The 72,089-nt window shown below is 40.9% G+C and overlaps 5 protein-coding genes across 6 annotated transcripts; 2 read left to right on the top strand and 3 right to left on the bottom strand.

The window, feature by feature from the left end:
- Nucleotides 1-3,605: 3,605 nt before the first annotated feature.
- On the bottom strand, nt 3,606-4,312 carry LOC134224056 (C-type lectin 37Da-like). The gene is made up of 2 exons (XM_062703295.1): nt 4,182-4,312; nt 3,606-4,108 (listed from the first exon to the last, which is right to left on the bottom strand). The coding sequence occupies exons 1-2, from the start codon at nt 4,293-4,295 to the stop codon at nt 3,722-3,724; spliced, it is 501 nt and encodes a 166-aa protein (XP_062559279.1). The 5' UTR covers nt 4,296-4,312; the 3' UTR covers nt 3,606-3,721.
- Nucleotides 4,313-16,263: 11,951 nt separating this feature from the next.
- LOC134224055 (C-type lectin 37Da-like) lies at nt 16,264-16,916 on the top strand. The gene is made up of 2 exons (XM_062703294.1): nt 16,264-16,417; nt 16,477-16,916. The coding sequence occupies exons 1-2, from the start codon at nt 16,316-16,318 to the stop codon at nt 16,858-16,860; spliced, it is 486 nt and encodes a 161-aa protein (XP_062559278.1). The 5' UTR covers nt 16,264-16,315; the 3' UTR covers nt 16,861-16,916.
- A 17,032-nt stretch (nt 16,917-33,948) lies between these two features.
- Nucleotides 33,949-36,085, bottom strand: LOC134224052 (uncharacterized). The gene is made up of 2 exons (XM_062703291.1): nt 35,702-36,085; nt 33,949-35,390 (listed from the first exon to the last, which is right to left on the bottom strand). Exons 1-2 carry the CDS (start codon nt 35,770-35,772, stop codon nt 34,064-34,066), a joined length of 1,398 nt encoding a protein of 465 aa, XP_062559275.1. The 5' UTR covers nt 35,773-36,085; the 3' UTR covers nt 33,949-34,063.
- A 7,253-nt stretch (nt 36,086-43,338) lies between these two features.
- Nucleotides 43,339-45,453, top strand: LOC134224051 (uncharacterized protein F21D5.5-like). The gene is given in 5 exon segments (XM_062703290.1): nt 43,339-43,585; nt 43,650-43,945; nt 43,948-44,460; nt 44,576-45,207; nt 45,270-45,453. Coding segments are annotated over 5 exon segments (1,779 nt in total). The 5' UTR covers nt 43,339-43,371; the 3' UTR covers nt 45,394-45,453.
- A 4,959-nt stretch (nt 45,454-50,412) lies between these two features.
- Nucleotides 50,413-66,558, bottom strand: LOC134226954 (sarcolemmal membrane-associated protein-like). 2 transcript variants are annotated; one of them, XM_062708093.1, is made up of 10 exons: nt 66,529-66,558; nt 64,065-64,388; nt 59,753-59,908; nt 59,338-59,687; nt 58,967-59,279; nt 58,760-58,906; nt 58,543-58,692; nt 58,351-58,480; nt 52,218-52,675; nt 50,413-52,158 (listed from the first exon to the last, which is right to left on the bottom strand). In XM_062708093.1, exons 1-10 carry the CDS (start codon nt 66,541-66,543, stop codon nt 51,208-51,210), a joined length of 2,994 nt encoding a protein of 997 aa, XP_062564077.1. In that variant the 5' UTR covers nt 66,544-66,558; the 3' UTR covers nt 50,413-51,207. The 2 variants fall into 2 exon arrangements, with proteins under 2 accessions (XP_062564077.1, XP_062564076.1); XM_062708092.1 differs by lacking the exon at nt 66,529-66,558 and adding an exon at nt 64,459-64,500.
- Between the last annotated feature and the right edge of the window lie 5,531 nt (nt 66,559-72,089).

Here is a 72,089-nt window from a genome sequence, read left to right as displayed (position 1 = left end):
GAACTTTGTTAGAGAGATTATGAGCTAAGACGTAAAATAAAGTTTGCTGCAGTAAAGTGTTTCTATGTAGGAAATGGGCCTAGTTTCGAAGACACGTCAAATGCCTTCATTTTGGTTCAAACCATGAATAGATATCCTATGATAAGAAACTTGTTTAGGGCTTTTTAGTGAAATGTCTTCTCTTGTCATAAGACGAGCCGTCCACCTGACTGCAACTCCACAGACACGTATCCCGGCCCCAATACCAAAGCCATCCTAAATGTCTCGTACTTTACTTGACTCAAGTAGGTACTAGACACCGAAGACGGCCCCACCGCTGAGGGCGAAACACGCATCAGCAAAGCTCCAATCAAGTTGTCGACTCAAATGGGACAGCACTAGCTCGTTGGAGGGGGGAGGTCCCACTTGCGTTATATTTTGTTACACCAAAAGGTGGGGGAGGGGGTGGGTACTACCAAATGTTACGCATAAGGCGCAGATGCTTTTTTTTCAATCGCTGATTGAGGTAATTGCTGACATGCCTTGATCAAGACGGTGAACACGCATCAACCTATCCTCTTCACTACCATATTACCCCTAATTGTCCCATGTTAGTCTTTGTAGTTTTCGCCTTTTTCGTATACTAAGTATACGTAAAGGCTATATGATCGCTCCAAAAACAAACTTTTTATAGAAGGCCCGGAAACCCATAGTGTTATATACCAATCGACTCAGCTCGACGAATTGAGGTGATGTCTGTGGGGGCGCGTTTTTTTTCTTCCTAAGCAATGGAGGGGGAATCTGCTCAACAGACATCCTGGGTTGTCCAGCAAGTGCGGGGTTAGGGACCACCTCCAACAGCAAACGAGGGAGGCAGGACTACATCCCCGACCCGCTAAACCGTTTCCATTGCCGCCAAGCCCATCGTCCCTTCGGTACAACCAGAAAGTAATGCTTCAAAGGGGGGGCAGTTAGCTGCGTGTCCTTGCAGCATCAAAAACATCGTGACTCGCTTGTTTAGAAGAACACCATGGTATCGTGCCAGCGCATTGCCGACCTGGCCTTACCACGCCCTCGGGCTCGGAACCCACCCGGTTGACCGACGCCGCGAAAGCGATGATACCATGTTGTTCTTTGCACGGCCACTTGTTCGATAAAAGGATCGAGTTCGACCACAGGACATGACCACCGGTATGACCCATGAAGCCGACTCCGAACCCCAAACCTCAACCACCTCTTATTTGCGCCTGCACCAGCCATCATTGAGTCCACGCGCCACCTTCTGTGTAGCTCCGAAACGATTTGGACGATAGCCGATAAAACGGCGTTCCAGCCAACTTCATCTTTACACATCCTCCGAACTAGGTTGTCCGGGGTAGTATCCAGACCACATATGGCAAGCATGTGGTCACGCATTGCGCGAAAACGTGGGCACACGAACAACACGTGTTCCGCCGTTTCCTTTAAACCTGCGCACACCAAACACTCGGCCGAGGCCGAGCACGGCAGCTGCGTTACCTGCACTGTGATTTTGCAGCACGCTTAAACGCCGGACACTTCGAACCCCCTATAGGGGCTTGCTGTTCACAGCTTTGCTGGAACAAATCAAACAATTGGGAGGGTTCTTGCAGCATTGTGCCTTATGTCCCTCCAATCCTCAGCTTCGGCAGAGATTCCTTCTGTCAGGGCCTTTGCAGGCCCATTGCTTGTGCCCCGGTTCTAGGCACTTGAAGTAAACTTCGGGTTGCTCGTATATGCGCACAGGGCACACCGACCATCCCACCTTGACGCTCCCTAACTTGACTACCTTGGAGGCGTCCGTTGCAGATAGCCGAACCAATGCTACCTGCGTTCCTGCCGACCCTTTCCGTAGCCGAACACCTGCGGTGGGCATCTCCACTTCACACTGTCGCCGCAGTGCTGTGACGAGCTCTTCGACTTCGGTGATCTCGTCCAGGTCTTTAACCCTTAGATTCACCTCCGTCGTGAGTGCCCTCACCTTGATCGTCTCGCCTAGGACTTCCTCCGCCAACTTCTGGTAGGCGGCGCCCTTTTGCGAGACGCCCCGTTCCAGCTCGAGGATCATCTCGTCCATCCGGGTACGTCTTATTCGACGTACATCGTCGCCGAGGTCACCGAGCTTGACATATCTCCTCATCGCCTTCAAGACGTCCGAGTACTTAGCCTCGTCCGTCTTGATGACTTGGGCATCGCCCCTGGAGCGATTGGCGCCTATCCTAGCCTACCCTACGGACCATTCCAGGTCCTTCCTCCCCCGGTTTAAGAGGTACCTGGCCGGGGTTCAGCTTCCCAGCCCCACTACCCTTGTTCGGGGTAGTAACCCTCCGCGTTTTGGAGCGGCCCCCAGGGAGCTCATCCCCTGGAGACTGTCTCCCCCGTTTTTGTGTCTGCTCCGTTGGAGCAGTCACCCCCGACGTGCCCGCAAATACTTGAGCCTCAGTCTGGGTAGACTTTGGCACCACCGTCTTCGCTGGCACGCCCTCGGTCGATTCGATCTTGCCCGAGTCCGCGAATCCTTGGGCCTCAGTCTGAGTAGACCTCGACTCCACCGATTTCACGGGTTTACACTTGGCCGCCCCGACCGCCGTCTACAGCTTGGCGTCCAACATCGACTTTCGAAGTTTCAGCAAGCTCCTCTTGAGGTCCTTACTGATATTATGCTTCGATGATATTTACATCTTTCATATGTTTGAAAAAAATATTTACTTGTGAATATATATTGAATCACAATCACATACGTGCTAAGGTCACTCATCATCCCTAATCATTGCTCCAGGTGGGCGGCCCAATTTGATAGCTGCCCTGAACTTTGTTGCAAAGAAAAGTTGTGCACTGGGGGGTCCCGTAGTGTAGTTGGCTACACGTTCGCCTTATAAGCGGACGGTCATGGGTTCGATTCCCAGCCCCTCCACCAAGCCCTTGTCAGTCGCCTGATGTGCAGCCCAAATGGTGGCGTTTTGGGGTGCGCGTCTTACCGACACGGCTGCCCGATGACGACTGACAAATTGTTCTTCTCGGATTCATTTCTCCAACGTACCCGGATAAACGGCAACCGAACAATGCAACGAGAAACTGGATACACGATACGGACAAAAGGACACAATGGACTCACGATGAGAAGGACCCGGCAATAATAACAACAACGAATGTCTAAAAATAGATTCTGTGTGGATTCTGTACAGCAGAATACCACAGTAGATCACGGCACAGTAGCGGTTAAGAAACACAGAGTGCCTACCAAATAAAGAAATGAATAAAAAAAAAAAAAGTTGTGCACTACGCATGGAAATCGTTTTTAGAGCACACACATATATTGCACTTCTCCATGTAGATAGAATTAGATTCACAAACCGTCCAGAACCGGATTTGATTGGGAGATGGTTCCTCCTGAAAATGTGGCTAGAAATTCAATTACTCTTTACAACGATTTAATGCCATGTTTAAGTAAGTAATGGAACTAATATTATGATTTTTACCAATAATAAAAACGAGGAGTAGTCCAGTCAATGATTTTAACTTAGTGAAGTTCATGCTTGAAAAGTATGTGCGTTCTTTGAGTTACTATTCTTCAAATGTACGGTTCCAATCAAAATAGATTCCATTGATTCAATAAAGGCGACGAAACTTGTGAACAAATTTATTTTTCTAGTTGATGTAACGAAACGCGTAGATCATACTTTCGTTTACAAATTTAACCTCCCATTGGAATTTCTGTTTACTATCACTTGAGCTGTTCTATACAACCGCCCAGCTTACTCTCACAGATGAAATACATGTGTTTGGTCCTGCATTCGTTATCATTCCAGGTCCATCTCTGCTCCAATCGGGGTATGTAAACCAACTGCATGCAGTGTTCCGTGTCATCGTAGTTGTTCGGTTCTCCCGGAGACCAGTTGGCGTACCTCACCAATCGTCCGTTCGGCATCCAGCTAAAGGTACCTTCTTCCGCCAGATCACTTCCACCGAGCCAGAAGATTGATGACACATCACTGAACTTGTCCGTACTCTGGACAAACTGCGCCACTGCGTCATTCTCATCACGACTAGTGATCGTCACCAATTGCTTGCCGATCGAGCTACAGAACTCGTTCGCCTTAAACCAGTTTGCCTAGTTTGATAAGGGTTTTGCCGATTAGTTGAGATTTGCTTGTTAAGCAAACAGCATAATTAGATCAACTCACTTTGATGCTTGGAATTTCATATTCCTTATCGGTACTACACAAGATATTCTGGACTTGTAAGACAAGCCAAACCACAATAAAAGCGGTTGCTTTCTGCTGTGATGTTTTCGCCATGACTGATTCAAAATCAACCTGGGTGCTGCGGATAGAGCTGCTTTTCTCATCTTAAGCGAGTAGCGGGATATTTTGAAATCAATCCCATAAGCAAAAATTATTTTGCAGTTTTTGGCTTTCAAACATTTCCGCTCTTCGAATTTCTTTTTCCATGCTGCATGAAGGCGCACGAATGCGCGAGACTCTACATGACTTTACGATGGTTTACATACATTCCTGCTCCAATCAGCTGCTCATTCCCGTGAAATCTCGTAAAGAGTGCGTTTTAGTTGCATTCCTACTAATTTTCCACTCGAAATATAATATGAATATTTTTTTTACAAGGAATGCACAACTCTAACACAATTTTATTTTATTTTTTCCCCAAATAATAACAATACTTCTCAATATAAGATCTAAAACCACAATCTTCAATGTTTGGCTTCAGCACAATAGAAAATTTTGGCTTCAGTTTGACGATTCTATCCGCACCACCCAGTAATTAACCATCTGCCAACTGATGTACTCATCCCAGTGGCGTAGCCAGAAAATTGGTCTGGGGGGGGGGGGGGTTTCTGAACATTTTTTTTCTACCAAAAAAAAATTTCTTCTAAAAATTTCGTCTCTTGGGGGGGGGGGGTTTATGCCCAACGTAACGCTAAATTAGGCAATTTTGAACTCCCACCTTTTCCCTCGTAACACATTATGTAAGGATATTTGTTTTATTTGTATAAACTATTACTCTTGACCTAACCCACTTCCTACGTAGTTTGAGAATAGCCCCTCATAATGTACAACGAATCAATTTTTGGCATACACGCAAAATAATCGAAACGTTTGATCCAAGACTTCTTACACATGGATGTAAATGTAAGTCTACCATTTGATTTCAAAAGTATTTCTCTACAGTTCAAACATTTTCACTATTCAAATTCAAGTGAAACTCGGAAACTCAGTTCTCAGTCACTCTTCGATTTCAAGTTTATTCATAATTTAATTTAAATTGAAATACACTTTAATTTGCCCTGCTGGTTAGCAACAGTGACTTCGAAGGGTAAAACACTTTCGTTTCGATTGTTTTGCTGGCAAGGTAAATAAAATGTGACCAATCGAAAGAGCTTTACACGTTTATATAGTGCTTTACACAGTGTAAGAAGCAAATCCAGAAAAAACAGGTTCTAGAAAGTAAGTATAATTTATATTATAAGATACATATAATCCTTAACTACGAGTTAATATAAATTTTTGCCTAAAGATGATGTTTTTAATTAATTTATTTGCAGGAACCAAATAGTGAAGTATTGCCAGTATTGAATCAACAAACGGTCATGACCAAACTTCACAGTAAATATTTGAAAAATTTTAAATTGGCTGTCAATCTAAATCATTTTGTTAAGAAAATTATTTTGAGCTTTTTAGTGGAATGTCTTCACTTGTCATAAGACGAGTTTGTACAATCCCATTGAATTCCATCACTTAATTGTATCTTGACAGATACGTATTTCGACCTCAACAGTAAGGCCGTCTTCAGTGTCATTCGTACTTGACTCGACTAAATCATTTATTTTTAATCTTTTACAGTTCCGCCGGTCATTATGCGATCCAACACATGATGTTCGAAACCAACAGGAAGTAGAAACTGAGCATTCAAAATTGAATAAAAATTTATCAATAGCTTGATATAGTGATATTTTTAATGAGATATAGTATTGTATATTAGATAAAAAGGTTAAATTAATAAGCTTTATAAACAAATTTAAAAACATAACAACGCTTTTGATATTTCTCGTGAATCACAATTCTTACTATATTTGAAATAGTGAAAACATTAAAATCGAAGACCACGAACATTCGCTTTCAAAGCTTTTCCCATTGAAAATGACAAATAATACATTTGCATTTCAATAGAATACCATTCGAAATGCAAAGCATTTTTTTCAAGAAACAACACTTGTGTCAAAAGTGTTTTGTTGTTTAAACTAATATGTGGTATGACGAGTTACTGAAAGTGTTTTGCACTCAAGTTCCACATGTTTGAACAGTAGGGCAAATCAAAGTGCAAAACACTTTATAGTAGCGTGTATATTTTTTGAGTGTATGTTAGTTCACATTATCGCACACAAAATTCTCTTCTCACACGATTTACATTTTCCCAGGATTGCGATGATCTAAAATATCTAAAACATCTGATTTTTTTTTAATTATTTAGGATTTTTTGGGAACATTCTTCTTCTTCTTCTTCTTCTTATTGGCATTACATCCCCACACTGGGACAGAGCCGCCTCGCAGCTTAGTGTTCATCAAGCACTTCCACAGTTATTAACTGCGAGGTTTCTAAGCCACCATTTTTGCATTCGTATATCATGAGGCTAACACGATGATACTTTTATGCCCAGGGAAGTCGAGACAATTTCCAATCCGAAAATTGCCTAGACCGGCACCGGGAATCGAACCCAGCCATCCTCAGCATGGTCTTGCTTTGTAGCCGCGCGTCTTACCGCACGGCTAAGGAGGGCCCCATTTTTGGGAACATGTTGCATAGATTTTGGTGGTAAATTGAAAAAAATCGTGTGAAAACAGAATGCTGTGTATTTCATTTCATTTTCAAAACGAAAAATCAATCAAGCTTTTCTCGAGGTTTCTTAATCGAGAGCATCACACTCTATGCCCTCAACAACGGGCTGGGCGGATTTGTATAGAGTGCGAATCAATCACACTCTGCTGTGCCAAAGGCTTGCTTGGCTAAAGCATTTGATGAGTTTGATTGCTCTACGCATGCGGTCGCGTGTACTCAGACGACTAATGACGGTGGAAGACCGACACTTGATTACAATTAATTGCATATTATTCGGCAACTCGGCCGTACGAAAACCATTTTCTTTTTTGTTGAATATTGTCGGATTTTCAGGATATGATACACTGCGCGGCGTTTGTAATGTTCTCAAATGGGTACTTGCACAAAACTTCACGCGGCGAATGACTGTCGTAAGGTATGGCCGCGTAAGGTATGGATTCACCGCGATGCTGTTCACCCATAAGAATCAAGTAAAAGGGATGCAGAAAGCGCGGCGGTACCTTTCCTGAAGGGTACGCCGCGTGCAATTTTGAGAAAATCAGGCAATATCTTGGCTGTGCATATGCACAACACATGTTTCGAAATGGACAAATTGATATGAAATTTGCGAAAAAGAATCCATGTGTCTTGGATGGACTCGAACCCTCAACCTCCTATTCTCTAGATAGGCGTGATAACCCCTACACAACAAGACCACTTAAAGGTCATGTTTGCGAACCTTTGATTTCGAGTGGATTCGAGGAACCCTGGGGTTATAGCCGGAATATATATTTCGTGAAATTTGCAGATGGAAAAAGGTCAGAGATTTTTATTGTACATATTATTGGCATTAAGTATCAAAAATCTAGCGCAGGAATCCAAACCAAAGAGTGGTGACGTCACCTTCAAGTGAGATAGGTCTCTGTATTGAAAATTGGAACCAATAAAACAAGACTTGAAAACCTAGGCCGCCACCAATTAGAAGGTTAACGAATTATGCGGTTTGATTTGAAATTGGTATAATTAGAAATAAAGTCTCATTGAGCCTTATCCTTTTGATAGTTTCTATTATTATTATTCTTTTTTTCTAAGTAAGTCGGTTCAGTTTGGTATTGTTTGAAGCCTACACTTTGTAACTCACTAAGAGTGATTGGGTGTTTGAGGCAGAGCCTAAAATATTCATCTTCATGAAGCAACTTCGGTCCGAATTTTGACAAACATCGCATGAATATTCAAAACATAGAATGACATAGTCAGACGACTACTCCACCAATTCATTCAATCGACTGTCACTGAGTGTCCTTGCTATGTGCAGAAAACACATAATTAGCATTGTTTATGTTGATGTTTATTGTTGAAAGTGCCTTGCGGATGACAATCAAATTCAGTTCTATGTGACAAATTACTTTACTCATTTGAAACGTGTTTAGATTTCAGATAATTTATCAATTTGTGAAATGTGCATAAATATTCAATGACTAATATTCAACTGAATATTGACAGTCCAGAGCCGACTATGAATGTGTCTGGAAGTGAGCTGACAAGTGAAGAAAGGTGGACTTCACCAAAAAAAAAATCGATTTTTTACATTCTGGTTTGAGGATATTCAACCCGCCCTAGAAAAAGAGCCTCTTCCGGGCCATTAACAGCCTCAGCAGTCACACGATTGGTACTTGACTCGCCTTGATCCTTCCTTCATCGCGTATCGATTTTATCGAGCGATGTTTTTTACGTTGTTTGTAATGGGCTGTTTTATAGGCGACTTATCGGGCCTGCATTAACGTCGTGTCTCGTCGGTCGGTGTCACTCCCCACACTACGAGCATGAGCATGAGCATGAGCATGATTGACCGCCCACGGTTTGCTACTCCGTTATTGCCAGGTCAGCTGTAATTACACAGGAACCAACAGATGATATTTGGGACTAACATCATCCTCAATGTGTAAAAACTGGTGACCCAATTTAAAGCAATATCAGCGCCAGCCGTGTCCGAATGCAGGTCAATTAAGGAATGGGTAGGAAAATGTTGACGTGATACTCGTTTTGATGGAAGCCGACGAGTCATCTACATTTCCACGAGAAATCACTGGGATGATGGTTATATGGGATAGGGCATGTAGCGGGGTTCGTCTTGGTAAACGGCATGCTGTGTACAACGTGTGGTTTTGATTATCGCGGATTAACTAGTTTTAATTACTGACCGCACAAAGTAGAACAAAAATTCCGTGATCTCGAGACCGTTCTGTTTTGAATAAACATATCCGATCGCGCACCAAATTATTTGCAAAATTTACCACACAAAGCAGAACAAAAATCCGTGGTCTCGAGACCGTTCTACCACAGACAAACAGACGTAACAGCTTGAACACTTTTCAGAAAAATCCATCGCCCAACTCCTCTACCACCATCTTGCGAGCATGTTACACGAAACAATGTTTCGTATGACATTGTCACCAGAAGGCGCTGGAGTGAAATGTCAAACTCGAAGGATTACGACGCTAGCGCCCTTAGTTGTGAAACGCGCAATCAATCAAATTCAAATTGATCGTTGAAGGCATGGTCGATGGAATTTCTCTAGTGTTACGTCTGTTTGTCTGTGGTTCTACTTTTAAAAAGAACACTTTCTATCGCACACTAATTAAATAAAAAACTCTTTTACCTTCATGGTTTCGCGACCTAGAGAGAACTAACACAATGCAGATTCTGTGGATTCTACATACTGAAGATCGCGCTTCTACGACCAAACCGACGCGTACTAATGAGGCACGCGCTAACAACTTTTCTTATTACGTGGATTGTTCCGCACTTTTTTTGGCCGGAAAATTTTGCACAATGTAAGCTCGGTAACTTTTGCATAGCGAGAAACGCGTAAGGGCTGTCCATAAACCACGTAGACTCTTGAGGCGGGGGGGTTTGAAAAAGTCTACGATAGTCTACGAAGGGGACAGGGGGTTTACTAAAAGTCTACGTGGACTTTTTATTTTTTTAAACAAATTATACAGCAGCTTTGTGCGAAGTTCACTCGTTTGATTTTGTTTAAGATTTTCCGTTTTTTTTTATCTCCATTTTTCTGTATTGAGCAGGAAAATTCTCCAATGTATTCTATAGAAACATTCGAAAAAATTTTAAAATCTTCACTTGAATTTTATTGCAGATTCTACTAGATTTTTCTTATCATGTCGGCAGACACTTCTTTGGAAACTATGGAAATTAAATTATGTCGTACTTCAACGGATTTTTTTTGAATTTACAAAAAACCCAGATTAATCCACCTAGCGGTGATGATGCCTTTCTCGTGCGGTAAAAATAGTATTTTGGCCATAACTACCAAGCCTATAACTACCAAAGCCTATCCGTCCAATTTTCAATAGGAAACAATGGGGCAGTATACTGCGTCGAATGCAGCCTGTTGTGAGGGAATCCGTTCAGGGTAAGTGCATTAAAAATGAGCTGAACTTTTTACGCGCTTTTTTATGAGAAAAAGTATTTTGGCCATAACTACCAAACGCATTGTCCGATCCGTCCAATTTTCAATAGGAAACAATGGAGTAAGATACTGCGTCGAATGCAGCCTGTTGTGAGGGAATCCGTTTAGGGTAAGTGCATTAAAAGTGAGCTAGACTTTTTTACGCGCTTTTTTATGAGGAAAAGTATTTTGGCCATAACTTCCAAGCCCATAGTCCGATCCGGCCAATTTTCAATAGGAAACAATGGGGCAGTATAATGCGTCGAATGCAACCTGTTGCGAGTAAATTGGTTGAGGGTAAGTGCAAAAAAAGTGAGCTAGACTTTTTGCTCTTTTGGTGCGCACATACACATACACACACACACACACACACACACACACACACACACACACACACACACACACACACACACACACACACACACACACACAGACATCACCTCAATTCGTCGAGCTGAGTTGATTGGTATATAACACTATGGGTCTCCGAGCCTTCTATAAAGAGTTTGTTTTTGGAGTGAACATATAGCCTTTACGTATACTTAGTATACGAGAAAGGCAAAACATTTTGGAACATCCAAGAAAAAGTCTTTGGAATACCCAAAAGATATTCTTTAGAACTTGTAAAGGGGATTCTCCGAAATTTCCGTGAGAAAACCTTCAACATATCCACTGGAGATTTTCTGGGAAGTCCCCGGAAAATTTTTCTTAATTTCGGAAATTCTTCGAAATTCCCATGGATAATACTTCGTAAATTTTTTCGGCAGTTCTAATGCAAATTCTTTGGAATTATCGATGGAAAATCTCCGGAATTTCTAAATAAATTGTTGAAAACTTCCACGAGAAATTATTTGAATTCCCCACCAAAATCTGTTTGAGTTTCCACAACAAAAAATTGTTTGCAGTTTTTGTAAAAAAGCTTTTGTAATTTTCATGAAAATTTATTCGATTTTTTTACGAGAAATTAGCAAAAATTTTAACTAAAAATTCTCCATAATTTCCACCGAATATTATTCAGAAAATTCTTTGCAAGAAAAAAATTGCGAGATGAATTAAAAAAATAGAGTAGGAAAACAATTCCTAAATTTCAACAGGAAATATATCGGAATGTCCGTTTAAACTTAAAATTACCTCGGGAAATAATTCTACATTTTGACGGAGAAATACTCGGTTTTTTAACGGGGAAACTTTTGAAATTTAGAAGAATATTCTTGGGATTTCAACAGACGATTATTCAGCGGAATATTGCATGAAATTTTCAAGAAAAGCATCGGAATTATCACGGAGAGCTATTTGGAGTATTACCTGGAAGCTTTCAAGGTTAGCAATTGGGAAATTTTTACGAAATTTCCACGCAAAAATTAATGGAATGTAAACTTGACATTCTCGGAATTTCAACTCTAAATTTCTCGAAATTTCTAAAATTCTTCGGTTTTCACAAATTTGAACCAGCGTTCAAAATTATAGGACATATTCGTGATAGATTTTAAGGAAGTGACGTGCCGATGCAAAAGTGTCGGCGATGGTGGCGCACACCTCTAGGAGAAATCGAATGCAACAGAAATTAAATTACTTGCCTTTGAAATTTGATTTCCGGAGCTATGGACAGAGGATTAAATTTGATTTTCTTTCAAAATGATTTTTGTTTTGTTGGATTTTGTTCAGTTTGATTTAGTTTTGTTTGAAATTCGAGTTTTATTGTAATGTTCACATGGAAATGGATCTGAATAGCTGAATTGCTTGAAATGTGGTTGATTTCCATATTTTTCAATTTGGAAAAGTCTACGTAGACTTCAAGGGAAGGGGGGAGGGGTTTCGGAAAAGTCTACGAAAGTCTACTAGGGGGGAGGGGGGTTTTGAAAAGGTGAAATTTCGGTCTACGTGGTTTGTGGACAGCCCTAACATCGAACGAACCGACGCGCACTCTAATACGATCTTTCAAGCACTATTCCAATTATTACCAGAATTTATGGATGGAAATGGTAGATTCCGCAATGCAGTCAAAGAAATCAAATTCATATAGGGCACTGCACGGGATGCTTTGTCTCTTGCTTGCTGTAAAGAAATTAGAAAACAACAAGGCCAGTAAACGTCAAAATTCATGAAGAACGAAAGAGAAAGATATTTCCGTGCAGTGCCCTATATGAAATAATGAGTAGGGGAAGTGCACCGGTTTTGGCCAACTTAGTGCCTAATTTGGCCAACCCTGAAAAATACATATTTTTCCAAAATAATCGATCAGTTGAAAGCAGCGTTGAAGGGTGAGGGATATATCTCTTGCTGGAACTAATAAAACCCTTGCGAATTGGTTTAATTTTGGAATTATTCGCAAAATTGGCCAAATTAGGAACATGGTCAAAACCGGTACAGTTCCCCTATATTGAATGTACATGTAATGAATACAAGTCATAAGGTGAAAATGGTAAATTTTATCAATTTATCATGAAGAAACTTATTCAGCTTTCCACGCTAGCCATAATGGCGACTGCTATAATTAAATCTGACATTAACTGACATTAACTGCTTCCGACGCTGGACTGCAATCGACGCTGGAATTGTAGCAACCAGTTTTACCTTGTTTGTTTACAGAGGGAGGAAAAATCTGTTGGCAAGAAAAAACTGGCGAAATAAAACTAACATTTCAATAGAAACTCGGAGAACTCCTGAAACAAACAACAGAAAGCCCATATGGCAGTTAAAATACATGTAATTTAGGAATCACCTAGCATTAGCAATATAAGGACCATCACGAAAGCATTTTATTTTATTTTTAGTTTATTTTCCTAACGATGAGTATCAGCGGAAAATTGACCGTTAGGAACCCAACATGGCTAATGACGAGCTGCCCAAGGATAGATCGCAAGCTGGCTTTTGTTAGATTAGGATGAGGTGACAGAGGATCCTAATATGTGGCCGCATCGGTGTCAGCTTCTAAATAATGTTCCAGTATTTTTGTTTTCACTCATCAGAAGCCCGGCCAACAAGTGTCTAAACTCTAACGGCTACCAGTGCTTTCTCATGTAGTTTTCCGATTCCGTTAAATTCGAAGTATGAATAGCTCAAAAAATTACCAGGACATTCTAGCAGATTCACTAGTCCACTCTCAAATCCACTTATCTCTGGCTTTCTTCAGGTCACGATGAAAGCATATCTTTTCGATGCCAGCGAATGTTGAAGAGCTTGTTGTAGTCTTTATTAATCCCTTATCTATGTGTCATTCTTCTTCCGCTCCCACTACGGGCTAGCTGGATACGGCAATTCAATTCTCAAGACGATAGGGATGCAAGTCGTCGTGTATTCCAAGTAGAAGTGTTAATGTGTTAAGCTAACTTATAAATAAACGTGCAGAAGAGTTGAGAAACGAAACTAATAATATTTGAATAATTTCATTCATATACTATTCTTTGCAAGGTTCATTCTTGTGACATCTTGTTACCAGTTAGAAGAAGATTGGCTTTCCTCAACAGCAAACGATGATCCGCTAGGTGACTACATCGGCAATCTCTATCTTTGGTTTATTGACTCTATTTTAGCAATGTACCAACAAGAAGAATTAATCTAAAATTAAGATAGATTCTGAATGTTTCTCAAAAATCATCGTAAAGCCTTGTTTGCCGTTAATGGAACTCAACGTGCAGTGAAATGCACACTCTGCCCGCATAATTACAAACTGTAAATGGATATTTTCCCGTGCGTTCGGCCACAGTATCCTTTACTGTTGACAACTGTAAATGAACAATCTCATGTAAAGTTTCAACAGTTTGTGGTACGTTTTTTTGACAAATAACAGTATGTTGAATGGGTTGTTAAGTTATGTCACCATAAAAAATCGGCCGTTTTCGCGTGCAAAATTTTCGCTCGACAGTATGATAAAATATAATGCAGGAAATATAACACTTTTTAGGAACAGCATGTTGTATATTGACATTTAGTGATGATGTCGAGTAGTTAAGGCTGAATCGACCGAAAAATATTTGATAACCGCAACGTAAACTGTGAAGCTATATCTTATATCGTAATAATGATTCTGACCATATAACATGTTGTTTTTTATTATGCGGGTAGCTTCTCCGAGCGTGACTTATGTATTACTTAAGTGACTTGTATGTATAAGAAACTAGAAACTCGCTAACATGCGTTTTTATTCATCAGAAAATGCCAGGAAATTTGCTTCGACAAACCAACAAGTTACTTTTATCGTATCCTCTCGGAAAAACTTGAATCCGAGTGCAAAAACTAAACTAAAATAAGGTAGTTGCGTCGAGTGCAAAAGCTAAACTGAAATGGGTTGCGTTACAAGCTAAACAAAAAGAACTTGTACTTTGACTAATTCTTGCGTTTGAATGCCGAATTGTTTTTCTTCCACCTAAGACATAATTGATTCGCCAAATCAAGAAAATGTTTCTTATCGCTTGTTACTAGAATTGAATATTCCCCAGTTTTATCCATTTTATACAGGCTCACGTATCAATAAATAAACAGTGTAATATAGTTGCTAAGATACAACCACCGTCGGGAGCGCCGAAAGCAGTCAAGCGTCGGAAGCAGTTACTGTCAAAACCATTTATAGCAGTCGCCATTATGGCGAACGTGGAAAGCTGGATATATGAAAAAGGTAGAACGTAATAAATATATACTATTTAATTGATGTATTGAAAATAACAATGTTACTAGGAACATTAGTTATTATGAATGTGATATTAGCACTGTCACACAAATTTAACATATATTAATGATATGGAAATGCTAATATCATCTTCCAAACTTGGACGTACATGTTCATGATAGCATTAGAGGCGAAAGTATAGAATTGATAGTTCCGTTAGGATACGGCAGGCATGAAGAATGTTTTTTATAGAAGTCGATTTGAAAGCGAGCGGAGGGCAATATTTGTGATGGCACATATCGCACGACCTTCCTTCTGCCAAGCTCCTGTATGAAGGTGGAGGAAGAATATCAGTGTACCCTTGGTGGGGCATCCATCAATTAAGCTGTTATTGGTCGACGGTACAGCAGAATCATCGAGTGACCATCATTTTCATCATTGATGCAAACCTTTTTCTTCGAAAAGGGGTAGTGCTTCTCCGAGTAACCTTAAAAAGACCGATTTACGCGTGAAATAATCAATATGGACCCCTAAGAAATGCAAATAAGAAAATGTGTTACTTATCTATGACAAGAATAGTTTCTGGAGTGATCCATTCATCCCATCACATTTTCGTGCTTTCGGTGTTTCATTGACGTTGGAAAAAGACATCGTTCTTCAAACACAACAGCGTATTCGGAACTCTTCAAGATCGTCACTTATTTGACCGGTCCTTTACATCACTTAACTTGAAATTTAATAGCTTGAATTTTTTGACAATTGACAATCCAGATGAATTTTTTCGCGTCCGTTTTCAACCGCAACCTACTTCGATCCTCTCGGTATTTCCTCATGCGAAAATCACGATTAAGATTGAGTAAATCGTGAAAAACTCAGTGTCACCCCCACACTACGACCACAGATAAACAGACGTAACACTAGAGAAATTATGTTCAATTTTCAAGCTGTTACGTCCGTTTGTCTGTGCTATAACTATAAGCCCCACGACTTACAGTTTGCCAGGGGGTTAACCATTAAGCCGTTGAACATGGGCCCCTTCTGCCAAAACCATTTTTACTAGTATTATATCGCTGAGTATAACAAGGGAAGAGTTTAACAACTACCGAGGGGAAAATGATTATAGCCAGCTTGTTTTGAAAAACCGCTGCTCAACCTTATTTGCCATGCTCAACATTCACATTGATGCCAAGTCATTACAAAATTTGAACCAGGTCGTTTAAAAATTAATAACTATATCTCATGGGTTTTTTATATTTCCATCTATGATGCACGAGAAAAGCACCGGAAAAAAAGATTAATCTGAGTTCACTACGTCAAATAAAACAAACGAATACTGATAAGCATTTAACGAATCGCTTCGATTGCTAAAACCTCTTCAGAACCCGTATCAGCGCACAAAACTTTCGTTCTGCGGAATGCAATCGAAGGGGGTTTCCGTTTTGGTTTTCTTTCTCTCATTTCACTCTTTAAGTGCAATTAAACCATCGAATGCGCGATACTATATTCCCAGCATCCACGTAAGTACCAATCGAACCAGTTTTGCACCACGGATATCTGATAAAACCTTTCTCGACAGTCCAACTGGTTCAAGGCCAATGAGTTCTGTAATTCGTTACAAATGCGCCTGGTTATAATCAAGTCACAAGCGGATAACGATGCCGTGGCTCAGTACGTTCGAACCACGGACAAATTCTCCGAGGTGAGCTGCGGCTTCTGGATCGGAGGAAGCGATCTAGCCGAAGAAGGTGTGTTCATATGGGTAGCCACCGGTGAAAGAGTTACCTACGCAAACTGGAAAAAGGATGAGCCGAACAACGCTGGACAGAATGAAGACTGCATACAGCTGGCGTATATTCCATCTGCCAACTATAACTGGAGCTGGAACGACAACCCGTGTGCGGAGACGTCGCTGTATTTCATATGTGAAAGCGTGGAATGTGATTGTGTTCAACAGTTTTGATATGCAATGCCGAATAATGCGAATAACACTGCAATGAAACTTTCGATAAATTGAAACATCCCAAAAAGATCTAGATCCAACGAATGCCAACCATTTTCTCCATGGCGTTGTTGGGAAGAAAGAGTTTTCTGTGTGGTGATCCTAATATAAGGGATCGGGGTTCTGCCAATCCGCACGAAGCGCCAATGAAAAATCTCCCAATTTTACCCACAAAACACAGTGTAACGCTTCTAATTACTAACGAACCGTATTGAACATTTCTGGACTCAGTAATCAAGGATATTCTTTATCAAATAAGCATATAAAAGGATATGAATAATACTTTGTGTTCTTTTTGGAATCAAAGTATCCTCCAAGCAACAAAAGTTCCCTTAAAGTTCGTTTTCGCCTATAGGCTATAGACTATAGTCAGCTGGGCTGAAGTGGGTAGTGGATAGGGTAAGACGGTATAATATGCCCCTCTAAGGCAATACCTCGCTCACAACAGCGTCTGTTCTCCATGTTAGGAGCGGCAGATCATCGTCCGAGTGCCAGCGAGGGGCTCTAAGTGAAACTGTGCACCATGGTCCACCGGAAATAAGGAGGAATGGTCCTCCGGAAATTTAGGGGGTTTGGTGTCAGGCTCTGCAAGCCAGCAAAAAAAGCTCACGCAACAAACAATCAACAAGAGAGTATGGACCGGAACGATCGGCGAAGACCATTACGACGAGAAGGGACTAGCGATGGTAAACTCGGTTCGTGGAACTGCAAATCTCTCAATTTCATCGGGAGCACACGCAAACTCGCCGATGTGCTCAATGATTGTGGATTCGGCATCGTAGCGCTGCAGGAGGTTTGTTGGAAGGGATCAATGATGCGAACGTTTAGAAGTAATCATACCATCTACCAGAGCTGCGACAACACACACGAGCTGGGAACAGCTTTCATAGTGATGGGCGATATGCAAAGGCGCGTGATCGGGTGGTGGCCGATCAACGAGAGAATGTGCAGGTTGAGGATCGAAGGCCGGTTCTTCAACTTCAGCATAATCAACGTCCATAGCCCACACTCCGGAAGCACTGATGATAATAATGACGCATTCTACGCAAGCCCAAGCCACGACGTCAAAATCGTAATAGGAGATTTGAACGCTCAGGTTGGCCAAGAGGAGGAGTTTATACTGACTATTGGGAAGTTCAGCGCTCACCGGCTGACGAACGAAAATGGCCTACGGCTAATTGATTTCGCTGCCTCCAAGAATATGGCACCTACTTTCAACACAGCCTTAAGTACACCTGGAGATCACCACTGCAGACAGAATCACAAATCGACCACGTTCTGATTGATGGACGGCACTTCTCCGACATTATCGACGTCAGGACATATCGTGGCGCTAACAACGACTCTGACCACTATCTGGTGATGGTTAAACTGCGCCCAAAACTATCCGTCATCAACAATGTTCGGTACCAACGACCACCGCGATACGACCTAGAGCGACCAAAGCAACCTGATGTCGCCACTGCATACGCGCAGCATCTCGAGGCAGCGTTGCCGAAAGAGGGTGCGCTCGATGGGGCCCCTTTTGAGGACTGCTGGAATACAGTCAAAGCATCCATTAACGACGCAGCGGAGAACAACGTCGGGTATGTGAGACGAAGTCGACGGAACGATTGGTTCGACGAAGAGTGCAAACAGATTCTGGAAGAGAAGAACGCAGCGCTGGCGGTCGCGCTGCAGCAAGCTACCCGGCAGAACGTGAAGCGTTATAGACGGAAGCGGAGACAGCAGACCCACCTTTTTCAAGAGAAGAAACGCCGCCTGGAAGAAGCGGAGTGCGAGGAGATGGAACAGCTGTGCCGTTCTCAAGAATCATGCAAGATCTATCTGAAGCTCAACGCATCCCGCAAAGGCTTCGTGCCTTGAGCCGAAATGTGCAGGGATGAGGATGGGAGCATCTTGACGGACGAACGTTTGGTGATCGAATGGTGGAAGCATCACTACGAGGAACATTTGAATGGCGCCGATAATACAGACAGTGAATGTCAAGGCAGCGGAGGAGATGACTACGTCAGTTCAGCGGACGATGGAAGCCAACCAAACCCCACCTTGAGGGAAGCTAAGGATGCCATCCAACTGCTAAAGACCAATAAAGCAGCTGGTAAGGATCGAATCAGAATCAGCCAAATCTGGGAAACTGAACAGCTACCGGAGGAGTGGAAGGAAGGGGTTATACGCCCCATCTACAAGAAAGGCGACAATGCGAAAGGCAATCGCCCCATCGAGCGATCACCATCCTTAATGCCGCCTACAAAGTGATATCCCAGATCATCTTCCGTCGTCTGTCACCATTAGTGAATGAGTTCGTGGGAAGTTATCAAGCCGACTTCGTTGACGGCCGCTCGACAACGGACCAGATATTTACTGTACGGCAAATTCTTCAAAAATGCTGTGAATACCAGGTCCCAACGCACTATCTGTTCATTGTTTTCAAGGCGGCATACGACCGTATACGGTATACTTTTGAGTTTAATTTTATTTTAATTCACGAATCGGACCGTATTAAGGGGCCCTCGTTAGCCGTGCGGTAAGATGCGCGGCTACAAAGCAAGACCTTGCTCAGGGTGGCTGGGTTCAATTCCCGGTGCCAGTCTAGACAATTTTCGGATTGGAAATTGTCTCGACTTCCCTGGGCATAAAAGAATCATCGTGTTAACCTCATTAGATACAAATGCAGAAAAGGTAACTTGGCTTAGAAACCTTGCAGTTAATAACTGTGGAAGTGCCTAATGAACACTAAGCTGCGGGGCGGAAAGAATGATCCTCCGCTTGAGTGCAGGATCACGGTTTTTCTTCGGCAGGGTGGGATGGGGTCCGCCACACTTGTTGCAGCGCGGCTTCATGCGGCAATGCCTGGTGCCGTGCCCGAAAATGTAGCAGTTGGTGCACTGCGTCACGTGTCGCGGTGTCCGATGTCGCTCCCAGTCAACGACGGTGTAATTTACAACTCCGACCAGCTTCAGGTCTTCCCAGGTAGTGGAGACGTGCTCCAGATGGACCAGGTAAGCTAGTTGCGATATCCCCTTGTCTTGTAGTGACGAGCGATCATGTGCACGGCCACTGGTTTCAGGCCGCAACTTTTGAGTTCTGCTTGGAGCTCCATCGCCTTGTCCTGTCGTGGAGTCCTCGCAGAAAAACTTTGAGCGGCATCGCGCCAGATTGTTTATGAGAGTAATATTCATACTTATGAACCTCCTTTTATCCTTTTATCGAACAAGTGGTCGCGCGAAGAACAACATGGTATCGTCGCTTTCGCGGCGTCAGTCAACTCAGGCATGTTCCGAACCTGAGGACGGGAAAGGGTCCTCGTCAAGGCTGAATCAGGCTAGGCACCGCGTCGGCAAGTCCCTCTGTGTGTTGGCGAATGGGGCCTATCACAGAGAGGTCAATTTGGGGGTACGCGGCATCATCATTATTGATACCAGTCGTGCAGAGGGAAGCAGGCGCGAAATCGACCCTTCTCACCTTCCAAGGATATAGGGCGTGTTAAGACCACCTGCAAAGCCGGCAATGCGCTGGCACGATACCATAGTGTTCTTCTAAAAAAGCGAGTCACGATGTTCGATGCTGCAAGGACACGCAGCTAACCTCGAGGGTGCGTCGTGCACTGGCCCCCCTTTGAAGCATTACTTTCTGTTTGTACCGAAGGGACTATGGGCTTGGCGGCAATGGAAACGGTTTAGCGGGTCGGGTATGTAGTCCTGCCTCCCTCGTTTGCTGTTGGAGGTGGTCCCTAACCCCGCACTTCCTGGACAACCCAGGATGTCTGTTGAGTAGATTCCCCCTCCATTGCTAAGGAAGAAAAAAAAACACACACACACACACCGTTCCGATGACAATCGTCCGCCAGCTAAGGGTTTTGTACTTAGCTGGTAGTGCAGCCTGGGTACTATTGTCCTTCTGACATCAGCTAGAGTGAGTGGGTGCGACCAAGGGGACCATCGTCCCTAACCCCTAATTCCAAGGCGTTAAGCGACCCGTGCCGAGGGGATGCATGGCCAGGGGGTGAAATAATGAGCTAGGCCTTTAACGGAGCCTGTGGGGTACCTGGGCACCCTCCACAGTAATTGTCCCTTACCGCGTCATGCTGGGCTCTGGCGTGGTGAACCTTTTTTTCCTGCCGGAAAAACAAGTCAATTCTTCAATCAGTGGTAGTAGTGTAGGCGACAACCCCTTCGCAAGAGGTGGGTTGTTCAGGTCTCCGCTTAGGAGGCCAGAAGCAATAGTCGGCAGCTCGGTGCGCAGCGCCAGCGTGGGTCATTTAACCATCTCCCAGGCTACGCCGGTAGAGTTTATAGACGGCCCATGGCTTGTGTAGGCGATGAACCGCAAACGCGATGGGCTTTCGGCCTTCGAGGTGGCGACGGAACAGCTGGACACCATCATCGACTTTGCGTCATCGAAGCATAATATCAGTAAGGACCTCAAGAGGAACTTGCTGAAACTTCGAAAGTCAATGTTGGACGCCAAGCTGGAGAGGGCGGTCGGGACGGCCAAGTGTAAACCCGTGAAATCCGTGGAGTCGAGGTCTACCCAGACTGAGGCCCAAGGATTCACGGACTCGGGCAAGGTCGAATCGACCGAGGGCGTGCCAGCGAAGACGGTGGTGCCAAAGTCTACCCAGACTGAGGCTCAAGTATTCGCGGGCACGTCGGGAGTGACTGCTCCAACGGAGCAGACACAAAAACGGGGGAGACAGTCTCCAGGGGATGAGCTCCCTGGGGGCCGCTCCAAAACGCGGAGGGTTACTACCCCGAACAAGGGTAGTGGGGCTGGGAAGCTGAACCCCGGCCAGGTACCTCCCAAACCGGGGGAGGAAGGACCTGGAAAGGTCCGTCCACCCAGGAAAGAGGGTGGTAAGGGGTTACGGCAGGCTGAGAACTTTCAGCCGCCCCAGACCAGGGAAATAGAGGGGGATGACGCCTCCTGGACCCTGGTCAAGAACAAGAGGAAACCGAAGACGTCAAGGGCCGAAAAGAAGGCCCAGGCGAATGAGGGTAGCAAGAAGTCTAGGGTAGGCGCCAATCGCTCCAGGGGCGATGCCCTAGTCATCAAGACGGTCGTGGCTAAGTACTCGGACGTCTTGAAGGCGATGAGGAGTGACGTCAAGCTCGGTGAACTCGGCTCCGACGTACGTCGAATAAGACGTACCCGGATGGGCGAGATGATCCTCAAGCTGAAGCGGGGCGTCTCGCAAAAGGGCGTCGCCTACAAGAAGTTGGCGGAGATAGTCCTAGGCGAAACGGTCAAGGTGAGGGCACTCACGACGGAGGTGAATCAAAGGGTTAAAGACCTAGACGAGATCACCGAAGTCGAAGAGCTCGTCACGGCACGCCCACCGCAGCCGTTCGGCTACGGAAAGGTCCGGCAGGGACACAGGTAGCATTGGTTCGACTATCTGCTGCGGATGCCTCCAAGGTAGTCAAGTTAGGGAGCGTCAAGGTGGGATGGTCGGTGTGCCCTGTGGGCATATACGAGCAACCCGAAGTTTGCTTCAAATGCCTGGAACCGGGGCACAAGCAATGGGACTGCAAAGGCCCTGACAGAAGCAAGCTCTGTCGACGCTGCAGATTGGAGGGACATAAGGCACAATGCTGCACGCACCCTCCCAATTGTTTGATTTGTTCCAGCAAAGCTGTGAACAGCAAGCACCCCATGGGGGGTTCAAAGTGCCCGACGTTGAGGCGTGCTGCAAATTCACAGTGCAGGTAACGCAGCTGGCTTGCTCGACCTCGCCCGAGTGTTTGGTGTGCCCGGATTAGGGGAAACGGCGGAACACGTGTTGTTCGCGTGCCCACGTTTTCGCGCAATGCGTGACCATATGCTTGCCACATGTGGTCTGGACATTACCCCGGACAACCTAGTTCGGAGGATGTGTAAAGATGAAGTTGGCTGGAACGCCGTTTTATCGGCTATCGTCCAAATCGTCTCGGAGCTACACAGAAGGTGGCGCGTGGACTCAAGGATGGCTAGTTCAGGCGCAAACAAGAGGTGGTCCAAGGGATCGGAGTCGGCTTCATGGGTCATATCGGTGGTCATGCCCTGTGGTCGAACTCGATCCTTTTATCGAACAAGTGGCCGCGTCTTCAAGGCTGGGGTAGGCTAGGCACCGCGTCGGCAAGTCCTTCTGTGTGTTGGCGAACAGACCCCATCACAGAGAGGTCAAATTGGGGGGCACGCGGCATCATCATTCTTGATACCAGTCATGCAGAGGGAAGCAGGCGCGAAGTCTATAGACTTCCCACCTTCCGAGGACATAGGGCGTGGTAAGGCCACCTGGAAAGCCGGCAATGCGGTGGCACGATACCATGGTGTTCTTCTAAAATAGCGAGTCACGATGTTCGATGCTGCAAAGACACGCAGCTAACCTCGAGGGTGCGTCGTGCACTGGCCCCCCTTTGAAGCATTACTTTCTGGTTGTACCGAACTATGGGCTTGGCGGCAATGGAAACGGTTTAGCGGGTCGGGGATATAGTCCTGCCTCCCTCGTTTGCTGTTGGAGGTGGTCTCTAACCCCGCACTTCCTGGACAACCCAGGATGTCTGTTGAGCTGATTCCCCCTCCATTGCTTAGGAAGAAAAAAAAACACACGCACACACCGATTATTCAGCAAGTAAAAGTGCCATTTTGTTCCATACAGATCTGTTGTCAAAATTTCGCTTGATAATAGACCAATGCAAACTCAACCTCACTTATTTTGACAATTATGATAGGAGTTCGACTGATCAGGGTAATTATGATACGTTTCGGCTATGCAGTCTCAGTAATCAAACGATAATTTTGATTTTATCCCAACGTTTCGACCACTTTTCGGGTCTTCTTCAGGGGAACTGTAATTATGTTTTAGTATTAGGCTGGGTATTACAATTTATGTTTAAACTTACAGTCGGTGTTATCGTTTTTCGTTTGGTTTTGGTTGAACATAAAATTGTAAGTGTCAAGTTTGTGGTGTACATCAGTCTAAAAAGTTAATTCAAAACATGGATCATGGTCAACTAACAAATTACTAAACAACATTATAAACTAACAATCATACATTAAAGTCCGTAGGGCTCCAAATTAAACTTGTTATTTTTGTTTTGTGGGCACCGTATAGTTTTAGCACTTTAACTGTGAAATTGAAAATGGGGGATTATAGCTTTTTATTTGCGTTGAAGCTTTTCGCCAATAGAGTGAAGCACGGCTGCGTATGTTGAGCTTAGGTTACCAACGTCAGTGCGATGATTTACCGTATTGGGTGTGTTAGTGATATGACACATCTCCAAGAAAGGGAGTGTGTGTGGTTTGTTGGTTCTATCTATTATTTGTGTGTTACTTAAGTCAAATCTGTGGTTGTTATCTATACAATGTTCTATTAATGCTGTTTTCTCACGCAATGAGAGAATTTCTGTGTCAATGTTCGTATGTCCTAAATCTAACAGGTATTCTAATTTATTAATATGTGTTTTATGTCCATACAATCTTGTTTTTAGTTTGTTTTGTGTCATTCCAACATACGATTGAGGGCAATCGTTGCATGGAATTTTGTATATAACTTTTACTTTGCTCTGTTTTGTCTATCGGGTCTTTTTACTCTAGAGTGATAGTCTCTTACTGTTTTATATTGTCTGCATATTATTATGGTGTCGGCGTAGTCGTGGGAGAGGATTTGGGAGATTCGTTCAGACAAACCATAAACATATGGTATGGAACGGTACTGTTTCTGTTGTTCTTCGTTTGTTGTCATTTCAGGTTCGACGCAATCAGGATCTGTTCGCTGCTCCGTGGGATTCTGCCGGTTTTCTTCGTCTCCTGGGTTTCCTGAGTCTTCTGCTAGGATGTGACTGGAACTTGTTGGATCATTGTCTGCGTCTGGGACAGTTGGCGAGGACATCGGTGGTGATGATTCGGTGATCGATGCTCCCTGATGTTGCCTGGTGTTTCTTCGAGTCGCATACAAATTGAACAGTCTGTTTACCAGTGTCCGAGGATAGTTGTTGTTGGTGAGGTGCTGTATGATGATCGATTTTATTGTCCCATAGCTCCAATTGGTGGACAATGAGCTGACGCGATGAATGAAATTGTTTGCGACATTAAGTTTGTATTTTGGGAGATGGAAGGAATACCAATTCAGCATTCTCCCAGAAGCAATTTCTTTTGTGTACCATTCAGTCGTTAATGTTTGGTCATAGTTTCTTATCACCTTCGTGTCTAGGAAAGGCAACTTGTTATTTTCCTCTAGCTCGATTGTGAACTGTAGTCTCTCTTCCTGAAAATGAAAAATAATTGTTTGCGTTCTTTCCTTTTTCTTCCTATTGGAATTCGATGATTTTTTTTGCTTATTATATTTAATTCCGGGATTGAACTATTGAACTGTGTTCAGGTTTGCTGCTCTACCATCTGATCCATCACGGATTTGAATGGGTGTATTGCTAGGAAGGGATAAAAACAGAAGGATTTCATCTGATGTCTTTGAATCAAAGGGCGAGAAAGCATTGAACGAGGCATTGGAAATGAAAAATGAATCATATGTAATTAATTGGACGGAACTTTTTTTGTATTTAAGAAGCCTATCTAAAGGTATCTTTTAGGTAAAGACCAATAAATATATTGCCGTAGAACACATTCACAGCTCATACAGCATTTATCTGGCATGGTCCATGCAATGTGTTGTAGACTATGATTCACAAAAAATGTTTCTAATGCGAGTGAAAGAGACAGGTTATAAAATTCTAGGTGTGATTGTTATTGATTCTACCAAAACGTCATAGATAGTAGCTCTAAATTGGTAATAATAATTCCCTTATTCGGCTTGAATCCACAAGGCTTATATCAAAGCGTTATATACCGATATACGGCTTCTTTTAATGCTTGAAGTTTATACGGCTAATTAGCACTTGAAAATCATATATACAGCTTATAGGCACTGAAATGTTGGTATATGGTTTATATATTAAAGTGCTTAATGGTTACCTGGGTCTTAATTCTTTTTTATGAGGCTCATACTTAACCAGACTCGGGTCCCAAATTAGGGTCTCAATGGCTTCTTTGACTGATTGTAACTCGTCGTCTTTTTCAGAACATGATTCAATTTGATGCCATGTGAGTTCCATACTTCCAGAGTTAAGCGAATACAGGAAGTGGTTTTCGTTATCGATTTCAAACGGTACTGCGTGCTGTGAGTCATGGACTAGCCTGGAGAGAGCGTCGGCTATGTTGAGCTTACCTATCGCATGTGCAAAAAATATATGAATAATGATAAAGTTAGGTAACTCATTGAATCTACCTGGAACACGTTGGATTCGAAAATCATACTGTTGCAAGCGTAAAGCCCACGATTCTGATCTAGAAATGGCGCGTCTTCCTAACCTATACTTTCCATTGAAGATAAACTCGTTGGCTTCTGAGTCTGTGCGTACAATAAAGAATTTACTCAAGAGATAAGTGGTAAATCTCTCGACTCCCCATACAACGGCTAGAGCCTCCTTGTGCGTTTGGGGATATCGCTGTTCAGTAGATGTCAACGATTTGGAAGCGCACGCAATTACTCTCGGTACGGATTGATCGTTGAACTGCACTAGCATGGCACCTAGGCCTGTTGGCGATGCATCAACAAAAAGTTCTGTCCTATCCTGGGGACTGTAGTAGCCTAATTTCTGGATTGTATATGCTGATATGTCGCGGAGGGATTCGAATTCGTTTTCCTCATGGATGGTCCAATAAAAACGATCACTATTTGCTAAACGGCGCAAATATTCCGTTTTCTCAGCTCGATTCATGAGAAACCGGTCGATATATGTTACCATCCCAAGGAAGCTTTTGACTTCTTGACACGTTGTTGGCTTTCTAAAGTTTCGTATTGCGTTAATTTTCTCGCCTTCGACTTCCCACCCATCGGCTGTCAGCTTAAATCCAATGAACGTAACTGATTGTCTCTTGTAGCAGCATTTCGCATCATTTAACTTAACGTTGTGGTCCTTTAATCGAGCCATAACTTGTTTCAAGTTCTCATCATGCTCTTCTTCTGTTCTACCGAATACCAAAACGTCGTCGAGGTAGTTCCTTACGCCATGACATCCTGCCAATACTTTTCGTTCGAGCGCCTCCTGAAATATGTCAGGCGCATTACACAGGCCAAATGGCAGTCTAACACATCTGAACGTTCCGAATTCAGTGAAAAAATTCGTTAGATGTCGTGATTCCTCAGCAAGCTCAATATGAAAAAAAGCATTGGAAAGGTCGATAGTTGAAAACCACCGGGCTCCGTTAAGTTCCGCCAGTATGCTTTCTAACGTTGGCATAGCAAATGGCGTCCTGAGTATATATCGGTTAGGTCCCCTCAGATCAATAACTAGGCGTATGTTATCCCTGCCTTTCGGAACGACTAACATCGAAGAGCAGAAAGAAACATTCATATTTTCATCAACGGGCTCGATTATCTCCGATTTGACTAATTCCATCAACCTTTGATGCACCAATGGTTTCAGAGCAATTGGAACATTTGTAAAAATGTTTCTACATGGCGGCGCTGATTTATCGTAGTGAATTGTGACTGGTGGCATATTGAATTTTGGAAAAGCGTTACTAGTGCTGAAAGCTGCTATACGAACATCTCGGCTTTCCGATTCATTACTGAAAGATAAATCACGCGTTGGAACTTTGAGGCCAGAGATGTCCATCTCCTCAGTGTGGTGAAAAGAAATTTTAATACACTCACACGCACCGTTGCATTTGAACGGGAGCACGCCTCTTACGTTTGAATTCACCACAGCTTTGGAGAAGTGTATGATAAAGAAGATCGAACAAAATGAACCGAGCGCACAATCAACAGCAGAACAGTGCAGTGTGGAAAAGGGCCATAAAACGCACTGCAGGGAGTGCTGATAAATACGCAGCCGCGCGCACGTCCGTGTATACGCGCCGGTGGCATTTCTGTGTGAATATTACTGCTGAGCTAATAGAGTTAACCGAGCAGTTCGTAGCGAAATTTTTTAGGAAATAATATTGTTCTTATCTTAATCCATTTTCATGTAAAGCATTATGATTGCCCTAATGAATTATTTTCTCACACGGCACTTTTCGGTCTTTTCTGAAAATTTACAAATTCTATAACTGCCGTATAATGCAAGGCAAGTGGGGTGGACAAGACGCTTGAATTGAACTCCAATTAAACGTCTAAACACCTCCATTCAACTCACTTGAACGAAAAGCATCGCGGAGCACCGTGGAATAAAAACCGAGTACAAATGTATTCATGATCCCTTTCGATGCAGGGTACTACAGAGAGCATGCACGCTATGTTGACTGGACAATTAGTGGACATCAAAACTTAGAGGAGTATACTAAAGCGTAAGAATATTAATCATTTTCCCACATACATATTAACAATTTGGAAATTACAATGAATAGTAAAATTCACGTAAATTTCACGCGTTGGAACATATTTAAGTTCCAATGCAAGTAGCTATAACATAAATTCTCGAGTGGGCACAACGAAGGAGTACAGAGTACAGAGGAATTTTAGCAAAAAATGTTGCTATTTTTAGTTTTTCAGCCGGTGCTGGAATACCACCCGCAACCCCATATTTTTATCAAATCTCTTCGAAGCCTACGGAAATTCCATATATATGTACAGTTGCCTCGAATACCTACAGGGTGGAATTGTGTTTGATAATCACAACATAGGATTCATTACACCTAGTGATATTTTTAAAGGCATTTTTAAGGTAAGGTTCCATTTACGCATTGGGGGCCGTACACAAATTACGTAAGCATTTTTCTGGGTTTTTCAACCCCCTCCCCCCATGTAAGATTTTTCCCATACAAATATTTTTTTATTTATATGAAACGTAAGAAAATGGCTAAGTGGTAGCCATATGACCACCAATCCCGACCATTTAAGTACCGACTGCGTTTTTATTCCAAAAACAAATGGGTGAAATTAAATTTAAAACCCTGATAAATCCACCTAGGGGTAATGGTGTTTTTCTCGTATATTATAATAATAGTATTTCGGCCATAACTTTTGAACCCATAGTCTGTATTTGGATTGAATAGACAGACCCCATTCGATTTTGGCAACACGTTCGGAAATTTTTTGTTTCTTATTACATTTCTTCACTTTTTGTGACGCTACACATATTGTGACCCTTCTTAACGCTAATTTAGAAATCTTAACGTTTAAACAAAAAAAAATCACGCTTTTTTTCTTAAATTGTTTTTTGTCGGTTTCGGGGTCTAATCAATTTTTTTTACGAAAATTTCGATATTTAGGCGATTATCTTAAAAAAAACTTAAGTGATTTTTTCGCCTTTTTTTACGTCGGTTTTTGGGTCTGACCAATTTGTTTTAAGAGGGTTACGATATTTACGTGGTTTAAAAGCAATATCAAAAATAAAAAAAAAATTGTCTTGCCAAAATCGAATGGTTGTTGCCAAAATCGAATGGGGTCTGTATTGGTTTTTCGGGGCTTCCTTAGCCGTGCACTGAGATGCGCGGGTACAAAGCAAGACCATGCTGAAGGTGGCTGGGTTTGATTTCCGGTCCGGTCTAGGAAATTTTTGGGTATCGGGCATAATAGTATCATCGTGTTAGCCTCATGGAAACGAATGCAAAAATTGTATTTTGGTAATCTCAGTGGCAGTAAGGGGTCGTACACTAATTACATAAACATTTTTTCTGGGTTTTTCGAACCCCTCCTCCCTTCATATAAGATTTTTCCCACTTGAATTATTTTTTGTTTATTACGGAGCGTAAGAAAATGACAGACCCCCTCCCCTTTAAGTGCTTATGTAATAAGTGTACGGCCCTAATGCCAATAAGAAGAAGATGATATTGGCTTTTCGCTACTTCTTGGTATACGAGAAAGCAAAACAGTTGCTCAGTCTAGGCTAGATAAGTTATAATTCGTCATAAATACTATACTTCATGATAGGCCAGAGCTTACTAATTTTCTAGGGTTCAGGGTCTCCAGTAGCATTGCGAGCAAAAGCGTAGGATTGGCAATCCGGAGATGGCGAGTTCGATTCTCGGTCCGGTCTAGGATGTTTTCAGGTTGGAAACATTCTCGATACCCTGGGCATATTGTATCCTTATACTTGCCACACAAGATACATACTCATGCAATGGCGGGCATAGAAAGCTTTCAATTAATAACTGAGGAAATGCTAATAGAATACTAATTTGAAAAGTAGGCCAAGTTCCAGTTGGAATGTAGAGCCATTGAAGAAGAAGAAGAAGAAGGGTCCAGATAATCTCTCAGGTAATAAAAATTACGAACACTTTGAATTTAACCTTCCGGGACTCGCACCGTTGTAAAAATTACAACAGCTTCGGAAAAGCACGCTTGTCGTTAGGGGTCGTACAATAATTACGTAAGCACTTATGGGGGAGAGGGAGTTTGCCGTTTTCTTATGTTCCATATAAATTAAAAATGATTTGTATGGGAAAATCTTACATGAGGGGAGGAGGGATTGAAAAACCCAGAAAAAATGCATACGTAATTAGTGTACGGCCCCTTATCAACAGAAGCGGGACTGCATGAGTGATCCAGGATCATGCGAGTTCCGGAAGGTTAATATTTTGTTGACCGCACGAAACAATGCACAATTCGAAGAAAAATTAGGTGGTAATTAAAAGTTGTAGGAATTGCTGTAACCCGAGAAATTTTTTTGAAGCCGATACTGAATAAAAGGCGTGTGCCTTTGGGAGATGGCGTAAACCATATACATAGCGAAACTTTAATCTAAAGTAGCCTCGAATATAAGAAATATATATCTGCATCAAAGGAGTGTTTCATTTATTGTCAATAGGAATAGAGTGAGAAGTCAGGCCAGTTAGCCGCGAGCAAAAGCATAGGATTGCCAATCCGGAGAAAACGAGCTCGAATCTCGGTCCGGTCTAGGATGTTTTTCGGGTGGGAAACATTCGCGACTCCCTGGGCCTAGTGTATGCATTGAACATGCCATAAGAGGATAACCAATAGTAAAGTTAACGTTGTCCACTGTATCCGCATGATGATGGAGAGTTTTCTTATCTTTATAATGCATTGATTCAATTAACTTGTAATCTCTGATGAATTGAATAATATCTACATTTCATTTTTGGGGTATCCAGTTAACTTTGCGAGAAAAGGCGTAGGATTGTTAATCTTGAAATGACAAGGCCGATTCTCGGTCCGGCCAAGGATGTTTTCAGAAGACATGACAACAATATGTCTTTATTAAAGAAACTTGCAGCCCTTAGGCCTTGGCTGACTCGTCACTGGATAGCGTGAAACATTCTCGGCTCCTTGGGCACAGTGTTTCCATTGTACTTGGCACACAATATTCATGCAGTTGGCGGGCAAAGAAAAGCATTTAATTAATAACTGTGGAAATGCTAATAAAACACTAAGTTGAAAAGCATACCAAGTTCTGGTTGAAATGTAGAGCCATTGAAGAAGAATAAGATAAGTAACAGCTACATTTATTTGGTGAAAACGATAGTTTGACTGAATGTATCCATTTTAACATTATTCTTCTATTCATCCAGCGTCTAACCATCTATGGCAGGGCTGCCCAACGTACGGCCCGCGGGCCGGATGCGGCCCTCGACTCAATTTTTTGTGGCCCGCGCACCGTGGTAGAATTTACTCCATAACCGGCCCCAAGCTTAGCTATGTGGCTCGAGGAGCTTCTTTTTTTATAATTTATTAATACATACTTAGGATTTCACTGGTTTAAAAAAATAAGTCTGGTAATCGAGCCCTTCACTTTATGTGTTACAATAGTGTCTTTTCTTCGTATTTGAAACAAAATTTCACGTTGAAAGCCGGTTTACTGAATTTGTTCGGAAAATATAGCTGTGTTGAAGGAATACGATTTGAAACGACATTACGAAAACAAGCATCCTACGAAATACGATATTTGAACAAGGAACATAACAAATGTTAAGGGAGCTTTAAAGATAAGGTGCTCATTTAATTTAAATTTCCATTATTGATTTAAATTATTGGTGGAACAGTGGATTATTGAAACACCAAACTCTCTTCACTGTGACAAACATGAAGCCGGAAAATGCAATACGGGCCAGTTTTGCTGTTAGTGAAATTCTGGCAAAGCGAATAAAACTGTTCTAGGACGGAGAACTTGTTAAGGAATGCGCATCGGCTATTGTCGGCATCGTGTGCTCTAAGAAAAATATCTCCATCAGTAGCATTAGTTTGCAAATAATTTGAAAACTACGTTACGTGGAAAAGCCACTTGCTTCAAATTCTACTCTCCCGCAATCGATGTCAATACTGATGTTGAAAACATGTTTCATAAAGGGAATGGGTGATCATCTTTAAATTAAAGAGAAATCCTGACCTGACACCTGAGAGGAACTGTTCAAACCTGTATGAAGATGCTTGTATACTCATCTGAAAACCTACAAGTGGCCTTACATCTGATGGGCCGGCACTGGCAATGACGGAAAAGAACAATGGCATTGTGACACTTCTAAGAAGGGAAAAACAATCAAAGTGGTATGGTTATACTTCCCCGCACATTGCATTATTCACCATGAGAGTCTAAGAGTGAAAACGATTAATATTCCTGAAGTACTGACGTTTGTCATTAAGTTTATAAACTTTATCAACGCGAGGGATTCACAACCACCAGCTCTAAATGATGTTGTCGGAAATGGAACCAGAATACGGAGATTTGCTGTATTATTGCGAATTTCTTTGACCATAGAAGATTTTATTCTTTTCAAAACGAAGTCGCATTATTTTTACAAGATAAAGAAAACCCAATGCTCGAACTGCATGGGCGAGTGACTTAGATTTACTGGTAGATATTAGCAATCATTTCAATGACTTGAACATCGAGCGGCAAGGCACGGATCAACACGTTGAACTTTTATTATCCAACAATAAAGATTTTGAAACGAAATTAGCGCGAAACATTTGGCACAGTTTGTTTCTGATAACCGATACATTTCCCTCATCTTGTTGATTTTAAAGAACACAGTTACAAATTGTTAATGTTCTTAACACCGTTTCATGATGTGAATTATAAAATGCATCCGAAATGTTTCAAATAGATATTATCTACTCATATCTCGATATTATATATTAGAAAATTTTAAAAAAATATTTAAAAAAATGTCGAATATTTTTTTGGCCCGCCAGCAGATGTTAATTCTGAAAATTGGCCCGTGACTTGAGAAGGTTGGGCAGGCCTGATCTATGGAGTAAAGCTTAAATATTCATTATAATGAAATTAACACTCGAGCACGCGTGATGTTGTATTTTGTACAACATTTATGAAAAAAAATCATCGCTCGTGGTACACAGCACGAGCGAGCCTGCATGAGCGTTTCAGGATCGAGAACGTCTTAACGGTTAAAATAAAACATTCGATCTCTACCACATCGCACCAATTTACTGCTGCGATCCTGAAAGAGCGCACACTGGCGTGTACACGACAGTGAATACGCAGCCGAGCGCGTGCGAGCGTTTTCTAAGCACAAGTTTGGCACACATGCACTGTAGCATGCAGGCACCTACACTCACCGGCGTTCGGTAAACTCACCAGCGAAAGAAAGAGTGGGTCGCATAAAGTGTGGTGAGTATTGTTTGTATGCTCAATTTTTGCATTTCTCATGCGTTACAGTGCAAACACTGTGGTGAAATGCCATCTCTGTTTGAGGCCCAATAAAAGTACACAATATCGAATTGATGTCGATCTACCAAGTAATGAATAACGCTCGTTAACGATGTAGAATTTTTCGAGGAGAACTGGTCTATCGTTCGTAATGTACAGAGGAGCTTCGAATGTACCTAGCACTCTAATCTCCTCACCAGAAGCATATGGTTTTAGTGAACGGTCAGACTTCTCTTGATAGCTATAAATTTCTTTTCGATATGCTTCATTCGCCTTCAATTTAAGGAAGTCCCGTTCTGAGAAAGTATTGACCTGGGCCCCTGAGTCAATGAGGAATTGGCAATTCATGCCTGCCACAGTTACAGAAATAATTCCGTCGTCTTTAACGGAGAATACTGTTGCTAACTCAAAGATATCGGAGGGAGTCACCTAAACAAGAACAAAAACATTTTCCGGATTACTTATATTTTCCAATCAAATTTAACAGAAATACAAAAAAAATCGCTTCAAACAAATAAAACTTCATGACATTCAATTGCATATTCCGTTTTACAACATTATTTTTCTTTACGCGAACTTACTTCTTCGATATCGGCATCCTCTAGCTTCGGCGCCTCGATAGCTGCCATTCTCTTTGAATCGGGTTCTGCATCTGTCAGATCTGTTTCTGAAGATCTCTTGTGTGTTGTCGTTCTCATGGGAAATCGTCGGGAACAAGCTCTAGCAATATGGCCAACTTGACCACAATTACGACAAATTTTGTCTACTGCATCGCAATCCCTCGGCATATGGTACACACTATTGCACCTCCAGCATCTCTCTGCACGCGAGAAGACAAACGTTCTATCACGAGGTGGAGTATAGCTTCTGTTGAACTCACGACGGCCACTGCTTTGGTTTGAACGCGGTCTCACTGATCGTCCGGAACTGTTCGTAAAGCGACTGTGCTTTCTGTCTGGAACATTGTACGTAGAGCTCTTGTGTTGATATCCGGAATAGCGTGGATAATCGGCGCGTACCGGGGCAAGCACTGCAGGGTCCGACTTTTGTTGTTTCTTCATGAAAAACTCCTCATTTAGACGAATCGCTTCTAACTCTCGAATTTTGTCCACAAGGTCCGTAAACGAAGCATTTCGGCTTAACATCTTGAGGGCAATGGCTCTTACTTCCTTTCTTAACGCATGTTCTGCGATAGTGCTCACAATTTGCTCAAACTCCTTCCCTTGTTCAAAGTCGCACAATCTAGCAATCGCCCCCACTCGACTAATGTAGGAGAGATCCGACTCGTCAGGTTTCTGATCCATAACGGCAAGCCTTCGTCTCTGGAGCAAGACGTCCGAACCGGAACCGAAATAACTTTTCAGCCGATACATAGCGTTCGAAAAAGGCAGCTCCTCAGCATTTGGAGCTTGGGAATCTGCCTTTGTGTTCTTAAAAATTTCAAGAAGCTGTTGGCCAGCTTTTACTTTGAAAATGGTGAACATAATCGATTCGTCCTGAACTCCAAGCAGTTTCATGGAATCAATGAGAAGATCTCGCCACATTTCAAATGTGTGGCGCTGTATGCCCTCGCCTTCCGAATCCGATCTACACTCAGGTACATTCAAAGAAGAGATGGAAAGTTGATGAACGCTTGATACAAATTTAGATTCATCGGATTGTTGCGAGTCTTTAGAATGGAGCTTATCATCGACAACATCATTATCCACTGTAGCACTGGCAAATGTTAATGCATTCTGTTCACGCAACTGTTGGTTTTCGTCTTGCAGTTGTTTGATTTGTTCGAGCAATGTAGCAACTCTAGCCTGTTCGGCTCGTAGTTGGTTCTTGAGAGCGCGCTTAGTTGGTGGTCTCACGAAATGTATTACATCCTCCGATGACTCACTGTATAGGAAAAGGTGGAGGCAAAATGTACAATCGAGTTAGATGATATTTCTATGCTTTTTTCTTCGCAAAACAAAAGGCCTCTCGCACGGAACGCTTACTATAATACCAAACACATTATTTTCACTTTCTACATCTATTCGTATTTCCTATTTACTTGATCCATTCACGTACCTACTGTCGGGAGGCCATTCGCTCTGCGAAGTCATTAAAGACCTTTTTTGTTCCCTTAATCAAGACCTATCGCATGATCTGGATAAGTTTGCTTCACACTTTGTCATTTCTTTCCACTTCACTTCAAGAAAACGTACCTGCGAAGGGAGCTGCCTTTATCTACTGCGCCATTGTCGTGACTCAGCATTTCGCTGCCTTGGTCCGACATCGGAAGGTTCGTAGCCGGAACCGACTGAGTGAACTGAGTGGTACTGTTGTTCAACGAAAGAATATGACGCGCTTCTGCGGTTTCTAAGCTCCTATGGCACGGCAACTAGGTTTTAGGTACACCCGTCGAGACCAATCGCTCGGTTCGATGATTGTCCGAGGCTTATCACTCGGTGCGCTGATCGTCGGTCCGAGGCCTATCGCTCGGTGCGCTGATCGTCGGTCCGAGGCCTATCGCTCGGTGCGCTGATCGTCGGTCCGCGGCCTATCGCTCAGCTCTTAGCATTCAAGCTGCTGCCGAACTCGCTACCACTTCTGCTGAGCTGCTTCTAGTGGGTGGTGTTTGCTGGGCTGGCTGATGACTGCTGAGCTGGCTGCTGGGCTGGCTGCTGGGCTGCTGGTCTGCTCGCTCCGAAAATCGTCAATGGAATGACACGGTCTTCGATGTTGCATCCTTTTATAACCGCGAGAAATGTTGCAACATGTATAGGTGTTGCATCAATGAACGAATTGATGTCACAGCGAGTTCGTATGCAACGACGCTCTTGTAGCATACAGAAGAAGGGAAACGTACGCCTAACGGTAAATGATGAGGGAGAAAGTTTGCGCCTAAACAAGATCAAGAGTGGAACGTACGAGGTGTAGAAAAGTAGACTAACAATCGAAAAGGTCCGATTTCCCAATAATAAAAGTCTATAGGAAATAGATATATTTTTCTTTAATTTATTTATTATTCTTTTTGTTATATTTATAATCTACTACAGAGATTCCTTCGAGTTTCGAAAGGAATCACTGTGGGCTTTCCAAAGAAATCCTTTTGGACTTCCAAACGGAATTCTGATGGGATTCTGGACAAAACCATTATAGAATTCCGATCGGAATACTTTTGGTCTTTCGAACGGAATCTTTTTGGACTTTCGTAAGAACTACTTATGGACTTTCGATTTGAGTGTTCTGGGCTTCTGAACGGAATCTTTGCCTGCTTCTGGTTCCTTTTAGAATACTTCTGGGATTTCCTACCGGAGCCCTAAAAGGATTTTGTTAGCAAGCGCAAAAGGAAACGATTAGAAAACCCAGAAGAATTCCCTCCGAAAGTCAAAAAGAGCTCCATTCAGAAAACCAAGAAATCTCGATTCGTAAACCCAAAACAAGGCCTTTATCTTGGTTTCTGAACGCAACTATTTAGGATTCAGGAAGCAATTCTATGAACACAATTATATTGGACTTCCAAAACAGAATTCTTATGGATTTTTAAACGGAACCTTGTTGGAATTCTGAACGAAATTACTTTGGACTTTACTTTCAAACGGATTCTTTTTAGACCTTTGTAAGGAAAGGAAGATGGGAAAGCCATCTGGGCTTCTGAATGGATTATTTTTCTGTATCTGTACAAGGGATATCCTTTTGGGATTCCGAAGCCTAAAAACATTCCGTTTGGAAGCCAACAGGATTTCGATCAAAAGCGCAAAAAAGTTCGGAAGCCCAAAAAAGTTCGAAAGACCAAAGGTTCTCTGTTCCAAAAATATCAGTACCGTTCCTTGGGTTTCCAAACGGATTTTCATATTTTGCCTCTCCTCTTTTGGACTTCCCAATGGATTTTCAGTTAAAAATTGCGTTAATATCATCAATTTCTTCTAATGTAACAACATACAGTGGAATATCTTCACTCGTCATAAAACGAGATAGTATTATCCCATTTAATTCCACCACTTGATTGAAATTTTACAGTAGCTTCCAAAATGCGTATTTCGACCTCAACCTTATTTGTCTTCAGTATCTCGTACACACTTAAAATAAATCGCCGAATTCGGTAAAAATTTACCGAAATCTCAACAGCAGAACTGATCGGTAAATAATTCAACTGATTTTCGGTGATTTTGACAGTTGAGCAATGGAAAAATTACAAAAAATCTGTAAAAAAAATTACCGAACAGTTCTGCTGGTGAGATTTCGGTAAAATTTACCTAATACTGTAAAATGAGTTAATTAACTATAGCTTCAGTGTACATTCCTCCAAATGCCTCTATTAATCGTCGACATTTTTGGAGCGCAGTCTCCCTCCTATCATCTCCAGTATTGATATTGGGTGATATGAACGCACATGGTATTGGTTGGGGCGAAACGTATGACGATTATAGAGCGCCTATTTTCTATGATTTGTGTGACGATTTCAATTTGAATATTTTGAACACTGGTGAAGTAACTCGAATAGGACCAAATGGTCAACAAAGCCGTATTGATCTGTCTTTATGTTCAAATTCACTATCATTAGATTGCACGTGGAAGGTAATTCAAGATCCCCATGGTAGTGACCATATGCCGATAGTCACCACAATTAAGAGTGGCTATCAACAATCTGAGCCAGTTAATGTTCCTTTCGATCTCACGAAGAACATTGACTGGCAAAAATTTGCATCGGCGGTAAAATTGGTATTGAATCAACTGATACTCTTCCACCTTTGGATGAATATCGATTCCTTACTGAGTTGATTCAAAAAGCGCACTAGAAGCTCAGAAACGACGCGTTCCAAGTACATCTGTCATCAGAAGACCAGCCACTCCTGGATGGGATGATGAATGTACTAAGTTGTATTCTGAGAAATCTGATGTTTTCAAGGCCTTCCGTAAACACGGAAGGTCCGAGCTTTGAAGAGTATTTGAGGCTCGAAAGAAAACTCAAAAAATCTTCTCAAGGCAAAAAAAACGTAGCTACTGGCGACGTTTTGCCGAGGGACTATCATGAGAAACCTCAATGACAACACTTTGGAAAACGGCCCGCAACATGCGGAACCGCATTTCCACCAATGAGAGTGAAGAATACTCCAATCGATGGATATTCAACTTCGCAAAAAGGTCTGCCCAGATTCCGTACCAGCAGAACTGCTATTTCGAGAATCAGTCACTGATCGGTTCTTTGGGTGGACCCTTCACCATGCGGGGACTTTCTATGTCTCTTCTTTTATCGAATAACTCTGCTCCGGGATGCGATAACATCAAATTCAATATTCTTAAAAACCTCCCAGATATCGAAAAAGACGATTACTTGACCTGTACAACTGTTTCATGGAGTACAACATTGTGCCACCTGAATGGCGACAGGTCAAAGTAATAGCTATTCAAAAGCCTGGGAAACCAGCGTCTAATCACAATTCATACCGACCGATTGCCATGCTATCATGCATGAGAAAATTATTGGAGAAAATGATCCTTTCAAGAGTCGACCATTGGGTCGAAGAAAATGCATTGCTTTCAAATACTCAGTTTGGATTTAGAAAAGGAAAGGAACAAACGATTGTCTAGCGTTGCTTTCTTCAGATATACAACTGGCCTTTACGCACAAGGAGCAATTGGCTTCAGTATTCTTGGACATTAAGGGCGCTTTTGATTCAGTTTCCATAGAAGTACTGTCAGACAATCTGCACAGTAATGGATTACCAGTTATTTTGAATAATTTCTTGTACAATTTGTTGTCAGAAAAACAAATGAAATTCACACTCGGCACTCTGACCACTTCCAGAAATAGCTACATGGGCCTACCCCAAGGATCGTGTTTAAGGCCCTTGCTTTAGAATTTCTAGGTTAAAGATATTGACAATTGTTTGGAAGGACAATGCACGCTCAGACAACTTGCAGATGATGCCGTGGTCTCTAAGAGGTCCAAGTGCAGCTGTCTTGCAAGGACCATTGCAAAGTACCCTAGATAATCTGACTGTTTGGGCCAGACATCTAGGGATCGAGTTTTCACCGCAAAAAACTCAGTTGGTTGTGTTTACTAGGAAGCGGTACCCAGCTCAACTGAAACTAAAACTGTTGAATGATGACATCAACCAATCTTTATCTTCTAAATACCTTGGGGTCTGGTTTGATTCTAAATGTACTTGGAAACTCCATTTTGAGTATTTGATACAAAAATGCCGGAAAAGGATCCATTTTCTACGTTCTATCTCCGGAACATGGTGGGGTGCTCACCCGGAAGACCTCATCAAACTCTATAGAACGACTATTCTCTCTGTTTTAGAGTATGGCTCTTTCTGCTTCCTCTCAGCAGCTGATTGCCACCTGATCAAATTGGAACGAATTCAGTATCGTTGTTTGCGTATTGCCCTTGGCTGCATGCATTCGACGCATAACATGAGCCTGGAGGTGCTTGCTGGAGTCACTCCTTTAAAGCACCGTTACTGGGAGCTCTCACTTAGAATACTCGTCAAATGTGGAACAAGTAACACACTTGTCTTAGATAACTTCGATAAAATGCTTGAACTGACTTGTCGTTCAAGATTCCTTAGAGTCTATCTCAACTACATTTCTTCAGATCTTTGTCTTCCGTGTTATAATCCACCTCGAGTTCACTTCACCAACGACAGTTCCTCAATTGTATACGATCTGTCCATGAAACATGCTATTCAAGGAATACCAGATCATCTTCGACAAATATCTATTCCCTCACTTTTTTCTGAAAAATATGAACATGTCAATTGCAACAACAGATATTTCACTGACGGTTCTCGCATCAACGGATCCACTGGCTTCGGTGTTTTCAATGTAACTTCAACCACCTTCCGAAAACTTCAGGAACCGTGTTCGGTTTACGTTGCTGAGCTGGCAGCAATTAACTTCGCTTTGGGGATAATTTCCAATCATCTCGTAGACCATTATATCATCTTCTCGTTTAGTCTTAGTTCTATCGAGGCACTCCGGTCGATGAAACCTGTTAAGCACGCATCTTACTTTCTTACAAACATAAGAGAGCAGATGCGTGTTTTGGTCGAAAGATCATTCAAGATTACCTTTGTTTGGGTCCCATCTCACTGCTCAATCTACGGCAATGAGAAGGCAGACTCGCTGGCAAAGGTGGGCGCACAGGAAGGTGAAGTTTATGATAGACAATACTCGAGCAACGAATTTTTCCCATTAGTCCGTCAGAGTACTCTTCAAAGTTGGCAAAGAAATTGGACACACAACGAACTTGGACGGTGGCTATTTTCCATAGTTCCAAAAGTTTCTGGGCGAGCGTGGTTCAGAGGTGAGGACTTAAGTCGAGGCTTCATTCGCGTGATGTCGAGACTTATGTCTAATCACTATTCACTAAACGCACATCTGTACAGAATAAACCTTGTCGATAGCAACTTATGTAGGTGCGGAGCCGGTTATGATGACATCGATCACGTAGTTTGGTCCTGCTCGGAAAATGACGCCTCCAGAGAGCAATTATTGGATACCCTTGTGGCCTGAGGTAAACAACCCTTCAGGGAAGTTCGCGGTGTTTTGGGAGATTGTGATGTTGTATATAAGCAGGCCATTTATAGTTTTCTTTGTGCTTCTGACATCAAAATCTAACATTTTGTTTGTTTGTTTTTTTTTCTTTCTTTAAAGTTTTTTGTTCTGTCTCTGCCTTTTTGTTCCGTAGAGCCCATAGCTCTTGCCATCCGGAAGATGCTCCCAGTCGAACCATTCCTCGAGCACGACGACACGCCACATCGTCACTGACGCCAAATGCCCGGATGAGAAACTGAAATTTCCTGATCCCAAATCCTAAGCCCCGTCCATCCTTAAACATTGTTAACTAACCTCGAGTCACCACGAGGTACGCTGGCTTCTACCCCCTCTTACTAACCGTATACCAAAATGATATTGATTGTATATATCACAAAGAACAATGGCTCCGTAAAGTGTTATACACGCCTGAGCCTACCAAATAAACGAAATTGGAAAAAAAATCCCTGATCCTGGGTACGATCCGGCGATGGGCTAAACAATATGATGTCAATAGCCTGATAATAATGAAAAAAATCCCGTGACCATCTCTATACTTTTAAGGTTCCCCCAAACACACGCGACGCGACAGTCGCGACGTGATTCTATCGCTTGGCGACAGCGATTCTGTCGCTGTTGGTATGGAAGCGTACAACAAACATTGCCTGCAGCGACCCAACGATAGAATCGCGGCGTCTAGTTGTCGCCGTCGCGGCGATGAAATCGCTTAGGTCTGGGGGAGCCTTTATGGTTTCTTTTTTTTCTTTTCTATCTCAGTCGCATGTTGAATTGCGGATCCGCTTACTGAAACGAAAAAGTAAAGAATTTTCTCGAATAAAGCAATCTTTTTTTAATTCTTTATTTAAGGTTGGTATCGTGTTCAAAAGAAATTTCTTTTTCTATCTCAATCACATGTTAAATTCCGTTCACTGAATCGGAAAAGTAAAGAATCGAAACAAAATTCTTACAACAGTATAGGTTGGTATCGTGTTCAAAAGAAATTTCTTTTTCTATCTCAATCACATGTTAAATTCCGTTCACTGAATCGGAAAAGTAAAGAATCGCAACAAAATTCTTACAACAGTATCCACATGAAAAGAACAAAAATCAAAATTGGCATTTGTAAGGTTCCCACGCAAAGTAATGGGAGCTGTCACTTTACTTTCGGAAAAATATTCTGCTCAATTATTCCGTAAGTAAAAGTGACAATTTGCTCCATGCAGATCAGTTGTCAAAATTCCTCTTGGTAATATTGAACAAAATTCCGTAACCTCTCTACTTTTTAAGTCGATACTGGCCTTATCCACATGAAAAGAACAAAAAACAAAATTGGCATTTGTAAGGTTCCCACGCAAAGTAATGGGAGCTGTCACTTTACTTTCGGAAAAATATTCTGCTCGATTATTCCGTAAGTAAAAGTGACAATTTGCTCCATGCAGATCAGTTGTCAAAATTCCTCTTGGTACACTACTAAAAATCCACACATATTTATTGGCAAAAATCCATAGATTTAACTTATTATGTATATCAGCGCACACATAACCATTCTCCACGCGAACTACTTATAAAATATATATCCAAATAAACTTTATGTGTGGTCTCGAATTAGCAATTATTTAATTTATGTGTGGTTCTATATCGATTATATTAGGATGGAGCTATTGCAAAAATCTATAACGGCGACACATATATCTTATATAGATATTTTTGGCAGTGTAATATTGAACAAAATTCCGTAACCTCTTTACTTTTTAAGTCGATACTGGCCTTTAGGTGTTAACAGAGCAAAAAATAAAATAGGTATTTGTAAGGTTTTCACGCGAACCAATGAGAGCTGTCACTTTACTTCCGGAAAAATATTCTGCTTGATTATTCCGTAAGTAGATCAGTTGTCGAAATTTCGCTTAGTAATATTCAACAAAATTCCGTAACCTCTATACTTTTTAAGACACTGAAGGCTTTTAGTTTTGAGAGTTTTGATGAAGATTTTATTTTGTTAAAGGTAGCCTCACACCTCAGGAATTTGGTCCGCGGAATTTTTACCCATGTATTTTTACATATGCGATGTTTTCAGGATTTGGGCACGGAAAATCAAAATCCCGGCCCCATTTAAAATGCACGGGGTAAAAATCCGGCGGAAAATTTTCCGAGGTGTAAGGCAGCCTTAACACCGGGTCAGGTGAGCACCGTGGAAACATTCCCATGCCACGGGGTAGTTTTAACCCATTTTTGGTGATTCCTGAACAGCGTGTGCATATGTTTTCCTTTTTTTTGACACTCACCGATTTGTCAGTGCACTCATGAGTGGCGTCAATCCATCATCTCTCAGCTGTTGTGTTAAATATCAATGTTCATATTTGCAAGCGATTTACATCGTTTTCAGTTATTTTCTCCTGTTTTTCGTTATATTATCGCGCGTAAAATGAATAAATCACTTAAGCAGTGTTTCATTAAGCCATTACTTGAACGGCACCCGGCGATTCAAATCGATACTGAACGTAAAATTATCGGACGTAGCCCGGAAACACTTATTCAAGATCCTTGCTGTTCGCGCCAACAAGGTATGTTTTGATCTTTTCATACGCCCGGATGCAGGTATGAATTTTCTTGTTTTGCAAATTTCAGTATGCTTGAAAGCCAATTTTAAGGGAGGATTTGTGCTAGTGAAAAGTCTGGGATCAAATCCCTCAGTATTGAACGGCAAGCAGCTGGAGAAAAATATGTGTTACGAAGCATACGACGGGGACATTTTAGAACTACTTCCTGGACAGCATCAATACACTTTTGTCTTCAAATTTGAGGAGAACCCCGAAGATAAGCATACTAAAAGTAAAGATAAGCCAGTTGATAAGAAGCAGCACAATGGCAAAGAAAAGGATAAACGAGAATCTCACAAACGAAGTTTGTCAAAATCTGATGTCAGGAAGAAACCGAATCTCAATCAAAGAAAAAGAAAGACGAACAGCCTCAAAAGGACAAGAGCTTAAGTCGTACGACTAGCACCGATAAAGATGAAAGGATGAAAACTCCAGTTCCGGCTGTGAACAACAAATGGGAAGACATTGACTCTAAACTTTTATACATTTTCACCAGCAAGGATGTCGTTGCTTCCGACAAAATCGCAGCTTATGACCTGGACGGAACCCTAATCAAGACCAAGTCCGGAAATGTGTTTCCCAAGACAATTGATGATTGGCAGATTGCATTTCCGGAGGTACCCGGAAAGTTGAAATCACTCCACAAAAATGGGTTCAAAATTGTACTCTTCACGAATCAAGCTGGTATTTCCAAAGGGAAACTGAAGATTGAAGATTTTAAGCAAAAGATGGAATCGATTCAAGTGAAGCTGAACGTACCATTCCAAGCGTTCGTATCTACGGGTAAGGGTAAATATCGCAAACCATTACCCGGTATGTGGGACACACTTTGTCAGTTGGTAAGTTTGGTTCTGCCGTCCTATGATCTATTTTTTTAAATCTTATTTTCAATCTACTGATAACAACATTTTTTTGTGCATAATATATTGTCTGATTCATCATTTTTTTAAACAGAAAAACGATGGTATTAAGCCGGATAAGGCACGAAGTTTTTACGTTGGAGATGCCGCCGGTCGTCCCGAGCAGAAGAAACCCATCAAACGGAAGAAAGACTTCTCATGCGGAGATCGCTTGATGGCTATAAACATAGGGATACCATTTTTTATTCCAGAAGTCCATTTCCAGAATGCCAAAGATCATGAATGGACGAAACCTGAATTCAATCCAAAAGAGGCCCTGCAATGTAGTGAACTGCTGTCACCTGCTGGGAGTAAATTAATTTCGTCCCAACCGGAAGTGATAATCATGGTTGGCTTTCCCGGCTCCGGGAAGAGTCATTTTGTAAAAACCCATCTGGAGTCAAAAGGTTACGTTTCAATCAATCGCGATACTTTGGGGTCGTGGCAAAAATGTGCCTCGCTGCTTGAGACGACTTTGCACAGTGGAAAACGCGCTGTTGTGGACAATACCAATGCAGATATTGATAGCAGGAAACGTTTCGTCGATATTGCGAAGAAGAAGAAGGTGCCCTGCAGGTGTTTCAAAATGAGCGCCAGCTATAAACAAGCCAAGCATAACAACACATTTCGGGAGCTTACTAACCGGAATCATGCTACGATCAATGAGATGGTTTTCAATATGTACAAGTGAGTGCTAAAACTGATGTTTTTTAAGAACCTACCTATTCATTGAAATAAATTTTTTTCAGGTCAAAATATCAAGAGCCATCTTTGGAGGAAGGTTACGATGAAATCGTTCTGGTTAATTTTCGACCGAAATTCGAATCATCTGCGGATGAGAAATTGTACAAAATGTATTTGTTAGAGAATTAAGTTATTAAAAATAAAAAAATAATCATGCTTTCGATGAAAGGCGTGATACTTTCTGATATTCCTTGATCACTCATTAGTTCATTATGGGCTGTCCACAAACCACGTAGACCGAAATTTCACATTTTCAAATCCCCTCTCCACCCTGGTAGACTTTCGTAGACTTTTCTGAAACCCCTCCCCCACCCCCTTGAAGTCTACGTAGACTTTTCCAGATTTTACAAAATATCATAGGTGATTGGAAAAATATTGAAATTAACCAAGTTTTAAGCAATTCAGCTATTGAAATCTATTTCAGTATGCAAAAATTATAATAAAATTCGAATTTCGAACATAACAAAATCAAACTGAACAAAATCCAACCAAACAAAAATCAATTTAATATGAAATCAAATGTAATCCTCTGTTCATAGCTCCTGAAACCAAATCACAAAGCCAATTTAATTTAGTTTCTGTTGAACTCGATTCCTACTAGACGTGTGCTAGTTCAATTTTGCAGAAAACCGAAGAATTTTCAGAATTTCGAAAAATTCTGGACTAAAAATTCGAGAATGTCAAGTTTTTCAAGGAAATTTCGTAGAATTTCTCGATTGATAACCTTTACATTTTTTTCTTGATTGATGACTAGTGAGGGATAGTTAGGTTTGCCATTTTAAGGTTATTGCGGTCGGACGCACGGTGGCAAGCGAGCCTCTATTGTCGTTGCAGAAGCAAACTCGCCTCAATATGACAAACAGAAGCACATGTTTGTGATTCAAACGCAACCGACTGTTGTTCAATTCTGATACACGTAGTTGGATAGAGAGAAAAGGTGTGAAATGTTGCCAAAGCAGATTCGATGGATACGGGGAATTGACTGAATTGCAATATCCCTTTGAATAATCATCCGTTGAAATCCCAAGAATTTCCACCTAACTTCCAAAAGTATTCCCGTTAATATTCCGAATAATTTTTCGTCAAAATTTTGAATTATTCCCTGAGGTAATTTTAAGTTTAAACGGACATTCCGAAATATTTCCCGTGGAATTTTAGATACGTTCTTGCAAATTTGGAGCAATTTCCTGAGGAAATTTAAAATAATTCCTATGGACATTCCAAAGAATGTTCCGAATAATTTTCGGTGGAAATTTTGGAGAATTTTCAGTTGAAATTGTGGTGAATTCCTCGTAAAAAAATCGAATATATTTTCATGAAAAATTTCAAAGGCTTTCTTACAAAAATTGCAAAAAAAATGTTGGGGAAACTCAAAGAGTGAGAAAATCAAATAATTCCTCTTAGAAATTTTCAACAATATCCCTCCCCTCGGATATGTGATCTTGCCGCGATGGGTGGGCTTACGCCATTAGCACTGATATGGCAACCAAAGACATATCCTGTCGTGGTGGTATCACATGTGGACTATTTTTGTTCAATGCCGCGTCACAATTTGGCATTGACGCACTGATTTTACGGATGTGCATGTGATCCAACGGACATCATCGTGTCTTGGAGCCTGGAATAGTGATGCAGTAAGGTGGGCTTCTTTCCTCAGTAATAATGAAGTGAGATCTCCTCCTTTTTTGCAATACTTTTCTGATGTGTTCCCTGATGATGATGAATCGTAGCTACGCTTAAATCTGGCTAGATAGGTATATATATATATATAGAGAAAATGTAGATAATCAACTTTATCGACATTAATAGGATTCACTGAGTAGAAGTTTTTTCAAAACTAGGAGCGTGGCGCCTCTTTTTTTTTGTTATGCCATAATATAAAATACCACACATGACAACTATGGTATACAAACAATCTAAAAATGGCTTCATTCTCGATAAATTTTATGACCAGATAGGGAATAGGCGTGATGAAGCTTTATTTTGCCACCGAAAAGTGAATCCTATAGCTGACCACGACTTAGATAATGATAGTTATTTTACTTGTAAGGATTTAAGACGATTAGATACGGTAGGGCAAATTTCATTATCTTCGCTCAACTTTAAAGCGAAGCTCTTTCAAACTTTAAAACTAGGTTTTCCATCTATGCAGAAACGACCCTGGGAGATTAGTATTAGACAAATAAAATGAAGGAACGACGCAACATAATCTACAATGAGTATCGACTTAAACTGAATTACGTAGAAAACAAAAAAAAACTACGAAAGACAATGTGATAGGTGAATTAAACAAGATAAATCAAATGACATCTTATGAAATACTTGACAAAATTAGAAGTAAACTTACTGTTTGACTATTAAAACTTGTAATACCAGACATCACTGCATCATCAAGCTAGTTATCATTAATTAATTGTGTTTTCAAATATTTGGATCTGCTTCAAGAACAATAGCATAAAATTAGCTTTAGGAAATGAGTTCTTTTAATATACCTTCCTTCTTTTAATATACGCGATTACTCAGGATAATCCAAAAAAGTTGATGATGCCTTCCTTTGAAGGGACCATTTGCTCGGTGCAATGCAAAAAGGGAGATCATTCATTCTTTTATATTACGCGATTGCTCGGAATAATGCAAAAGAGTTGATGATGCCTTCTTTGAAAGCATGCGCCTTTTTTATTGTCAATATCAAGAAGTCTATGTTGAAGTCCAGCCTTAAGTTCCGTAAAGAATATGATTATTGAAAATAAGATCATTTTCATTACGTTATGCCAAACGACCATGATGCCAAACGACTATTATGCCAAATGACCATTATGCCAAATGACCCTTATGCCAAACGACTTTATGCCTAACGGCTTTATGCCAAATTACTTTATGCCAAACAGGGGTAGCCCACTTATTAAGGAGTGACGTGAATTTGAAAATGTTGCACGGGATTTTGAACAAGGATGGTTCCGAAGATTTAGTAATATGGTTTTGACCGTTTGGTGATTTTTCAATGTCTCGTTTCTGGGGATGGTTTCCCATGATGGGAATGAGTTATGATAGTGGAGAATTTGTGAAAGTGAAGAAAGAACGATACAGTGATAGTGACCGCAGTATTGTTGGTGATCACGATGATTGTGCCAAGATTTACGTAATGATAGTAGGTGAATAGGATGAATGATTTCATTGCTTATACTGAGTGAAGTGATTGAGGTGATGAGTAGTGTCAGAAAAATTTATATATTTTTTAAAGGTAAAAGAGAAGAAAAGAGTGATGTTGATGTTAGTGATAGTAGTTTGACAATACTAAGTGCTTATAATGATGCGGGGGTGAGCTGTTAAACAAATCCTTGTTTTCATCAACACGGCCCACAACAGTGACTACATGAGCAACATCGCTTAGGAACGTTTGTGTGATGATGAAAAACGGGAGGCTCATATACGCCAATATGGGCGGGGTACAGTGTAGATTAATAGCAAGGGACAGTTGCCATTGAAAACACAAAAAAAAAAGAAAATCTCGTAGAAATTCCGTAGATTTTCTATCAATAATTCAAAGGAATTTGAATTAGAACTCCCGAATAAATTGCCGTGAAATTTACGAAGAATTTCCCATGGACAATTTGAAGAATTTCGCTTATATGTCCAAAGAGTTCGTCGAGAAAATTCGAAGAAATTCCGAAACTGAGAAAAAAATTCTTGGAGACTTCCCAAGAAAACTCCAGTGGAAATTCTGAAGGGTTTTGTCGCGAAAATTTCGGAGAATTCCCCTTACATGGTCCAAAGAATGTCTTTTGGGGATCCCAAAGACCTTTTCTTGGATATTTCAAAATGCTTTCTTTGTTAATTCCAAAGAATTTTCCGTTGAAGTACATCATCATTTTCCGTGAATATTCTAAAGAATCACTTGTAGTTTCCAAAAAAGTTCCTGCCAAAAATCATGAGATATTCCAGTAGAATCTGCAATAAAATCCAAGTGGAAATTTTGGAGAAAGATTTTATAGAATACTTTGGACAATTTTCCTGCTCAACACAGAAAAAATTTCTGGTGGAACACATGGACATTGACATTGAAGAGATTATTTCAGATTATTTCTGCTGTATAAATTGTCTTTCAAAAAAAAATTTAACAAAAAAGTATACGTAGACTTCTGGTTTACCCCCACCCCCCGTCCCCCTTCGTAGACTAACGTATACTTTTTCGAAACCCCTCCCTCCCCCTCAAGAGTCTACGTGGTTTATGGACAGCCCCTTACTATATCCGGACAGTGAGAAAAAACTGACCCTATTCCCAAGTATGTGATTCTGTTTGACTTAAAATCAAACCAAATGAATTCATGAAGTTAATCGATTGGTGCAGGTTTCTCATAATGTATTGAATACGGAATATGGCATAAAGCATTGGCCTGGGAAACGCTTTGAACGGCACTCGGCAGTCGTTTTGGTACGACTTGCTTGCTTTTTATAGAAGTCAAAGTCTATGAAAAAGGAAAGTTTTCGGAAAAAAGTAAATCTATTCATCGATTTCAATATTTTCTGTTTATTTGCATTCAGATATGACGTTCTATAAAGAGCGCATTACTGTTCTTTATCGTGTGTTTACTTACAATATTATAAATGTACACAGTTTTGCATTCATTAACCCAAAGCGCGCTTCAGCTCATGAAAACAATCGCAATATTCCTTTGCTTTACTCGGAACCGTTTGATATACCTCCTAATACTCATCTTTCAGGACACTAAGCAGTAGTAGCTCATGTCTCGTTTTGTATTGGTTGATTCGTTCCGTACTTATTCGGCAACCTTGCTCTTCTCGAACATAATTTTCTTCATTGGCATATTTTGAGTGATAAACAGTGTTTCCTATTAATCAACAATCGAAACACGTAGAAATCTTTCTGGTCGTACACCGTTTTCATGTTTTATTTGTCCTTCATCTGTCATGTTTTCATCGGTACGATCGCCGATTTTTCAGCAGCTTTCAATATCTGCCCTCAAATAGTATTTGTACTCTCTTGTTATTTCGCGGTTTATGTGGCATCGCTAGAAGCATGTCTGGTGTAGCTTCTGTTCAATATTCGAGTCGAGTTGATTTCGTCTGAGTGCCTTAGAAGCCTTAAAAAGCTATCAGAAAGATAATAAGGATAAAAAATAAGATTCGTTTCGTCTGTCTATCGCTGTAAGCAAGGTTATTAGCATTTGTTTATTAATTTGGAAACAATTTGCTCAATTTTGCCACACTAGTTCGAGAGGGAGATTATTTTACAATTTTCGCTCTGTCGAAGACTTGATATTTAGTTTCAGCCGTTTGCACAATAGAAGCACTGCCATAGGTTAACACTGCTCTCCACTATACCTGAGAGTTACATAGGGAGAGACCGTCTATCAGTATTTTCTATCTGTTTTTTTTTTTTCTGTATAAAAAGCTATCCTGATTTTTATGGAGAATAATTATCTCACCAGAGGTTACTAACAATGGGGTTAAGAAGGGGTGTGTATGTGTGAGGAGAATGTTTTGAGTGTGGTTTACTTATTTAAAATATTACTTCAAGTAGTTTGTTGATATTGTTTGATTAATACATTACTTTATGCACACAGAAAAGAAAAGAAATCATTCCTCATTCTTTCCTGTATAACTTTCCTACATATGTTTTTCCTGTACAATTACAAATACAATGTTTTCTTCCTTTCGACAATAAATATATGCATTATAACTACAGACAGAATCACAAAACGAACAAACAAAATATAAATTAAAGCTATCTGCCAAAAACGTAGATGATCGTTGTTCGAAAACATTGACTTTTCCTAAAAGGATTAAAAGTACGATTCAGAAGACCAATATTGTTTATTTATATACTCAATTTGCTTTTAGCCGGGTTCAAAATAAATATAGTTAAAATTTTCTAATCTCTGCTAACTGATTTAAACTGAAAACTCTAGGTGGGAGACCGATTTACGATACGCGATTAAACATTATATAACCAACGATAACAACGACGGGCGCTATATACATTAGAAGATTGATGAACGATTTGCTCTTGAAATGGCTGAAATCGTCGCTCAGCTTTTGCAGCTGCTGGTTGAGCCGGATATTCTCCTGAGTAAGATGAGTATACTTCTCCTTAAATGCAATCAGTTCCTCCTCCCGCTGTACATCCGGATGATTTATGAGCTCTAGTTCCTGCTCGATGCCACTATTGTTCATAAGAGATTTGCCATCCACGCTTTCCATAACAGATCCATTTGGCTCGTCAATGGTTTCCAGGGATTTTGAAGATTCCAGCTCACTATCGGTCCACCTCAAATTATTACTGCTAGGATTACTGCTATGGCTATTACTAGTTACCGAAGCAGTGACCTCAAGAACACTACTTTCTCTAACGATCTCACTTTCGTTTAGTGACACGTTTGGACCAACGAATATTTCTGTCGTCTCTATCGTTTCCGTCTTTTCATCATCATCTTCTTCGTCATCGTCTAATTCGTCCAGATTCGAGCAGATAGAAATGTCATTATCGTTCATTTCGTCCATCACCACAACCTTCATCTCAACATCCGTCTGGGTTTCGGCATCCATACCGATTTCTCGTTCAACTTCTGGTTGATTACCTTTCGTCTTGCTAATTTCATTCCTGTTGGTTATGTTAGGTGGAATCAACGATTCACCTGTACTGGGTACAGATGCCATTGCACTGAGTTTGTCATTTTCGCTGTTTTTCCGCATCAGTAACTCTTTTTCCATACGATCCATTTCGTCCTGACAGCGTTCGTTTAACGACCGCAATTCTTCTGTTTCAATTCTCAATGACGCCAAACTTTCGGTTAGGCTCTCGCATAGCTGTTGCTTTTTATCAAATTCTTCCAATTTGGGCCGAGTATCCAGTTCCTGTTTGAGCTTGCTCAACTAAAAATAATATAAAAACAACATTATATACAAACGACAAGATACGCTGAATATCCTACCTCTCCCTCCAATTCGTCGTATTTGGCTTTAGCCACCGTGCTTTCTTCTGACTTCCGATTATCTTCTTTTGCTCTACTAATTTGCCGCAACAGCAGGGCGCACTCGCTTTTTACATGTTTGAGATTTTTCCGCAGGACTTTCTTGGTCAGTTCGCAGTTCATTCGCGAGGGTGATTTGGACTCCTCGCCAGGTCGAGTTTGCTGTTGCTGCTGGTCGGCCTGGTTCAAGTTGGATGTGTTCGTTGTCGTCGTTTCACTTTCGGACGGTATTGTTGGTAACCCTTCGCCCATAGTGGCGCCTATGCTGCTCACATTCTGGTTTCCATCACATTCTTCACCGTTACTGGTTCCACCATCAGAGGACGCTACGTCGCTGACTGCACTATTGTCGTTAGCGGTTGCTGTGCTTATCCTTGAAGAAGACGTTACACTGGCATTGTCGTTTGGCTCGTTATTTTCTGGAATTTAAACATAGGAGTTAGAAAGTAACGGTACAGACAACAGATTCCTTATTTGATTATGCTAGCGTGAGCTATATTACGCATATACTATGAATGAGTATCTACGAGTTTGCTAAGAACTGCCGTCTGTATGAGAGAATAATAATTTCAAGATTTGTTTTTTATTAGAAATTATTAATACTAATTATTAGGAACTTCATTCAAAACCATGTGTTGTTTAATATCCAAACATGCTTATCTTTTCAGAGTGGGACTCTTGGAAGGCAGTAACTGTGTTTGAAGCGCAGATTGTAAGAGTATTGACCATGTCGTGTAACCAATTAAAGCCTAATAGGGAAGTGTTGGCGGGTCTTGAGCTCAAATACATGTCCCTTGTCCCAGCCACGGGCTGAAAGTCTCTTTAACAAAGACAAACAAATGTTTCTTGTCCATCAGATTCTAATCTAAATGATGTTTGACTCTAATTATAGTCCGCTCATCCGTTTCTCTGTCGCAGCCCGTCACCAATGTCTTCCTTTTATTATCCATTTTAAAAATGCCAACAAGCACCTGCATAGCGTACTGATCATATGGGACAAATATGCGATCATTAACTTTGATTGTACTGAACTCGAGTGACGATCTTTTTCCTCGCTTATGTGGTCGGGATGGGATCTGACGACCAAACTGGTACGATCTCACACAATCCTACTTTATTGAGCGTAATTGCTGATGAAGCTGTGTGTGAATGCTAGACATAACTAAATACTCATCCTACTCGGTTGGCATTGCCAAGAATGTAAACTATATAAACATTGGCACCGCAATTATCATGTCATCAGTAGATAACGTCGTAGGAAGGATATTGGCATCATTACTTTAATGACTCCAATGACGGTAAACGATAGTAGCATAATATGGACAACAGGAATTATGTCTAGTAAGCTGAGGAACAAAGAAGGATTCTTCAGGTACATAATCATCAACGAACAGCACTGCACAAAAAGGCAGAACAGTAGACGAGAAGGAAAAGTTCTCGTTCTACAGCTGGAGGAAATATACGATGGGAGCTTACTTCGAGACATAAAAATTCAAAAAGCCACATGGAAATGACCGCAACAAGACACGATTAAAAAAATCACGAAACTCAGCAGTCAGCACTGACTGCAGTTCGAATATAGAAACGGGTAACTATTTGGTGGTACAGTCGCCTTTCCACATCTTGATATTGAAGGGACCATCGGGATAGGGAAAGATCGAGGAATGGAAGGAAAACTGAAATGGGTACTAGATCCAAAAAAGCTCGTTGCTATGAAAAACGACAACAAAACAAATGTCGTTTCCTGTTGTTGATGTGTTTTTTAATTGTCCAAAGATGGTCTAGTAGCCTAAAAATTTGAACATATCGACATGAAGAGAGTGAATCCTGAACTTAGACACGGTATGCCCGGATAAGAGAAACGACTGGTGTGAAGGCGAATGCGAGCAGTTAGTGGAGGAGAAGATACAACATGGGCGAGATTGCTGCAATATCACACGAGGACTAACAAGGCACGATACGGGTGCGGGAAGGGCAAAACTCGATTTTCAGCTAGCAGGAAGATTGGGTTTATTAAGAGATGGAGCAAATGTACCGCATTAATAATGCACGAAAGTGCTATAAGAAGTTGAACCATTCAAGTAATTACTTAAGGGTTACGTGTCACAATCACACATGTGAACGGACATAAATGGTTAGGGGAACCCGGGGCAAAAAGGACACCGGGGCAAGAAGGACACCTTTTGATTTCTCTGTAAAATATAATAGTATAAGATCATCGATGACTTCTGAACCTTCTTCACAGTCTTATAATGTAATATTCATCATATTTTGTATTGAAATTGATGATTAAAGCTAAAAAAATGCCGAAAAAAAATTTGCTTGTTGGATCTGGTAAAAAATTATAATAATGACATCACACAAAATAAGGATTTTTGAAGGGCATTTTATATTTTTTAGGGTTATTCAAAGTTGAAACCAAATTTACAGTAATTACAAATATTTCTAACACAACACTACTGGCTGTGGCGACCTTTTTTGCGAAAATATGCGTTTTAATGCATTATTGACGATCCGGGGCAAAAAGGACACCTCTACCAGGGGCAAAAAGATCACTCTTTGAATCGCAGTTTGTATTGAACATAACCTTGAACACAACTGTCAAACTGTTGTGTTGTGATTTCGTAGTGAACGGTCGAGAATCGTACAAGTACAAGCGGATTTCAACGCGGATAAAATGGCCATACCCCAACATGACCGCGGCAATAAAGGTGATGGCCGAGTTCGGCATGCTGGTGAAGCGAGCAGCCACCCAGTACAAAAGCACATAAATAAAGTTCTCCTAGTACGGTGTTGCTCGTCAAACGCTGATCAAATATTTGAAGCATCCGGATCGATAGATTAACGCTTGTGGCTTGGGTCCCATCGAACCAGTGTTCAATCCACAACATGAGGGTGGTCTCGTTCGGCACATACTCAACATGTAACAACGACTCTTTGGACTGACTCAGGTAGATTAATTATTTTATTACACCTCCATTTTGATATGTGTCCTTTTTGCCCCGGTAGGGTGGCCCTCTTACCCCGGGCCTGTTTTTTCAATGAAAAAAACAACCAAAATAAATGTTCATATTTTATCCACTTTTATCACATGATTCATATCAACATCGATTTAGATTTGTAGAGCGCAATCTACATTACGGTTTGCGTACGAAAAACGTTTGATTTAGTGGTGTTTCTACCAGAAAATAGTTCAAAATGCTTAAGGGGACCTTCTTGCCCCGGGTTCCCCTACCTTTTTATAAACGAGCGTGAGGTGATCCAGAGGTGGTATACCCTTCGAAAAATGGCTTATACGCCCCTCAATAATTTTCGGCTCAACAATAAGTGGGATAATACTGATTTTGACCATGCATCGGTACTGAAGTTCAAACATATTTTTGCTTCTTCTTATGAGTTCCGAATTCGTTTTTGTATAGAGATCTGATTTCATTGCGTTTGGCATTTCTGAATCTCACCTTTACACAGACCTCTAATCAGTCAGAGGGTTTAGCAGATCCACCAAATTCGTATCCGCTTCATTCCTAATTATTCAGCGTCAGCTTCGAAACCAGCCTAAGATTAAGTTACGTTTTTATAATTTACTCCATTGACTCCATTGACTCCAAAACGGCGCAAAAAAAGGGTCATCTAAAAGCAAATTATAGTCGTTCCATACTCTTCCGTCCATCACTCATAAGTATTAACAAGAATAGTAAGAACTAGAGCACAGTGTGGTAGATCTTACTCCGTAACGCACCACTAAAAGTGTCTACCCAGCATTACAGGCTCCGTTAACTGTCTGGCTAATTGTTTCACCCCCCCCAGGCCATTCATCCCCTCAGCACGAGTCGCCTGACACCTTGGGATTCGGGGTTAGGGACGTCATATTGTCAGCTCCAGTGTTGTACCGAGCCTGGCGATATGACCGGATTTACACCGTTACGCACTACTTCAGAGTATCCATATCCCAACGTAACGGGACATTCCGTAACGGAACGTTTTATAGCTCCATATATCCAGGAAATCCAGGAATAGATTGACTAACTGAAAACAACAAAGCCTCTGGGATTGACCATCTACTAGAAGAGCTATTTAAACACGGTGGTGAGGTACTGACTGGCTAGAGCGTTGCATTGGGTAATTACCATGATTTGGGAGGATGACGTTGTGTTTTGTACATGTCCCATGTACAAAAAGGGCGATATCCTGGATTGTAGCAACTACTTCGCAATCACATTGCTGAACACCACCTCTAAAGTACTCTCCCATATTTTATTCCCTCGATCAGCACCAATTGCAAGGTGCAGTACCAGGCGAGATTCATGGACGAATTCTCTACCACGGACCACAAACGCGCAGAGGGTTATTGTAAAAAGATGGTCTTCCGTGCGCGTTGTAGAGAGTAATACGAATTGAAATTATGGCACGCAAGTTTGAGAAGATGGAGGAAGCATGCATCAGACTAAATAGAGAAGCAAAGCGGATCGGAGTGGTCATCAACTCGTCGATGACGAAATACATGATAGGAAAAGGGTCAAAAAAGGACAACGTTAGCCAACCACCACAAGTTTGTATCGGTGTTGACGAAATCGAGGTTGTGGGAGCATTCTTGTATTTGGGCTTACTGATGACCTCCGATTATGTACGTTACCAGCAGAGAAATTCGGAGACGCATCGTGGCAGGAAATCCTACGTACTTTGGACTCCGCAAATTGCCCCGATCGATATTGGCCGGCGCCGTTATTGATCTACATTTGTGAGCTACTGAAACGTGTACTTCGAGTATAGATGATCGTAGTATTGCGGATGTCCTACAATAAGCAGAAGACGGAATACGAATACATACAACACTATAGATAGTGGAATATATAGATGAGCGAAGATAAATCCTCTGTCTCCAAACGAACTGTCAAACGTGTCTCCAAACGAGCATGACGTCACGATTTCAATGAAAACGTTAAGGGCTGTGACGTCATATGCGCCTGTGCACGGGCAAAAAAATCGACTCAGCCATGCTTTCGCTCATCTATAGATTCTACTATCTAGGTATAATACAACACGAAATGCGGAATCACAGAAGGCAGAATCAAGAATGGCGGAATTGCATTAGGGCAAACAATTTTGAACCAGCAGAACAAACGGCCGGCCGGTTACCTGTATGCGGTTGCAGGCATTAATGCAATTCCGTTTTTATGATTTTGCGTTTCTTCAACAAACGATACCCTCTTGCCTTCTGGTTGTCATGAGACCTTCCGTATCTGAACGATAAGGTACAAAGTACAAAACAGATAGGCTGCAATTTTCAAAGTAGGTTCTTTGTGTATCAACAAACAACGAACGACACTCCCGCGTTGTTCAGTAAAGCTTGACTTCCACCGCCAGGTTCGCTAGTTTTTGGGTGGACAATTTTCACGACTTTCTTTACGTAAGCACTCATGGGGTAGAGGAGGGGTCTGTCGTTTTCTTTCGCACCAGATAAATTTAAAAAAAAAATGTTTAAAAGAAATCTTACATGGCCATATGGGGGGAGGGGAATCGAAAAACCCAGAAAAATTGCTTACGTAGTGTACGACCCCTTAGTAACTTAGTGCTTTATTAATACTATGCAACGATAGCCGGCTAACGTTTCAGTTGTGGGATGCGATCTCAAAAGATAGAAAGGAGAAATACACGGAGTGGGAGTGGTTTTAAAGAAGGAATAACATCAGTTCTGATCAATTACGGAGTAGCAAGCATTGACACGTATAATAATCAATCTAAGCTAAGCAAAACGCTCCGATCGAATAGAGTTCGCCGCCGTACCAAACTGACTATCTACAAAACGCTCATTAGACCGGTAGTTATCTTCGGAAACGAGACTTGGACGATGCTCGTGGAGGACCAGCTTGAAGTTTTCGAAAGGAAAGTGCCGCGTTTCTATCTACGGTGGGGTGCAGATGGCATACGGTATATGAAGAAGACGAATGAACCACGAGTTTCAGCAGCTGTTGGGAGAACCAGAAAATCGTTCACAACGCGAAAATCGGAATTCCCCCCATAGTAGTTTTGATTTGATTATGTTTGATTCTTAAGAGTCCAGTACCACGCCACGCGGCTACCTGAACTAACTCACCGTTTTCAGGTCTGCTGTCGCCATCTACCATGAGAGAGATATTTCGCTCAAGAGTGAGAATTCTTTTTTGTAACTGCACCACATTATCTTCTAGGTTCACTTCCTTTTCGTCAGCATTGGCATCGGTGTCCTAAAAGATCAACCATTTTACTTGCGTAGTTCGAAAGCCATCAAACTGATAAGAAAGCTTACTGCATCATTACAAATGGCCTTAATAATATCTTCAGATCCTTCCAGTTTCTTAATATCAGATTTCAGCAACCAATCAGAGATAGCGGAATTGGTGTATTCCTGCTGGGGCTGCTGCTGCTGTTGGTTTTCGTCCTCATCGGATGCATAGAACTGAAATTGTGCAAATTATGTTCATATGACCCTACTTTTGAATGAACCGCATTCACAGTATATTTACCGCATAAAAACTCAGCTTTTCCTGCAGCATGTTAATCTCATGACCTAGGTTTGTTATTTCAGATTCTTTCACCTTAAGCTGTTCTTCGCTAGACAACACACGCTCATCGTACTGATTTTGTAGTGCGTCTAGTCTGCCCGTCACTTCCTGCAAAGCAAAAAATCATTTATTGTTTAAATTTAATTTATTTAGTAACAATAGGCTCACCTGCAATTGCAGCTGCGTTTTGTTCAACTGTTCTCTCAACAGCGAATACTCATCCTCGCTGCTGCATAGAGCTTTCTCTATCGTGGCTACCTTGTGGGTTGCATCCAACCTTTCCTGGTGCACTTTTCGCAAGGCATCCTTGGCAGAATTTTGATATTGGTACTTCTCATCCTGCAGTTTTAGGACCTCTTCCCGTAATTTATCATCGGTCATACCCTTCTGAAAATACTGTAGCTTCTTCTCCAACATATCGATTCGACTAAGCAACCGGTCTTCGTCGATCATCGCTTGCCATCCCATCGCTGAGTTGTGTCTGAAAATACGTACCATGGTTACAATAGTTCAGGATTATGATATCGTTACCGAATTACTTGGTCGTTTCGACCACCTTCTGCAGACTCGTCAGTTTCGCTTCCAGAATTTGTTCCCTGTGATTTGCCTCCTGTATGTACTGACTGAGTCGGTATAGATCCACTGGTGGTATTTTAGTGCTGGGTCCACCGACTCCGATCGACTGACTGGCTTTCGTTTCTCGGCCATCGGGCAAAAACAGCTTCAGTGTGGCCACTATACAACCATGCGTTTCACGGCGCGTGTTCTCCATAACGTCCACGCCGAATTGCACGATGTCGCCCGAGCTGACTTCATACGGTTCCGACTCTGTGCTTGTCTGACTGAGGCGCACATTGTTGATGAAGGTGCCATTACTACTGCCTGTGTCCTGTGATAAAATTGTATGGAAGTGATTAAATCTGTTATAGGAACGGGTGTAGAATTTAAATTAACCTTAATGTAGAACTTTCCGTCGCTGTACCATAGCACGGCATGATTCCGAGACAGGACCTTGCAGTCAAAGATTGCATTGTTTTCGGAGACGCGGTTCCTTGCTACGGATCGCCCAACTTTTACTTCTTGATGCGGTTCAAGAAAAAGTGTGCGGTTCTGAAAAGAATTAAAATTTTGTTATATTAGTTTATCACAGGCATTTCTTAACACAGTACAATACCGACATTCAATTATTAACATTGAAGCCATTACGCGATCTAAAAACACAAAAGCTGGTGCTTTAGTGAGACACCTGCTCTTCAATCCATGTTCGTGGTATTCCGCTTTATTCCAGATAGACATCGGCACTTAGTTATATATTAAGATCTACAATTGGTAGTTTGTGCAAATACTTAGTTGCAAAACGATGATTTTTTCAGCACGAGTTGTATCTACGTAAAATTTTCATATAGGATAAATATTACGAGTGTTGTAAAAATCGGGATTTTTAAACTGATTGCTTTAGCCAATTCTAATAAGGCTTGTACGCAATAAAATCTGGTCAACTTTAAACACGTATAACTTTTGAAATATCTCATCAACAAGTGAAATACTTCGAGGAGGAGTTAGGAGCGCCTAACATAGCTCTGGTCCTCGCAAGTTTCAATACTCACGCTTCCACGGGTCTTCCGAAGACAATTGACCGCCACCTAAGGGTTGCGTACTTAGCTGGTAATGTAGCCTGGGCACCATCTGACATCACCTAGAGCGAGAGGGTTTGTCCTGTGGGGTCTGTCTAGGTTGTGGTGTGTTACGACAGTGGGCTCTGTTGAACTTCTATAAAAGGTTGCATGTATCCGCAAGCAGGCCCTACCAAAGCGAGCGTGTGCCGCTCAAAGCGCACTAGCCCAGTCCTGGTGTTGGGTGGGACTTTAAACAAATTTTACCGGACTGATCGAGCGTCTGTCCACCAAGGAGGTGCGGCTCCAACAGTGGCCAAACTTTGGAGAACACAGCATGCCAGCGGGACAAATTTGGCTGTACTCTGTTTTTCGAGGTGAACACGCGCCCAGACACAATCTTCACCTATGAAGTGGAAACTTATAAGTGAAAGGATAATCGTTCCTAGATTAAGAACACGGGTCCAAAACCTTACTGTTATCCAATCAGCACATTCAAAGTTGATTGCCTATGTTCTGGGTATTAAACGACCCGGAGTGGAAATTAATGTCTGAAACTCGATTATGCGTTTGCACAACATGTGATAGATTTAGTTCGAAAAAGGTATTGGAGGGTAACCGCTCCATTCGGTGGGGTTTGATCCCACGAAACCAGTTCGCTAGACAGGTGCTTTCCCTACATTTCAAACTAACTTTCCCTAAACTTTCCGAACTAAATCTATCACATGTTGTGCAAACGCATAATCGAGACATAGTAATTAATTTCCAATCCGGGTGGTTTAATACCCGGAGCATAGGCAATTAACTTGGAATGTGCTGAACTCGAGTGGCGATCTCTCTTCGCCTATGTTGTCGGGTTGGGATCTGACAGCCAACTGGCACAACTTCACACAACCCTACTTCATCGAGCGCCGTTGCTGATGAGTCAAGTGCGTAGGAGCTAGACAATACTAAATACTCATCCTACTTGGTTGGCGTTTGTACAAAAATACATATGAGAGAGTTAGTTCTGAAAATGTATTGCGAGAGTTCGGCTACGTGCCCGGTGCTGGGAATTTGGTTTCATCAGTACCCGCTAAGCTGCGGAGGACGACGAAGGTCCTTCTTAGCTTAGTAGGGTACTGGTTTCGTAGGATCAAACCCCACCTAAGGGAGCGGTTACCCTCCAATACCTTTTCCGAACTAAATCTATCACATGTTGTGCAAACGCATAATCAAGTTTCAGACATTGTAATGTTATCCAATGTTATGCGCCAATCGATGCTGCCGATCTGCTAGACAAAGAAAACTTCTACAGCCAACTCAATGCCGTCGTAGACAAAATTCCGAAGGTTCGCAGAGTTCTGTGGTAGTTGATAACATGGTGATCAGGGGTTCACTCTTCCCTCATCGACCGGTTCACAAGGTCACGTAGGTCTCCCGTGATGGCTTTACAGAAAATCAAATCGACCACATCAGCGTCAGACGAAAATAGAAACGGAGCCTTCTTGATGTCCGGAATAAACGTAGTGCCGATATCGCGTTTGATCATCGCCTCCTCATCGGGAAAATATGTCTGCGCACTGCGCGGATTCGTTGGCAGGAGGAAAGAGTTGGACAACGATTCAACACACGCCGACTGGCAGATGCCACGGTGAAACGGTCCTTCGTGGAAGAACAAAAGACCGCCATCTAGACTGCCTTCATCGTCGCGAGAATAGTCTGGGCGAACTACGCACCCAGAGAAAACAATTGATCACCGATGAGACCTAGAGGAAGATAGAGAGGCGAAGAGAAACCAAAACCGCGATAGAGCGAACCAAAACCGGAGGAGCCATAGTCTTAGCCCGTCAACGATACTCGGCCATGGAGAAGGAAGTGAAACGCTCATGTCGACAGGACAAGCGAGCGTGAGCGGACTCTGGCCGACAAAGGAGATAGAGCCGCAGCAACCGCGGACATTCGCCTCCTCTACGATATCTGACGACGCTTAAGCGGGGCGAAGATGAATACAACGCTGCCTTTGAAAGACGCAAATGGTTTGCTATTGACCGAACCAACTGACCAGCTGCAACGCTGGTTCGAGCACTTCGAACAACTTTTTCAAGTGCCAGCCAGGCCACCAACACCTCGGCATGATCTGGCTAGGATCCGACGTATAAAACGCGTCAATACCAAAGATCCATCACTGCTAGAGATTCAAACATCCGTCCAAAGCATGAAATCTAACAAAGCCCAGGGGTCGATCGTTATCAACCGAGATGCTCAAAGCTGACCCCATGATCCGCTCAACTACTGTTATCGTTTATTTCGTAATATCTGGGACACCGCAACTTTTCTGGTCGACTGGATGCAAGGTATCTTAGTGAAGGTGCCCAAAAAGGGTGGCGCATCTAAACTACTTTGAATTGGCTGATGACGTTGCACTCCTCGCTCAACGGCGCTCTGATATTTATGCAGAGTACGCTCAACGACCTCGCCTAGCGCAACAAAACCAAAAAGTTGGATGTAAACACGGCGACCCCTTCCAGTTTATTGAAAGCTTCCAATATCTTGGCAACAGGTTAAAGCGATAGCTGCTGAAGCTGAACATCTCACAGGATGGAGATTTTTCAAGTCGACCCTTTGCATCATCGGAGGTGTACAAGACCCGTAAGTAAGTAAATAAGTAAGTAAGATGAAAGTATGTATGTACTTTCTGAAAATATTGTTATTATTGACATTACAAGTACTTAATTAATAATGGCGTTGACGGAATAGCAGGTCTGAAAAGAAATTGTGTGCAGTCGCATTTCAAATCCGATTCCCTCGATTCGAAAACTTGCTAAGAAAAAACCTGTTGTTTTCATGTAAGCACTAATAATAGCGGTTTGTAATTATTTGACAAAAATAACTCCACTCGATTTCCTGGAAAATTCTAGATCAGACTAGTAATGTGAGGTTATAAGTAAGCATATTGAGGAATATGAGTACGTGGGGTAAACTCAGCATGATCTCAATTCCCAACATCGTACAATAGACAGAGCTCACATAACACGATTTTTGGCAATATTTGAGGTCAAATGTGTTGCACCTTTGCACCAGAAAGTTCTACGATTTGTGTCAAAATTTCAGCGCAATCCGCCTATACATGGACTTTTTTTTTTCATTGTGCGGCGTGTGCACGATCAAATTACATCTAAATTAGCTGAAAATTTGGGTGGACTGCCAAGCAAAGCTTGAGAGCAAATCGATAACATGTTTTGATGTTGCGAAATCGCCAATTATGATTACTTAATTTGATATCTTTGGTCGTTTTAACGGTTAAAATAACGTAAATCACAAAATTCTTACTGTGACATCAGATTGAAAACTTATTTTGATATTGGTTCCGATACCAAAATAAGATTTCGATTTGATGTCAGATCATACGATTTAGAAATCTACAGCAATATATGAAATCAATCATGCTGCTTCATATTATGATTTCAATTTGATGTCAAAATCAAAATATGTTTTCTATATGCTCTCATTATGTTTTCAGACTTTGCTCGGGCTATTAGAATGACAAATAAAATCGTTTGAGCATATGGGAGCGAAAAAGACAAAATTTCAATCACTCTATAGTGAATACGTTTTAAGTGTTTTAACCAGTTTTGACTAAAAGCATATCAAGAACTGCATATTATACTCACATTGAAAGGGTGTGAATTCTGCCTGCAGATGAGCACCGCTTTTGCCAGTCCCGGTAAGCCGTTGCTGTTGTTGTTGTTATTATTATTATTTATGCTAACACCGTTGCCGTTGTTGTTGTTGAGATTGATGTTGTTGTTATTTAACAGTGAGTTGTTATTGTTATTTATTTGTTGATTCTGCTGCTGCTGTGACTGTACCAGTGAGTCACGGGTCAATGTGGTCGTCGAAGAATTATTGTTGCTCACTACAGGAGTTTGCATTCTTACTCCTGGCGCTTTCAGGATGGATAAATACTCATATCTATTGTTTATAATAACCATGACCTGCATGAAAAAAAGAGAATAGAAGAAGAAATTATAAGTATTGTTATTTAACTATCAATTTAAATATTACACTGGACCGGCTACCAGGACCTCCCATCAAGATACTTTTGGGTCAATAGAAAATTATTCGATGTCAAGAATGTTGTAATAATATTGATGTAAAGTTCTTACTCCAGAGCACCGTTCAACGGTAGTATTCTAAATTTGCGCGTCAAGTTGAAAGCTCCCTGTAATTGGTGGAGGAAAATAAAATGTACAGCCTGAAAATTCAAATGCAAAGTTATCATAGAAAACTGCCATTATAGTATTGATTCTAATACCAAGCCATTCGTTCCATCAACATAGGTCACCTGACACCTTAGAATTACTGGTTGAGAGTCATATTTATCAACTTCAACGATTGACCCTAACAGAACAACCAGATTTATTCCAAAACTGTGTGCTATCTATTTCCGTTATTACCAGGCCGGGAATATCACACTATTAAGTATCCAAACAGAACTGATCATTTTCGATTGGATTCGAACATCGATAAGTAAGATCAACTGTGTACATAAGATAAGTAAATTCCACTGAATCCGGTGACGACCTCGCCACACTCTTGCGGTAGATTTATGCATGCAACGCTCGAGTCGAGGAAAAGAAACCGAAAAGCAAAACATAAACATTCCATCACATTCCGCATAGTAGGGCGGGTGGCGGAACGGCACTGCTGAACGATTCACTTATTCCAAGACAGAGAGCAGTGATAATGGATCCGATCAGCTCTCCCATCAGCTGATGAAGCACACTGTTGTTTTCGTCTTCGTCGTCATCTAATTGTAGCTGACAGTCTCATCATGAAGAGACAGTATGGCGTCTCTGGTGGCTCCATGTAACAGATATGGAGGTGCTGAAATGGCCAATGATGGTATAGATGCAATGATTATAACGTTATAAAATCCCTGCTGTATAATGAACAATAAACTTGGATTACAGGGGGTGTAGTCTGAGCAAGTGTATGGTGTACCAAATTATTTTTCTAATACGCCCATGCATTCTTTATGGGTGATCAACTACAAGCAAAATTTTGAATATTTTTTCTACATGCGCATTATTATAGAAAACATAGAAATAGCGATAAATTACTACCGTGCACGCACCTAACTTTGCGCAGCTCCTAACTTTGCGCATTTTGTGGTTATTTTGCTATAGAATGCGTTTCAAATGAATTTCGAAATATAATTACAACTAGTCAGCACAATATACATGTTATTATAACAGCGCATGCATTTTGCCGCTGTCAAAAAACAGATTTTTTATTTTATTAGTTGAAATTTGTACTGAAAACATTGAAAATGATCAAAATGGCGTGTTCTTAAAACAATTGGACAAGTGACGGTCTACCCGAAAACTTGAATTTTTTGTAAATTTTTACATTCTGTTACATCTTATTACACATGGATCGAATAATTATAATATTGTTGAAGCCATCTAATGAGAATTTGGTTTGTTATTTATATTTTTCGTTAAAATATATTATGCGCAATGTTAGGAACCGTTTTTTAATACAGTGTACCTAATTTTGCGCACAACTCGTATTTCTTCGATATTTTCAACATTTATGCTATACCTCGTCGTTAAAGGGTTTGAACAGAAAAGTGCTTTTGTTAGCTGTGGTCAATGTACATAAATAAGGCTGTACATACACCAACAGACGTGAAAACATACTAAGTATGTCGAATCATAAGAAAATGATGCCGGGCATCCTCATTTTCTTAAATATGCTCATATATGCCTACAAATGGAATGAACATGATTTGTAATAGTAGTATTAGTTGAAAAAATAAAATTTGGTTGAAAAATTCTATGATAGACGCTTGCTTCGTGTTAGAAATTTTCCAAGCTATGTGCGCAAAGTTAGGCATATAATAAGGGGTCTGCTTTGAAGTTCAATTTACTATTTATTACAAATTTTTGTACCAAATTTAGTTCTCGAACATTAATATGATAATAATACAACAGCATGGAAACTATTTCAGGCGGATAGCTACTTTTTGTAAGTTGTGCGAGTTGATTAAAATTTGAATTTTCTTAACTGCGCAAAGTATGGTGCGTGCACGGTAGTATTATTTCAGTGGTCCAAATAAGTATACTTAACTTGAATACCAAACATTTTAAAAATAGGCAGCTGTGGATATACTAGCTATAAACGCTAAACTTAGTCGCATTCGCCAATCACTAATGAAGTCATGATGACGGTAAATATATGAACGATGCGAGATATTGACACAGAGCGCGACCGACCGCTAATGATGAAAGCGTTATGAATGGAATGCTTTTATTATGAAAACAGCTGTTCAGTTGTTGCACGAAGTGGTCAGAGTGTGGTGCACAGGAAATATATTTAGTTTAGCTTAAATACTGAAATTCAAATCGTGGAAGGCAATATATCGTTTTATGATTACTTCACCTTACGCGAGCCATATTTAATGTGCTGTGTGGAACACTTTTTAATTCAAATATATCTTTCCTACTAAAATTGCCTATAGATATTGAATTTTCAGAATGATAGATAAATGTATATCAACATTCAAAGTTCACGCCTTTACGCATAAGGTTACGTAAATATTAAAAACGCGTTCACGCACTTACCCATGAGGTTACGTAAATATTAAAAAACGTCGGACTGTATATTAAGTGGTTCTTATATCAGGGTGGCCACTGAAATTCGATTTTCAAATTTCCGGGTTTTTTTCCCGCTTTTCCCGGTAAATTTTGACAATTTTTCCCGGTTTTTATTTAACTTAAAAAAAAACAGGGATAGATTTTTGAACTTTATCTTTATCTTTATCAGTTTTAAATCGAAGTAACTTGTAACTTGTAACGAACCTTTAAAATAGTTACATTCAATTATCAACAACGTGTTATGCAAAATGCTTTAATCAACAGGCACACTAAAATCGTGCGCTTCGTGGTTATGTAGTTAGTGTCAATTGGGATTTAATCAACATGGTAATGGTAATACCACAATAACACCTAATTACGATGGTTGTATTCTTTTCTTAGTTGCAAAACTTTCGAGCCAATGGACATTGCATGGTAGTCTAGTGTGGTTCTTTCTTCTTATGGCATAATGTTCACAGAAAGCAGAAAAAACGTATATTATCGTATAGCCAACATATTTTAATGTTCAGCTCTTGGTTTTATTTTATTCAGACCAGTGATGGGAAATGTCAAAAAAATGTCATGGCATTGCTATTACTAATTTCGTAATAACTTTTTCCAAAAGTAATTTACAGTTCGCATTTTTGATTAACATGTAGTACTTAAAGGATCCTAGAGCTTTGTCAAACAGATCATTGTTCTTAATACAAAGTGTGAGGCATGAGAACGAATTTAAAAAATATAACGGAATGCCATGATATTAATGTCATTTGACACTAATTGGACTCTCCCTCCGCCAATATCATATTTAGAGAAATTTCCTATTAGAAAAAAGTTTTCGGGTCATTTGAGGGCTACCTGTTTATATGGAAAACATAATTGTAAATGACTTGTGAGAAAAGTTATTAGCAAGTTAGTCCCATGACATCGATATGACATTTCCGTCACTGATTCAGAGTATTGTAATGAATACCTTCCTGAGTAACAGATGAAGCTTTTCAAACTATCGCAAAATTATATGAGAGACGGGTGCTTAGGACCATCTTTGTCGGTGTGCAGGACGACGGTGTTTGGCGGCGAAGGATGAACCAAGAGCTTGCCCAGCTCTACGGCGAACCCAGTATCCAGAAGGTAGCTAAAGTCGGAAGGGTACGATGGGCAGGGCATGTTCCAAGAATGTCGGACAACAACCCTCCGATCGGGCAGATACAAGACGGCATGGAGCACAGCGAGCGATGTTGATTGACCAGGTACAGAACGACTTGGCGAGCGTGGGCGCATTCGAAGATGGAGAGATGCGGCCTCAAACCGTGTATTATGGCGTCAAATGATTAATTCAGTGTTATCTGTTTAGATTTTTCATTAATTTAGCTTACATCTATCTGTTTAGATGTAAGCTAAATAAATTAAATGAATATGAGGATAGACACAATTATCCCTAATGAAATTAATATGAATTCTAACCCAGATTGCACCCGAAATCTTTGTTTCCGATCAAGATCATTATTTTGTTTTCTAAAATAGATTTAAGTACAATTGGGACAATAAAAAATTTGATTCGTCAATTTTACATTTTGAATTTCTAGAATTTTGTTTTTTTCAGTTTTCTATCCATTAAAATAAAATCTTGAATTTATTATTAAAAAGTTTGAACGTTCCCATTCAACATTAGCATATTGGAATTATCGAAGTGTTGGGACTTATTTCCCGTGTAACAATTTAAAAACATATTTTAGACTATATCTTTCATCATCATAACCTTTTATTATATTAGGTTGTGGAAAAATACTAAACTTAAGCGAATTACCATTTTTTCAATGATTTGTTCAAACAACTCTTGAACATGTGTACCTATTTTAGTATATATTATTTAATATATCATTTTTTTTCGGATACTGTGCAATTGAAAATTACAGAAAAATAAAGGGAGAACCTCGTCTAAAGGTAAGCTTGGACATTGAAAGAATGACTTAAAAATGAATACATTCATTTAAAAGAATTAATATTTGATATTCGGTTCTATGGTTGCCTCATAACATTGTGTAATATATGTCACTCGAAATTGATATAAAATTGAGCTAGTGATAACACAAACTGGATTCAGAAAAAAAGATCTAATAAAATGATTGTACCTCATGCACACCAGGGACTAAAAGTTAAAAAGCGACTGAGTAATGAACATTAAAGAAACAATCTTTTCCTAATATCAACTTCATATAAACTTTGAAGAATTTTGAATTTGTTGGACGAAAATTGGTTTTTCCCGGTACAGGTTTTTCCCGCTTTTTTTCCCGGTGACTTCAATTTCCCGTCTTTTTCCCGCTTTTCCCGTTTTTCCCGGTTCGGTGGCCACCCTGATTATATACAAAGATGCGTACGAACGGCAATTTACTACATTAAAGATATTTTTATTTTTCTTTCTATCTATATCTTATATATAAAATGAAATGGTCTGTGTTCGTATCCGCATAACTCGAAAACGGCTGGATGGATTTTTTTCATTTCTTCAGCAGAAACATTCGTTATAGTTTCCGACGGGTTTATATGATATTTCCTCATGCGAAAATTATTAATAAAGTTGAGTAAATCGTGAAAAACTAAAATAAAGATTCGTATGGAAATTTCGCATGGACAGTGCATAACGCGCATTTTCGCCTACTATGCAGGACAACGTCTGCAGGGTCAACTAGTTGATAAATAATCTGATTTTTTTTAAAGCAGTAATTGACGAAAAGACATTTGAAATTTTTTTTTTTTCATTTTCCATTTCAATCCTTTGGGGAAAAAAATAAGAGGGAATAATCAGAACTCAAATGCTAGTATTGGAGCCACATTCAATGATTCAATAGAGATAGGAGGCCGAAAAGCCACCAATTTATTTTACAGTATGCAGTAAATTCAACAAGCTTTCCAACAGCTGAAAGGTTCAATAACACAAATATTTTCTTGCAAATTACCAAAAGGAGGTTACCAAAAAACGTTAATATTTTAAGGTAACGGACTAGACAGAGCATTGAATCCAGCCTTCTCCTCCGCATCGTGCATGCCGCTGAACTAAGGAAAAAATTACAAGAAATCAAACACACTAACATATAGGATGTTAAAACACATGTAGTTTTCTAGTTGGGACGGAACTTGCTTCTTCTTTTTCTTATAGGCATAACCTCTCTAACTGGGACATTACGAAACAGTTGCATTTTCATTTTCAAGAGACCAAATGAAAATGTAGCGGGTTCCCGGTCACCTGTGACTGTCACATTACAAGCAGTCATGATGGGAATGTTGCTTTGTTTTGAAATCTAAATATTTAAATAGTTTCAATAGATCTGTGCAAATAACGATTACTAGTCGATAAAATGATTATATTGTTCCTGGATTTTTATTTTTAATTGCTTATGTTTTCTAGGTATCTCACAAAATTTTCAATATGGGCCAGTGATGAATATGAGTGGAGACTGGATGAAACCTGTGGAGAACTATGACATTCCTTATAACATACGTGAGCCATCACGTATGGACTGGGAAGTCGGAGGGGGGAGCAGGAATCTTCGGCCCTGGGATATCGATCTCAGTGGCAATGGGAAACTATCCAACGGTGTTTCAAGCGGAGATTTTCCCTATAATGAAATGTGCTAATATCTGTGTAGAGAAGAAATATAGATATGCAAATATTTGTATCTTCACAGATAGTCAAGCGGCACTCAAAGCATTGAGTAGCTTTAAATGTACATCAAAACTTGTCTGGGACTGCATTATTTCATTGCGAAAAGTGTGCCAAGAGAACTGCGTACCAACTGGTTGGTTGCCGAAAAGTGTGCTCAATCAAAGAGATTTATAATTCCCAATGTTAAATTAACCGAAAAGCTCTTGGAGCTCAGCAAGAGAGCTCTTTGCACCTTCACTGGCCTAATTACCGGACACTGCCCGAGCAGATAGGGGTAACGGCTCAAACCTTGGCCCATTATGCCACGGTGGAGCACATTTATCGTTATAAATCTTCATATATTGCATTTCCAACCAGAATTATTCCACCAGCCGGCTTGCTTACATTTGGTGTTGACGCCAAATAGCAAAAAACGGCGATGAATGTCCGCAATATCTCATTTAATCCAGCGAAAGTCTCGAGAGAAATTGACAAAATTTCGGCATCCTTGTCCCTATTAGGTGGATCATTTTTCAGCCCACTTGGGACGAGTGATTGCTGATTTCGAACATACGAAAGATAAAGATGGGTTGCTGTTTGTAGTACCAGTCATTTTGCTTGCGTTGAATAAAGGCAGCATGCAAACAAATAGAGAAAATCGAATCATTTGATTGAGCGTGAATTCTAATTGGTTGCATGTAAAATACTACCACACGGATTGTGAGAGTGCGTTTTTGATTCCCCCAATAGCGCGCTTACCAAGGACATGCTAACGAAAATACTATTATATGAATCATTTATTTCTCAAATATTTACCATATTTGCAAGTGAAGAAGTTTAGAAAAATAAAAACTGTATTAATAATTGCAATTGCAAAAAGGCTACATGTTCTAGCCCTCATGTTGTGCCTTCAAACAAATTGCATACGTTAATTATTGGCTGTCGCATAATTTTGAGATTTACTGCTAGTTGAAACCATGGAAGTTGTGTTGCTCTCGCTCTCGCGATACTGTCAAAGAAACTTTTTTCCAAAACGTAAACAATGCTTTAGGTGGAGATGATGCATAACGCACTACTGAAGAAAGCCAATTATAAAACTTATTCTATGCAATTCCTTACTTTGTACTGTGCATAAACAGTTATAACTGAGCCAACTACCTGATATTATTACACAATTATTCCTAAATACAATTATTGGATGCTTGTTTTTAACTCTGTCTGCATTGAAGTTTCATGATTGGTACGTGCGTTAGACTCCACTCCTCTCAATATCGATCAGCTGTTATGAATCCTCTCAAATCTCTCACGTGTTTCAACTTCCCGAGTTGAAAGAATACTTTTTCGGTATCATTTTACAGATCAAAATACTTTTTGCAAGCAATAGTAGATCTAAATTATGATGAAGGTATTTG

Source organism: Armigeres subalbatus, chromosome 3, assembly GCF_024139115.2.
Source record: "Armigeres subalbatus isolate Guangzhou_Male chromosome 3, GZ_Asu_2, whole genome shotgun sequence".
Taxonomy (NCBI): domain Eukaryota; kingdom Metazoa; phylum Arthropoda; class Insecta; order Diptera; family Culicidae; genus Armigeres; species Armigeres subalbatus.
The sequence above is the reverse complement of the archived record's forward strand: the minus strand, read 5'-3'. Positions and strand labels throughout refer to the sequence as shown.

Coding starts and splice junctions, on each gene's coding strand:
- LOC134224056 (XM_062703295.1), bottom strand. CDS start 4,295: ATGGCGAAAACATCACAGCAGAAAGCAACCGCTTTTATTGTGGTTTGG. Junction 4,109..4,181: donor ATGAAATTCCAAGCATCAAA/GTGAGTTGATCT, acceptor TTATCAAACTAG/GCAAACTGGTTTAAGGCGAA.
- LOC134224055 (XM_062703294.1), top strand. CDS start 16,316: ATGCAATCGAAGGGGGTTTCCGTTTTGGTTTTCTTTCTCTCATTTCAC. Junction 16,418..16,476: donor ACTATATTCCCAGCATCCAC/GTAAGTACCAAT, acceptor CTTTCTCGACAG/TCCAACTGGTTCAAGGCCAA.
- LOC134224052 (XM_062703291.1), bottom strand. CDS start 35,772: ATGTCGGACCAAGGCAGCGAAATGCTGAGTCACGACAATGGCGCAGTA. Junction 35,391..35,701: donor AAAGGCAGCTCCCTTCGCAG/GTACGTTTTCTT, acceptor TTTCCTATACAG/TGAGTCATCGGAGGATGTAA.
- LOC134226954 (XM_062708092.1), bottom strand. CDS start 64,485: ATGGGAGGTCCTGGTAGCCGGTCCAGT. Junction 58,481..58,542: donor AGGCCATTTGTAATGATGCA/GTAAGCTTTCTT, acceptor TTGATCTTTTAG/GACACCGATGCCAATGCTGA. Junction 52,676..58,350: donor CGACAGCAGACCTGAAAACG/GTGAGTTAGTTC, acceptor TTTAAATTCCAG/AAAATAACGAGCCAAACGAC.